Source organism: Giraffa tippelskirchi, chromosome 2 (genome assembly GCF_054371585.1).
Source record: "Giraffa tippelskirchi isolate mGirTip1 chromosome 2, T2T-mGirTip1v1.2.pri, whole genome shotgun sequence".
NCBI lineage: Eukaryota > Metazoa > Chordata > Mammalia > Artiodactyla > Giraffidae > Giraffa > Giraffa tippelskirchi.
Window position 1 is genome coordinate 107,414,092 of NC_137276.1, and position 57,016 is coordinate 107,471,107.

At 46.8% G+C, this 57,016-nt stretch overlaps 2 protein-coding genes across 2 annotated transcripts in view; both read right to left on the minus strand.

The window, feature by feature from the left end:
• TFF1 (trefoil factor 1) overlaps window positions 1-3,758 on the minus strand; it is a 4,962-nt gene extending 1,204 nt beyond the window's left edge. The window contains exons 1-2 of the mRNA XM_081570285.1: window positions 3,683-3,758; window positions 193-336 (exon numbers count right to left, since the gene is read on the minus strand). Coding sequence (XP_081426411.1) covers window positions 193-336; window positions 3,683-3,758 — 220 coding nt within the window. The remainder of the gene's footprint in view (window positions 1-192; window positions 337-3,682) is intronic.
• Window positions 3,759-27,751: 23,993 nt separating this feature from the next.
• On the minus strand, window positions 27,752-49,914 carry TMPRSS3 (transmembrane serine protease 3). The gene is made up of 13 exons (XM_081572609.1): window positions 49,804-49,914; window positions 48,937-49,081; window positions 43,844-43,954; window positions 42,870-42,986; window positions 42,371-42,494; window positions 39,535-39,660; window positions 38,151-38,194; window positions 37,417-37,582; window positions 36,544-36,713; window positions 34,535-34,630; window positions 33,302-33,444; window positions 32,509-32,661; window positions 27,752-29,430 (listed from the first exon to the last, which is right to left on the minus strand). Exons 2-13 carry the CDS (start codon window positions 49,028-49,030, stop codon window positions 29,413-29,415), a joined length of 1,362 nt encoding a protein of 453 aa, XP_081428735.1. The 5' UTR covers window positions 49,031-49,081; window positions 49,804-49,914; the 3' UTR covers window positions 27,752-29,412.
• Between the last annotated feature and the right edge of the window lie 7,102 nt (window positions 49,915-57,016).

Below are 57,016 nucleotides of genomic sequence, written 5' to 3' on the forward strand. Positions count from 1 at the left end.
AATAGGGTGCCCCACCAAACAGGTCTTCCAGCTCTTTCCATCCCCCAGCCCTGGATTCACACTGATTTAGGCAAAACTACATCTTCCTAGTCACCCCGAGGCCATTACTCTGGGTAAAAACATAGCTGGCAACTTGAATTAGGGTCCCATGGTCCCATGTATTCAGACTCTGCAGTGTCGACAAGGCCCTACCTTCACCCACGGGCGCAGGCTTGAAGCACCACGGGACTCCACGGACTGTGCTGTCAAAGCAGCAGCCTTTATCTTCGCACTGCTTAGCCGTGATGCCGGAGTAACCACAATTCTGTCTTTGATGGGGTTCCACCTGACACGTCTCTGAAAGGATATGGGCCAGGAGGTGAAAGTAAGCCATGGGCTGACTCCTTCCCTGTTATGACCTACCCTCTACTTTGCTTCCTTCCCCAGTTAAATCAGCCATCAGACGAGCAGCCCATGGAGACCCAGAGCTCACTTACTGGTGCGAAAACAGTGAAACTCAGGAAAAATGGGAGGCATTCGGGACTCACAGACTTTGCACCCACCCAGGCAATGTACCCATTTGCTCATTAATGTCAACAAACAATTATCAAATCTTAGTCACTAGATGAGTAAATATCTGTTGAGCACTGTTTGTGGGTGCTAGAAACTGGAGCTAGCACAGGACACAGACAGGAATCTTTTTATCCCCTCAAAGATCAAATTCATGCCAGGCCCTGTGCTGGGTAACAGGGACCTGGAAATGGAAAATAGAGAAGCTGTTGTTGAGAAGCTAACAGTCTGATGGAGGAGGAAGCCAAGTAAACATACAAAATAGCGTAGTGCAGCCAGCCACAGGGCAAGCCCAGAAGGGGTGATTAATTGCAGACTGAACAAAGTGAAGAGGGCTTCCTGTTGCAGGAGGTTGACCAGGTAAGAACGAGGCAATGGGTATTCCAAGGAGAGAGAGGGGAGAGTGTTCAAAGGTGGACTAAGAACGAAGCAATGGATATTCCAAGGAGAGAGAGAGCAGAATGTTCAAAGGTGGCGAAGAGAGAGAGCAGGGTGTGTTCCAAGTAAGAGGGGGAGGTGAGTGGGGCGGTGCGAGGAAGGCAGGCTGAGGGCTGGGAGTGGATGATTGCAGCTCTAGAGCAAAGGGAGCCACTCAGACGCTCTAGACAGGTACGTGAGGCCATTGACCCAAGGCAAAGAACGTGCAGGGGAGACGGGCAGCTAGAAGTGCCCACGTGATCTAGATGCAAGACCTGTGGGGTCTGGACTTGGGGCTCTGAGAAGGACTGCTGCTCGGATCTGGTGGTGGACAGATTGAGGCAGGAGCAGAAGAGTCTAAAGTCCCTTCTCTCTCTTGGGGGCGGGAATGGAGAACGGGGGGCTCCTCTCTGCACCTAGTCTTGGGGTGCCCATGGATGAGGGCCATCAGACGGGTTCCAGAGAGATGCCTGGCTGTGCAGGTGCTCCGTCCACTACCAGACAAGAGTCTATCCTCGGGGCTAGAGGGACGTGCAACGAGGCATTAGGAGTGTGGGTGATAAAGAGATGGGGAGGGAAGGAGCTCTAACAGAAGAGGGAAGAGAGTCAGAGAGAAGGGCAGGACCGAGATCCAGAGCAGATGTGGTCATGGGTTGGCCTTGACCTAGGGCATCGTGCTCTTTCTAAAAGACAATCCAGCCAAAGATAGGTAGATGCAGGGCCTCCCCTAGACTGAGGGGCAGGTGGCCACATTTGTCCCCCATGGAGTCCAGCTGAGTGTCCTAAGTCAGAGCCTATCATACAACCTGGTCTTTGTAGGGCTTATGTCTTGACACAGAGCAAAGGTGGTTATCACCCACTGCACTGGGCAGGGCGGTGGGAAAGGTCAAGACGGCCTGTGTGTGCAGAGCTGGCACCACAGTTCTCATGTCCTTTCTCTCCCTAGAGGAGGGGGAGGAGGCTACTTTGCTGGGTAACCTGATCCCCCACATTGCCCCCACCGCACCAGCTGCTATCCTAAATAGGAACTGAAGGTTTCCAAGGGTTCTATCCACAGGAGTCTACCTTGCCCACCATTTTCTGTTGCATAACAGGACTAGACAGAAATGATTTCCATCCAAGTCTACACTTACAATTGGATGGAGTTTTCCTTTGTCCCAGGATGGCTGACCTGTGAGAGCCACAGAGAAAGGCTGAGCCTTGGGCAGGGCCAGTGGGTGGCTAGCAGCAGCCTGGAGGGTGGAGACCAGGGCTGGCTGCACAGCCTCCTGGAGCCAGGTTGTGCTGTGGGCAGAGCTAAGTGCTAGGCTGGCAGGGAAGATGTAGATGGGCTGGTGGGTGCGGGTGGACAGGCACAGACCACCTCCTCCATCCCCACAGCAGGTCATACCTCCTTTCAGGTCCAGCTCGCTCCCTCCTCCTTGCCTTAGACTGTGGGGCCCCCTCCCCTGAAACTCCATGCCTGATCTTCTGTTCCTGAGTCGTGAGGTCCTTGCAAAGAGCCCAGAGACACGTGGGAACCATCCTTTACCTCCCTTCAAACCTCTATGGTAATCCTCGTTCCAAAAACGTTGGAAAATTCTTCTCCTATCCCCTCCATTTAAAAATATATCAGTAATAAATAATGTTTATATGGCACTTTGTAGCTTTTCCCAAATACCACTTAATTTTGTGACAACCCTCTAAAGCCGAAGACTGACCCCGTTGTGCAGTTCAAGGATTTGAGACAGACACATTCAGAGGAGGCAGTGGGACCTCCCGCCTTAAGTCCCTCACTTGGTGATGCCCATGGACTAGGCACTGCCAGGACACACACACCAGTGGGTCTAGGTTCCACCGAGCAGGGGGCCCAGGAGCCCGTGGAACCTGTTGGAGGGGCTCCCAGGGACAGCGACCCTTGGAATAGGCTCTTGGACGTTTGTGTGGACCTTGAGTGGGTCCAGCCCCAGGGGGCAGAGTTTGGCTCGGACATTTGGAAGAACTATTCTTATTCTCGACATTAAAGACAGCTCTTTGAAATGTGACACTTAAAAAGCAGTAGGATATTCTAGCAGCGGTTCTGAAGACAGGGCTTTCCTGGTGGTTCAGTGGTAAAGAATTCACCTGCCAATGCAGGAGATGCCAGTTCGATGGTTAGATAGTGTCACTGACTCAACGGACATGAATTTGAGCAAACCTCAGGAGGTCTTCCCTATAGCTCAAATGGTCAAGAATCTGCCTTCAATGCAGGAGACCAAGGTCGATCCCTAGGTTGGGAAGATCTTCTGGAGAAGGGAATGACAATCCACTCCAGTATTCCTGCCTGGAGAATCCCATTGACAGAGGAGCCTGGCAGACTACAGTCCGTAGTATCGCAAAAAGTTGGACACGACTGAGTGACTAACACTACTACTACTCCAGGAGATAGTGGAGGACAGAGGAGCCTGGCGTGCTGCAGTCCGTGGCATCTCAAGAAGTTGGATGTGACTTAGTGACAGAACAACCACTGAAGACAGTCATCATTGCTTTCTCACCCCAGTTCCCAAAGCTTCCACGGACCCCTCTACCCTCCTGTTGTCCTCTCTGCACTCTGCCATCCAAAATCTCTCCAGGGCCTAGAACAGCTCCTGACACAAAACATCACTTGGTTCAGAAGAATGTTATGAAGCCCTGGCTCCCCCCAGAGGTGGGCCTCTGCCCGGGGTGCCAATTGCAGAGCAGGAAGGGGCTGTCTTACCAGTCTCACCCCGCGCCAGGCTGCTGAGGGCCAGCGTGAAGACCAGCACCACCACGCAGATCACCTTGGGCTCCATAGCGGCCGTGGCCTTCCCACACTGCCCAGAGGGGACCGCAATCCAGGATGAGAGTGGGTCCTGGCCCTCGATCTTATATCGCAAGCTCTGTTTGCTTTCTATAGAGGGCCAGATAACGTTTGCCTAAGGAGGGCCCCGAAACCGTTCATTCCAAGTAATCTCTGCTGATTAAAAGGTGTTTCCCAAACACGGCCAAGCCAAACTGACAGGTTTGCTGATAGAGAAAAATGCCTTATCGTGCGGTCATCGTGGTTGAAGGATTGGAGATTCAGAAAGTTCCTCTCTTATCCTGTGGGAGTCTCCCTGCTCACGACCTCATCCAGCGCCTGAGCGGTTCAGAGACCCTCCTGCTAAGCAAACAGCATACTCACTGGAGGGTGATTCAGAGAGAGACTTCCACACCATGCCGGGCACAGGGTCAGCAGTGGCCATGGGCTTCCCCCACGGTGGTCCTACTAAGTCAACAGCACGCTCATTTGAGGGTGATTCATAGCAAGAGATGCCCACGCCATGCCAGGCACAGGGTCAGCAGTGGCCATGGGCTTCCCCCACGGTGGTCCTACTAAGTCAACAGCACACTCATTTGAGGGTGATTCATAGCAAGAGATGCCCACGCCATGCTGGGCACAGGGTCAGCAGTGGCCATGGGCTTCCCCCACGGTGGTTCAGGGAAGGACAGGGGACAGGTGAGGCCCGCCGGCCTGGTGTGGTCCTTTTCGAATAGGCGTGCAGCTGTTTTCAATGATTTTCCGGATTCATGTCTCACGGAACATCTGTGCCGGGACAAGAAGAGCAGAAAATACTAGGACCTGGACTTCAAACTTCTTTTCCCCATTTGTTTGTCTTGTCAGGCTTTCCCCTGGGAAACTGGTGCATGAGCAAAGCACCCATAGGCTCTTTGACCTGGTCTTGTCCTGAGGGGCCCCTTCCTGCTGGCATCTGCATTGAAAACTCACATATGTTCAACCTCCTACTTACACTGTGGCATTGTAGGAGCATTTTTACATATTTATCTTAATTAATTAAGCATAAATTATCTTATTTTCTTCAAAATTATTTAAGATTATTTATCTTAAAAATCGGGCTTCTCTGGTGGCTCAGTGGTAAAGAATATGCCTGCCAATGCAAGGAGATGCAAGTTCGATCCCTCCCTGGACTGGGACGATTCCCTGGAGGAAGAAATGACAACCCACTCCAGTATTCTTGCCTGGGAAATCCCATGGACAGAGGAGCCTGGCAGGCTACAGTCCATGGGGTTGCAAAAGTTGGACACGACTTAGAGACTAAACAGCAACAAATCTTAAAAACTAATTAATAAATTTTTTTGCTTTGTTCTTTCCTTTACAATGGAGTCCTTTTCATAGCGAGGTTGTGTGTACAAGAGTTGGCATGACACTGATGACGTATCGGGCTCTCCCTTAAGCGGGAGACCCGCATCTGGGAGGGGCTCCCTCACTCGGGTCCTCCAGGTGCCGCCTCCTTGACTGCACCTGAAGGGTTGCCTCCAGCCCCTGTGTCCCAGGTCCCTCCCCTGCTCTGGCCCTTCCTGCCCTGCAGCTCTCACTACCTTCTAAGGGACACAGTGATTTGCTTGAGCCCTGCGCTTGTTATTTATCAACCCTCTCCCAGCCCTCCAGCAGAGCAGAAGGTCCATGACACAGGGCTTCACCTACTCGATATGCTCAGGTGGACCTAGAACCTGGGGTGCCTTATTCAATAAATATCTGTTGAAGAATGAATGAATGAATATAGGAGAAATGTTTTCTCTTCGTTGAAAAATTAAGCTCTGGGGAAAGAGTCAGGCCTTGGAGAGAGACTGACTTTTCTTGGGTGACTTGATAAGTTTGCCCTGGTGGTCCCTCTGGGAGAGGAGTGGAGTCAGAACTAGGGCAGCCACATTCTGAGTCAGGCTCACCCCCAGCCCATCCCCCTGGCTCCGGCTGCCAATCCTGAGCCAAGGTCTCCAGGAGAGGGGAGCGGAGTTAGAACCAGGGTGGCCATGTTCTGAGTCAGGCTCACCCCTAGCCCAGGCCCCGGCTCTGGCTGCCAATCCCAAGACAGGGTCTCCAGGAGAGGCACAATGTGCAGGATTCATAGCTGCTTGTTACTCACTCCTTGTACGGGTATGACTTTGACCTCCCATGGGGGTGGTATGGCTGGCAGAGCCCATGTCACTCTCAGGCCATCTCAGACTGACAGCAATGACTCCAAGACTCCTAGAAGACAAGGCTAACATAAGATCGCAGAATCATAGGATAATTTATAGTTCTATTTTTTTTTTTAATGACCACCTGTTAAAGAAGACAATGCACTGAATTGAGTGTTGGTCCACTAAGGGGTTGTGTCATCTTGTATAAATAGTTTAAGTCCTCTTGGGTTTCACTTTTCTTACTAGGAAATAAAGGGGATGGACCCCGAGGGAGCTGGAGCCTGATCTAACCTGCCATCCTCTTGTGCTAGGGTTCTGGGGTGGAGGATGCCCCTGGTTTTGCATGCCTAGCAGATCTTTCTGCTTTGGGGATAAAGTTCTCCATCTCCAGGCCCCCTCCCCCACCCCCACTGCCCATGGTGTGACTTGACCTGACTTGTCCCATCCCCTCACCCCGTCTCCCCCATCCCAGAGCCTCACTGGTTCTGCTCAAGGGTCACTGTCTAAGATGGGAGAGCTGGGTATCCTCTGTCTGCCCATCCCATCAGCTCTCTGAGCCCCTGGGGGTGGCGCTGCATTGGCTGTGTCCTGCCCTCATGTCCTCTGGCTTCTGGTCACTGTGGTGGAGCCAGCAGGACATGGGTCCTTGGGAGGAAGTCAGCAGAGTCACCCTGGATGGGCCGTGATCCCAGGTCCACCTGCAGCCCCAGTGGGCAGTGTTCTCCACACAGCAGTCTTCTCCATCCCCCCCAAACTGACCCCTCTCCTCACTCCTCTGGCAGAGGGGTTCACAAACCCCAAAGAGAGGTCAGCACTGTCCATCTAATTTTCCTTTAATTTCCGGGATTGGGAGTGACAGGCCGGCTTCCTAAGGGGCACTGATTGATACAGAAATTGCTACCAACAATGACCATCTTTCTTAACAGATCCTGAAAATGAGACCCAAGTTTGGCTCCCCGAGCAGGTCTCCGAGCACAGGTCACAAATCCGTCTGAGGTGGTGTGGAGTGAAAGTAAGGCAGGGGACCTGAGGGGATAGTGAGTAGGGGGGCATCTCATTTCCCTGGTAACAGTCGAGTGGTAAAGATGGGGGTCAGTTGGCTTCTTCCAAGAGCTACACAACATTCAAGAAGTAAAGAAGAAATGGAGGACTGAGAGTGTCCTCCTGGGAATGGAACAATGGAAAGGCCTTCCTCGCTAAGCCCCCGGAGTGGCAGGGCAGTGAGGGTGGGGCTCAGGTCCAGCCCAGATCCTGGGTTTGCAGCACCAATTAGATGTCCATCATTTCCTTCTTCCTTACACCAAATCCTTGACATTGGAGAGCAGAGAGTTAGACTCTAAACATGGGATTGGGATGCTTGGGCAGAAAGATGAGAATGACAGTTTGGAATTCTGAGCAAACGCCCTGACCCTCAGTAGAGATGTTCCCTCTACCCCCATCTGAGACTGAGCATCTTTCCTCTCCATAAACACTTCCACTGACCATTGCCCCCCACCCCCATCCCTAGCTCACAAGGGATGCCACCACAGGATGGGATCATCTCCACATCTCTGCATCACTTCCAGGTGCATGAGGCTGTGATATCTCATAGCTAAGACAGAGGCACAGCCTGTGTCCAGGAGAGTTGCAGAGTGGCATCAGCAGGACTCTGGAAGGACAGCAAGTGGAGTGTTGGACCATAGAGGATGAGGTGCCAGGCTCAGAGGACTGGCGTCATAACACTCCCCAAGATTTGGGAGAGATGTGCTGACCAAGTACACAAGAGGCTGTGACCATCCTCAGTTCAGTTCAGTCGCTCAGTCGTGTCCAACTCTTTTCAACCCCACGGACTGTAGCAAGCCAGGCTTTCCTGTCTATCACCAACTCCCGGAGTTTGCTCAAACTCATGTCCATCAAGTAGGTGATGTCATCCAACCATCTCATCCTCTGTTATCCCCTTCTCCTCCTGCCTTCAATCTTTCCCAGAATCAGGGTCTTTTCCAATGAGTGAGTTCTTCACATCAGGTGGCCAAAGTATTGGAGTTTCAGCTTCAACATCAGTCCTTCCAATGAATATTCAGAACTGATTTCCTTTAGGATTGACTGGTTGGGTCTTCCTGCTGTCCAAGTAACTCTCAAAAGTCTTCTCCAGCACCACAATTGGAAAGCATCAATTCTTCGGTGCTCAGCTTTCTTTATAACCCAACTCTCACATCCATACATGACTACTGGAAAACCCATAGCTTTGACTAGACAGACCTTTGTCGACAAAGTAATGTCTCTCCTTTTTAATATGCTGTCTAGGTTGGTCATTGCTTTTCTTCCAAGGAGCAAGCGTCTTTTAATTTCATGGCTGAAGTCAGCATCTGCAGTGATTTTGGAGCCCAAAAAAATAAAGTCTGTCACTGTTTCCACTGTTTCCCCATCTATTTGCCATGAAGTGATGGGACCAGATTCCATGATCTTCATTTTTTGAATGTTGAATTTTAAGCCAACTTTTCCACTTTCATCAAGAAGCTCTTTAGTTCTCCTTCACTTTCTGCCATAAGGGTGGTGTCATCTGCATATCTGAGGTTATTGATATTTCTCCCAGCAATCTTGATTCCAGCTTGTGCTTCATCCAGTCCAGCATTTCACATGATGTGCTCTGCATATTAATCAAACAAGCAGGGTGACAATGTACAGCATTGACATACTTCTTTCCCAATTTGGAACCAGTCTGTGACCATCCTGCTAGTGGGTAACGAAGTCCTGGGTCGAAAGAGGCCAAGAATTCATGCAGCAGAAATACTGGAGTCCCACCCTCCACCCCCCAAACATGGCAACCTCACTACTCAAGGTCGTCCTGGATTAGCAGAATCCCACCCTGGGATCTCAGCAGACGTGCTCCCCACCAGTCTTCATGAGATCAAATCTGCATTCTAGAAAGTTTCAGGCACTGCACAGGCATGTTAACTGTGGGCAGGTCAGTGATGCAACAGGTGAAGGGGTCCCAGGCTCAGGGAGGTTTCACTATTGGATGGACCTATGGTGTGAACCCTTCTCAACCACTCTGGGGTCCAACATCCCCTCAACTTGACCCTCAACCATCCTCCCCAGGCTCCTGTTGATGCAGTACTGCAATCTGTTGGGTACACCTGTCACTCAGGTGTTCATAATTGCCCTGAGGGGGGACCAGCATCCTTCACAAGTCTCATGGCTCCTCGACTCTTTGTAGTCCAGAGTTGATGTGGGATCAGAGTCTCTCAACAAGAATGAAGGCCAGGTCCCCTTGAGGAAGAGTCTCACAGTAAGGCCACAGATGCAAGTGCTGAGCCTTCCCCAGAGTGATCTGAGCCATTCACTAGGGCTTGTCTGCTAGAGAAAAATTATGTCCCCTCAAAAGATGCTACAGTCCTAACCTCTAGGACCCATAAATGTGACAGTATTTGGAATTTATTTGCAAATAATCAAGTTGAGTATTAAAAAGCAGAGGCATCACTTTGTCAGCATAGGTCTGTATAGTCAAAGCTATGGTTTTTCCAATAGTCATGTACAGATATGAGAGCTGGACCATAAAGAAGGCCAAGTGAGAAGAACTGACGCTTTTGAACTATGGTACTGGAGAAGACCTTTGATAGTTCCTTGGACAGCAAGGAGATAAAATGAGTCAGTCCTAAAGGAAATTAACCCTGAATATTCATTGGAAGGACTGATACTGAGGCTGAAGCTCTAGTACTTTGGCCACCTGATGGGAAGAGCCAACTCATTCGAAAAGACCCTGATGCTGGGAAAGATTGAGGGCAGGAAGAGAAGGGGGCAATAGAGGAAGAGATGGTTGGATAGCATCACTGACTCAATTGACATGAGTTTGAGCAAATTTGAGGAGATAGTGAAGGACAAGGAAGCCTGACATGCTGCAGTCCATGGGGTTTCAAGGAGTCTGACATGACTGAGTGACAACAACAACATAATCCATTACGACTGTGTTCTTATAAAAAGAGAACATTTAGACACAGATATACACAGAGGGAAGGTGATGTAAAGACATAGACAGTTAATACCATTTATAGCCAAGGAAACGCCTGAGGTTGACAGAAACTGGAGGAGAGCCAGGAACAACAGTCACCCTCAGAAGGAGCCAACCCCAGTGACACCTTCATCTCAGACTTCTAGCCTCTAGAACTGAGAGACAATAAGTTTCTGTTTTAAATTCAGTTTGTGGTACTTTATTACAGCAGTCTTGGCAACTAATACAACCAGGGTGACTATGTACTAGAGAAGGAAAAATAAGACTTTCTGAAGGTCATTAAATATTAGGTCTGAACTCACACCATTCCTCAGAGCCCAACATCACGTGGTTCACCAAAGATGGAACCAGTGGATTTCAGGTGCTGGTTGAGGTCTTGGCCCAAGTCTGTCTCATTGTGTGGCCAGCAAGGTGACACAGGCATCCTTGGGGATCTCCTCAGGCCCAGAGTTGATACATTTAGTAGGTACCCTGCTTCTCTGATTTTCGGAGAGGGTTATTATAGCAGAAGTCTCTCTCACCAAGACAGGGAATCAAAACCACTATCACCGTCCAGGAAAGAATTATAGAAATCAATGCCGTTATCAAGGACATGAAAAATTCAGGAGTGGTCACTGCACATGCCCTTTGTTTGAGCTCATGTGTTTGGCCAGTGCTCAAGCCAGGTGAGTTATGGAGAATGACCACAGAGCACACACTGTTTATAAAGGGCCAGCCAGTGAATATTTGAGGCTTGAGAATGAAAGTTGCTCAGTCGTGTCCAATTTTTAGCAACCCCACGGACTACATAGTCCATGGAATTCTCCAGGCCAGAATACTGGAGTGGGTGGCTTTTTCCTTCTCCAGGGGATCTTCCCAACCCAGGGATCAAACCCAGGTCTCCCTCAATGTAGGGGGATTCTTCACCAGCTGAGCCACAAGGGAAGCCCTATTTGAGGCTTGGTGGACCACATTTGGTCTCTGTCACATGTTCTTTTTTTAAATTAATTTTTATTGGCGTATAGTTGCTCATATGTTCTTTGTTTTATTTTCATTACCCGTAAAACATGTAGAAATCATTCTCAGTTTGCAAGTTGTATAAAAACAGGCCACAGGCAGAGTTTGACCCACAGAGTGACATTTATCAAGAGCCATTTGTATAGAGTATCATAAATTTAACCAAGTGTGACAATTTGCTGTTGAGGTTCTGGACATGATGTTGTTCTTGGAGCAAATGCCCTGGTATTTGACATGCAGCTACTGACCTAGAAAATGTTTGATTTTCCCCCATTTCTTCAGAAAAGATGATCAGAAGCACATTGCCTTTGCATGGTGGGAGCAGCAATATACTTCTACTGTGTGAGCTTGGATTACGCCAAGTCCCCTACCCTCTGATATAACTAACACATTCAGAGGGAACTTGAGCATTATGCTAAACATCCTGCTGGCCCATTGCATTGAAGAGTATGTTGATGACATGATGCTATATTGATTGGATTTGGAAAATGGGAAGATAGAGGCCTTGTTAAAACACACTTGCATCAGAGATAGGAACTGGAAAAGTTCAGGGACCTATGAGTGAGGTGTTCAGGAGATCTGTGGCAAATCTCTTGAAATAAAAAGATAAATTTCTGCACTTTGTACCACTCACTCCCTCAAAATACTCATGGGGTTTTGAGGTAATAAACATGACATTGGACATATTGTTCTGGCTTATTTTCCAGGTCACCAATAATTTTTCAGTTCTCAGTGGAGGTCAGAGTCATAGAGAGTTCTGTAGCCGTTGGTCCAGGCTGTAATTCAAGATGCCTTGCCACTGGGTCCAGAAGTTTCAATGGCTTGTGAAATATTGATGGCAGGTGCAGATATTATATGACACCTTTGGGAAGTCCTACTAAGAGAAATGGGCTTCTCTGGTGGCTCAGTGCTAAAGAATCCTCCTGTAATGCAGGAGACCTGGGTTTGATCCCTGGGTTGGGAAGATTCCCTGGTGGAGGAAATGGCAACCCACTCCAGCACTTTTGGCTGGAGAATCCCATGGACAGAAGAGTCTGGCAGGCTATAGTTTGTGGGGTCACAAAGAGTCCAGTATGACTGAGTGACTAACACTTTCACCTTCAAACTGGCAGTGGAGACTGTCCCCTTGACCTCTTTTAGCCCCTGACCCAGCTAACAGAGGAGAATTATCAACTAGAAGGACTGGTCTTAATTCTGGAGGGAAATTGTGTAACTGCTGCGCTCTAGGGAGCAGAAGAACTTGCTTGTAGCACAAGGGGGTCCCTGGGGCCCTGTTAGTACTTCTCACTCAGTGGTCCAGAATGATGGAAAACTGAAGCAACCCAGTAAATACAAGATGATGTAAGGACTAATATCCTATAGATGTCGAGACTCAGGTCACCCTAGCAGGGAAATAGGGCTTCCCTGGTGGCTCAGTGGTAAAGAATCTGCGTGCAAAGCAGGAGATGCAGGAGGCTTGGGTTCAGTCCCTGTGTCAGGAAGATTCCCCTGGAGAACGGCATCACAACCCACTCCAGTATGCTTGACTGGAGAATCCCATGTACAGAGGCCTGGCGGGCTACAGTCCATGGGGGTCACAAAGAGACAGACATGATCGAAGCGGCTGATCGAAGCGACTGAGCACGCATGCACGCACCAGGAAAATAACCACATCTAGCTGGAGTGACAGCAGGTGACAACAGGACATGAAATGGGAAGGAAGTTAAGACAACCCACTTTGACTTCTTGACCAGCAACCAAAGCAGGTTTAATGAAACATAGCAGCTATGTTTAATGAAAATGACAGAAAATGATAGTAAATGCTCAACACATTTCTGGAAGGTTTAGGGGTTTCTGAGCCTTATAACAATAAGAGAAATGATCTAAATGTATACAAAAACATATGTAGAGAGCAAATTTGACTACATAAAATGTCTTGAACTTTGGGTATAAAACATTTTTAAATGTAAAATGTTTATGGTATATATGATAGACAAAGGTTGAGAAAGTTATGAGACTTAAAGCTCTTATACAAAATGATGTTTAAATCCTGGAATCCTCCCACAGTTAAAGAAGCAAAGAATATTAACACAAAATTCTTAGAAGACAATAAGGAAAATCCCCCCAAATTACAGAAAAAGTGAGAAAAATTATTAACAATCACAGAAATAATTTGAAGCAACAATAACAATATTCAAACCAATCAAATGGTCAGATTTTGTTTTTTTAATCAGAAGATTCAATGCTGGTGAATTCCGTTCAGGTGGAATGAATACTTATATCCATAATAAGTGGAAATACAGCATCACCTCTGTGGAAATCAACATGGTGCTTTGTACTGAGAATCTGAGAAAGCACGTACTCTCTGCTCTCTGATTCAATAAATCTACTTTGGGGATGCCCTGAATAAAGAATTCTAAGCATAGAAAAATCGATTTTTCCCTCAAGAAAAATCATTTTGCATGAAGATGTTCATCAAGGGAAAGTTTAGTAATAATTAAAAATTATAAACAACCCAAGTTACCAGCAATAGAGAAATTACTAACATGTGTTGGTTACAGCTGCATGGTAAAATACGCAACCATCATTATGGGATGTGCTCAGTCATGTCTGACTCTTTGTGACCCCATGGACTGCACCATGCCAGACTCCTGTTTCCTCTGCTCTCTCATGGAGTTTGCTTAAATTCATGTCCATTGAGTCGATGATGCCATTCAACCATCTCATCCTCTGTCACCCCCTTCTCCTTTTGCCCTCAATCTTTCCTAGCATCGGGGTCTTTTCTGATGAGTCAGCTGTTCACATCAGGTGGCCAAAGTATTGGAGCTTCATCTTCAGCATCAGTCCTTCCAATGAATATTCAGGGTTGATTTCCTGAATTTGGAAATTAGTAATCATGGAATTTGTAATCATATACAGAATTTTCATCCTGCAGTGTTAAATCAGAAAGAATGAGATCACAAAGCTTTATAACAACTCAGTAGAAAAAAAGAGAAAAAAGAAGCTGCGCCAGTGGGCGTCGCTGTGAAAGAATGAGTTCCATTGCTTCCCTTGGATTCTGCCTTCCTGGTCATTGAACTGTTTCTGCAATGAGCATAATTAACTTTTATGATTGAAAAATACTATATTTAAAAAATATAGTGTAATTATTTTGCCCCCCCAAAAAAGAGAGAAAAAGGGGAGTTTCCATGCCTCCCCCACTCATCAGTGAGTCAGTTTAGGAGCAGGTATTTGATGTTGGGGACACTACCCACAGTCCATGCCCCACTGACCTGCTGGTCCCCACCTTCCCTAAAGTTAAACACAACTCTGGTGTTGGTGTGAACTGCCTGTAATCTCTTAGATTTCAGCAATCCCGCTGTGCAAAGCTGCCCATGCCTGCCACCAGAGTCCTAGACCCACCTGGCAAACCCCAGAGGCCTCTACACAATTCCCCTTCCCTCCCTGCCCCCTTGCCCCCCACCTCTCCTCCCTCAGCCTCTGAGCCCAGCAATAGCCCTCACCACCCTTCCTGTTCAGGGAGGTGGTCCCAAGACACAGCAGTCTCTTTGAATGACCAAGGCTCCAAAAACCAACGACGTCTTAACCATGGCCTCCAAGTCAGGGAGCCTAGTACCTGATTCCTCACCCCTAAGCCACCCTTCCCAGCCTCCCTGACTCTGCCAAGCAGCAGCTAAACCTTCCACACTCGTCTTGGCACCAGCCAGGTCTGTGCCTCCCAGTGGGTGCATCCGGATTCATCTGCCGCTTCCTCAGCTTGGTTCTAGGGAGCCTAGGCTAAGTGCAGGCACAGTACATACATCCCCTGATCTTCACCTTAGTCCCAACAGTGAGCACTGGGCCAGCCCCTCTGAGTGATGTTGATTCTGTTTCTTTCTCCTGCCAGCAGACTCTGGCTGGAGTCTCGCCTCCTTGGGCCTCAGTGTTGCTCCTCTCCTGACCAAGAGTGCTGACTGATCCAGCCCAATGACTCCTGCTTCTGTGGTCTACCCTGTTCCCTCCTGCATCCCATTCCCCAGACTCCCAGATGGAGCCATTTGATATGATCCTTTGGTTGATTTCAATCCCTGTCTACTCCAGACAAAGATGTGTGGTTGTTATTTCAGGCTTGAGGACTTGCCATCTGGATAGGACTGGTGAAGAACTGTCTTCACTTCAGCAAACCTAGCATCATATTAAAAAGTAGAGACTTCACTTTGCCAAAAAAGGTCCATATAGTCAAAGCTTTGGTTTTTCCAGTAGTCATGTATGCATGTGAGAGTTGGACCATAAAGAAGGCTGAGCACTGAAGAATTGATGCTTTTGAACTATGGTGTTAGAGAAGTCTCTTGAGAGTCTCTTGGAGTGCAAGGAGATAAAACCAGTCAATCCTAAAGGAAATCAACTCTGAATATCCTTTGAAAGGACTGATGCTGAAGCTGAAGCTCCAATACTTTGGCCACCTGATGTGAAGAAGCAACTCATTGGAAAAGACCCTGATGCTGGGAAAGATTGAAGGCAGGAGGAGAAGGGGATGACAGAGGATGAGATGGTTGGATGGCATCACTGACTCAATGGACATGAGTTTGAGCAAACTCCGGGAGATGGTGAAGGGCAGGGAAGTCTGATGTGCTGCAGTCCATGGAGTTGCAAAGAGTCGGACATGAATGAGTGACTGAACAACAACAGCGAAGAAAAGCACAAGAAGAACTACATGTAAACTACCCTTAAATAGAGCTGCCCAAGGATGGCAGTTACTGCCCCTGAAGCTGCTTCTGTGACACTATTTCACAAGTCCAAGATTATCCCGTGGTTTAGTGATCAGTCACGATTGACCAGTGGGGAGAGATTCATTTACTAGACCAAGGTTCTAGATTTGATCATTTCCAAAGTGGCTCTAGTGGTAAAGAACCCCCCTGTCAATGCAGGATACATAAGAGGCGCAGGTTTGATCCCTGGGTTAGGAAGATTCTCCTGGAGGAGGAAATGGCAACCCACTCCAGTATTCTTGCCTGGGAAATCCCACAGACAAAGGAGCCTGGTGGGCTACGGTCCATGAGTTCAGTGAGAGTCAGACATGACCAGGTGACTAACACACATGGGAGACCACATGTCTAAATAATTCACAGGTTAAAAAATAAGTTTCAAAAGAAATTTAAAAGTACATAGAGCTGAGTGAAAGTGAACACAATGTATCAAAATTCATGTGTGTGTGTTCAGTCGCTCAGTTGTGTCCAACTCTTTGCGACCCCGTGGACTGTAGCCCACCAGGCTCCTCTGTTCATGGAATTTTCCATAGCAAGAATACTGGAGTGGATTGTCATTTCCTTCTCCAGGAAATCTTTCCAACCCAGGGTTTGAACCCATGTCTCTTATGTCTCCTGCATTGACAGGCAGGTTCTTTACCACCGGCTTGCTAAAGCAGTGCTGAGAGGGAAATTCATTGCATAGACTTATTAATACATAAGAAATGAGAAAAGTTTTTAAATCCAAAAATTAAGTTTCTTTTTTAACATATTAAAAAAAATTTTTGGCCATGCAGCTTGTAGAATTTTAGTTCCCCAGCCAGCTATTGAACCCGAGCCCCTTACAGTGTCATGCAGAGTCCTAACCACTGACTTGCCAGGGAATTTCCAAAAAATTGTTTCTACTCCAAAAAATTAGAAAAAAATAAGAGCCAAATAAATCCAAAGCAATAAGAAGGAAGAAAACAAGAAAGACAAGAACAGAAATCAAAGAAATTGAAAAATAGGAAAACAATAGAAAAAAACTAATGAGATCAGAAGCTAGTTCTTCAGAAAAATAAGCAAAATTGACAGACCTATAACAAAACTGACAAAAATTAAAAGCAAGAAGGCACAAGTAACATCAGAAATGAAACAAGGGATATTACTACAGACCCTGCAGACATCTAAAGGATAATAAGGGAATTCTGTGAAGAATTTTACACTTATATATTTGACAGCATGGAAGAAATGGATTAATTCCTCAAAAACTCTGAACAACTAAAATTCAGTGAAGATGGACTAGAAAATCTGAACAGCCCTATAAACATCAAAGAATTGTAATTTATAATGTAAAATCTCTGAAAAAATAAGTTTCCATCCAGTTTTAAAAGAATAATTAACAACAATCTTACATAATCTCTTCAAGAAAATAGAAAAAGGATAAACATTTCCCAGCTCATTTTATGAGGCCAGTATCACCCTGATATCAAAACCAGACAATGACAATACTCACACAAAGGAAACTAAAAACCTTCCTTGGAGTTTAGACGCGAAACTCCCCAACAAAATATTAGCAAACTTAATTCAACAATATAGAAAAGAGAATTATATACTGTGGCCAAATAGGGTTTATTCCAGGTATGCAGGGCTGGTTCAACATCAGAAAATAATCAATGTCAAGGCAAAGAAGAAAAACTATGTAATTATATCAACTAACATGGAAAAAAAATTGACAAAGTTTGACAGTCATTCACAACAAAACCTTTCAGCAAGTTCAAAATATTACCTCAGCTTGGAAAATGGAATCTACACCTAGAGTTGCGGTCAAACTTGAAAAAGACTGATGCTTAAAATAAACAAATGGGACTTAAAAGCTTTTGCACAACAAAGGAAACTATAAGCAAGGTGAAAAGACAGCCTTCAGAATGGGAGAAAATAATAGCAAATGAAGCAACAGACAAACAATTAATCTCAAAAATATACAAGCAACTCCTGCAGCTGAATTCCAGAAAAATAAACGACCCAATCAAAAAGTGGGCCAAAGAACTAAACAGACATTTCTCCAAAGAGGACATACAGATGGCTAACAAACACATGAAAAGATGCTCAACATCACTCATTATTAGAGAAATGCAAATCAAAACCACAGTGAGGTACCATTTCACACCAGTCAGTATGGCTGCTATCCAAAAGTCTATAAGCAATAAATGCTGGAGAGGGTGTGGAGAAAAGGGAACCCTCTTACACTGTTGGTGGGAATGCAAACTAGTACAGCCACTATGGAGAACAGTGTGGAGATTCCTCAAAAAACTGGGAATAGAACTGCCATATGACCCAGCAATCCCACTGCTGGGCATACACACCGAGGAAACCAGAATTGAAAGAATCGCGTGTACCCCAATGTTCATCGCAACACTGTTTACAATAGCCAGGACATGGAAGCAACCTAGATGTCCATCGGCAGACGAATGGATAAGGAAGCTGTGGTACATATACACAATGGAATATTACTCAGCCATTAAAAAGAATACATCTGAATCAGTTCTATTGAGATGGATGAAACTGGGGCCCATTATACAGAGTGAAGTAAGCCAGAAAGAAAAACACCAATACAGTATACTAATGCATATATATGGAATTTGAAAGATGGTAATGATAACCCTATATGCGAGACAGAATAAGAGACACAGATGCATAGTACAGTCTTATGGACTCTGAGGGAGAAGGTGAGGGTGGGACGTTCTGAGAGAATAGCATTGAAACATGTATATTATCATATGTGAAACAGAACACCATTCCATGTTCGATGCATGAGACAAATGCTCAGGGCTGGGGCAATGGGATGACCCAGAGGGATGGGATGGGGAGGGAGGTGTGAGGGGGGTTCAGGATGAGGAACACATGTAAACCCATGGCTGATTCATGTTAATGTATGGCAAAAACCACTACAATATTGTAAAGTAATTAGCCCCCAAATAAATAAATAAATTTAAAAAAAAAGAAACAAAACAAACAAAAAAAAACAAATAATCAATAAAGAATCTATAATAGAAAAAAAAAAGACTGATGCTTTCCACCTAAGACTGGTAGCAAAGTAAGGCTATCTGCTCTCAGCACTACTATTTAATATGTCCTAGATCTCCTAGCCACTGAAATAAGGGAAGAAAAAGAACACAGATGAGAAGGGAAGAAATAAAACTGTTTGTAGATGGCATGATTATATGTATAAAATCCCAAGGAAACTAAAAACAAACTCTTAGAAATAATAAGAAAGTTCAATGAAGTCATAGGATTCATGATCGGTATGCAAAGATCAAAGGTATTTCTACACCTCTCAGTTGTTAAATCACTAAATCATACCCAGCTGTTTGCAAACCTCATGGACTGCAGCATGCCAGGCTTCCCTGTACTTCACCATCTCCTGGAGCTTGCTCAAACTCATGTCCATTGAGCCAGTGATGCCATCCAACCATCTCATCCTCTGTCATCCCCTTCTCCTCCTCCCCTCAATCTTCCCTGCCATCAAAGTCTTTTCCATTGAGTCAGCTCTTTGCATCAGGTGGCCAAAGTATTGGAGCTTCAGCATCAGTCCTTCCAATGAATATTTAGGGTTGATTTCCTTTAGGATTGATTGGTTTGATTTTCTTGCAATCCAAGATACTCTCAAGAGTCTTCTCCAGCATCACTATTAGAAAGTGTCAGTTCTTCAGCTCTCAGTCTTCTTTATGGTCTGCTGCTGCTAAGTCGCTTCAGTCATGTCTGACTCTGTGCGACCCCATAGACGGCAGCCCACCGGGCTTCCCCGTCCCTGGGATTCTCCAGGCAAGAACACTGGAGTGGGTTTCCATTTCCTTCTCTGCTTTATGGTCTAACTCTCACTTAACATGCACAAACTAAAATTAACATGATGCTATTAAAATCACTTAAAAAAAGGAACACTTAGGTATACACTTAACAAAACACATTGAAGAACTGAATGCTAGAAAGGACAACATTCTGATGAAAGAAACTGAAGAAAATCTAATAGATATGTTGGAAGACTCAACAAAGTCAAGATGTCAGTTCTCTCCAAATTAATCTACAGGTTAATGCAGTTCCTATCAAAATCCCAGTAAGGCATTATAGACATAGAGAAACTTACTTTAAAATTTATAAGGAAAGGCACAAGCCCTTGAATAGCTAAAACAATCTTGAAAAATAACACAGTGAGATGAATCATTCTACCTGATAATATGGCTTTCTATCTAGTGGCTGTAATAGAAACAGAGGGATAGATGAATAGAACAGGACAGGGGACCCAGAAATAGACACACACAAATATGCCCAAATGATTTTTGACAAGGGAGTAAAAGCAATTCAGTGAAGGAAAGACAACCTTGTCAACAAATGGTGCTGGGCAAATGGACATCCACAGAGGGAAAAAAGTGAACTATGACTTAAATCCATGTCTTATACAAAAAATTTACTCAAAATACAGCATAAAATCAAATGTAAAACATAAACCTATAAATCTTTTGGAAGAAAATAAGTGAAAATCTTTGGGACCAAGAACTAGGCAAGAAGCTGTTTAACTTTGTACCATAAACAAGACACATAAAAATTGTGATAAATGGACTGTGTAACCCATTCTCCAAATTTAAAACTTTTGCTCTCTGGATGTTTGTGAGAGGAGAATGAAAAGACAAGCTACAGACTGAGGGAAAATATTTGCAAACTACACACCAAAGAAAGGACTTGTATCCAAAAGGTATAAAGAACTCTCAAGACTCAGTAGTGGGAAACAATCCAATTAGAAAACAGGCAAAATGGGAAGAGACATTCCACCAAGAGGATGCACAGATGGCACATGATCACCTGAAAAGGTGTTGAACATCAGCCCTTTGGGAAACGCAAGTTAACTCCACAATGAAATACTGCCACACACCTATCAGAACGGCTCCAATGAAACACAGGCACAATAGCAAATGCTGACGAGGATTCAGAAAACCAGAACTCTTGTGCACTTCTGGGCTTATCAAATGCTGGAGTCGCTCTGAAAATGAGGGCAGCAGTTTTCTAAAAATCTAGTTATGTGACTGGGGGATTCCCCCAGCAAGTGCACTTCAGGGCATCTATCTGAGAGAAATGGAAACTGTCTGCTTCTTTTATGGGACATTCGGAAATGACTGTATTTTAGAAACAAAGAACAGATTAGTGGTTGCCAGAGATTAGAGAATAGGTCTGGGGTCAAGGGTGAGGGTGGTAGATTCTTGAGGGAATTATTAACAGGTGGGATTTTAAAAAGAGCAGAGGGGGGATCCTCGCCTCCTTGAAACTGTTCAGTGTCTGCACCGTGGTGTTTGGTACACAGACCTACACAGGCTCTACAAGGTGAACAGAGCTAAGTACACACAGCACACAGACACACGGATACACACCACATACACAGACACAGACACATCCTGCATACGCACACCACCAAACACACATACTCACTCCACATACACATATATGCACATAAAAACACATAAACAGACACACCACACATACATATACAAACCAGAAATACACACATATACAAACACATGCATACACGCATAGATACACCACACACACATACACAAACCACAAATACATACATACACACACACATAAGCAGACACACCACATGCACACACACATATGTTGTGGCAATTCGAGCATGGATTGGAAAAGAACTTCTAGACACAGAGGGAGTGAGTTTATTAAGAGCAAAGAGCAGAGATAATGGGGGCGCTGCAAGCACAGCAGGTCAACCGCCCGCTAGATCAGGCAGAGCCAACCCCTTTTGTGGATTAATAGCCAATTTTTATAGCCACAAGACAAAGAAAATTCCTGCTAGAAGGGTGGCGTTAGGTGATCAGTTAGTGTGTTATAGGGTGATTACCAGGGTGGACAGTTTTGCCTAATTTGAGGTCAGAAAGCTGGTTGTTAAGGATCGGGGGGTGTAGGCAGTGATTACAATGGGGCTCAGTCAGTTCCAGAGATGACCTTGGTCATCTCTGTGGTGTTGGGATAGGATTCCATATTATACATACCACACATACACAGAGACACACAAAACACATACCACATAAACACACACACAGGAGTATAAGTAAGACCGGACACATCCAAATACGGTCAATGCACTTGGTCACTGTCCACATCCTGCCTGAGATAGTGTCCTATAGGTTTGTAAAATGTCACAATGAGGGAAAACGGGGCCACATTCACAAGAGACCCCTCTCTGCCTTACTCCTCATGCTTGCACGTGATGCTGCAATGATCTCAATAAAGATTTCAGTTAGAAAATATTAGCCTGATGAGAACATTTCTGGAAGGGACTTCCCTGGAGGTCTAGTGATTAAGATTCCGGTTTCCAATGCAGGGGGTGCAGGTTCCATCCCTGGTCGGAGCACTAAGCTCCCACCTGCCTCTCGGCCAAAAAATCAAAACCCAAAACAGAAGGAACATTGTAACAAATTCAATAAAGACTTATAATGGTCCACATTAAAAAGAAAAAAGCGCTTCCCTGGTGGCTCAGCTGATAAAGAATCCGTCTGCACTGTGGGAGACCTGGGTTCCATCCCTGGGTTCGGAAGATCCCCTGGAGAAGGGAAAGGCTACCCACTCCAGTATTCTGGCCTGGAGAATTACATGGACTATATAGTCCATGGGGTCTACAAAGAGTCGGAAATGACTGAGTGACTTTCACCACATTAAAAAAAAAACCCTTTAAAAAGAATATTTCAGAAATCATGGTTCTGTGGCTTCATTAAACCAAACACAACTAAAAAATCATTGTCACAGTTATTTTTGTCAGCAACCCTCTGTGTGGTTGGCCATGCGAAAGTAAACGGAAACACCAGCCCTCCACCCAGCCCCACGCACGTGACTGCACCGGTAGATAAGACCCCGCAGCACCCCCCACAAAGGCCCATGGGGGAACTCTTCCCTCAGCCTCAGGGAAGCTGGGGGCTGCGGGGGTGTCCTCACAGTTTCACGGCCGAAGGCCTGACTCAAGCCCCGGTCGAAGTGGGTGCAGACCCTGGAGTCCCCCCTGGGCCCTACCATCTTGCCAGTGTCCCTCCTGGCTGGCTCTGACTGACAGGGGCACCCCAGGGGTGGGGCGGGAAGCAACTCTGGGCTGACCGCCCTCTCACAAGCCAGGAGGAAGGTGAGACGCAGCTCCATGGTCACAGGCCCAGCAGGCTCCTCTCCGGGGTCTGGGAGAGAGTCCGGAATTTTTCAGTCATCAGTAGTAGAATAGAGTGGCCACACTCCCCAGAGCCCCACCTGGCAGCCAGGCCTGGGAAACGCCCAGGTTTCCTTTACAGCAGGCTCTCTGAGGGCAGGTGTGATAAACCAGCAGTGTCTGGACCCCAGAACAGCATCCTGCTCTGTCCCTTCCCTTTCCTGGCCTTGTCCTCTGGGGCTGCGGGAAATGAGCACCAAGTTCAGATACTGTGCTGGGAACCAGTGATATCACACATTATAATGTAGCAACCTGGGAGTGTCTCACCTGGGCCACCCCCCGGGCCTGAGGCGAGAGTAGGGGGAATCGTGCAGAGGTGGGGGCTGCAGCCACTCCTGAGGGAGGGGGGGTCAGCGGGGGACAAGGCACATCAGGGGAACACAGCAGACCCCAGTTCTTCCTGCAATCCTCCCCTGCTGCTCTGGCCTCAGCAAGGAAGTGAGGGCCAGTGGGCACTTCTAGTTTGCTCCTAAGATGAAAAGGAAAGATGACCCAAAGGGATGGGATGGGGAGGGAGGTGGGTGGGGGGTCCAGGAAGGGGAACACATGTAAACCCATGGCTGATTCATGTCAATGTATGGCAAAAACTATTACAATATTGTAAAGTAATTAGCCCCCAACTAAAATAAATAAATTTATTAAAAAAAAAAAAAGGAAAGGAAAGAAAGAGGAAAAAAGGTAAAAAGATCCTGATAGAAAAAAAATCTCAAGTCCATTTCTCCAACTCTGAAAACATGACATTAATGCTTAGTGGATGGATTTTAAAGAGCACCACTATTGTTTCTTTTCATTCTTAAAATAAATCCTCTATTTTGCTATTTCTCACTGCTTGATAGTTTTTCTGTGAACCGGACTTGGGGTCATAATTTTTTACAGAATTATGATCATGGCACACCGGGATAGAGCGCAGACATGTATCAGGATTCAGTTCTCACACAACAGGTAGTTATTGTGTACTTTTAAGGGGAGAGATATGGATGGTTTTCTAAAGAGTCATAATTTTCAATTATGAATGTAATTATTAGGTTGACTTTCACCTACTTTCGAACATATATGTCCTGGTTTATCACACAGTGGCATTCAGGCAGAGTCTGTAGAGGTGGTGCGTTTATTTCATGGTCATCACTCAGTCCTCCACTGGTGTCCTTGAGCAGCTTCTGGGTCCTGGGCTGGATGCTGAGATGTGCAAGTGAAGAAACCATAGTCTGAACTCAGGAGCTTCAGCCTAGATAAGAGGCAGGCTCAGAAACAAACTCCCTTGTTGCAGTTTGTTGCTGTATAAATATGCTTCCATCTATGTGTGTGCGCATGCACACACACACACACATACGTACACACACACACACATACAGAGTGCTACAAGACCCCTGAAGAATGACCTCTCTCTACAGGTCCCTGAGCTTTGGGGAAAATTCAGACCATTTAGGAACCCAGAAGAGGCATGTGAACCAGAAGGCAGCGAGTCTCCAGAAGCTGCTCCCCAGCAGAGAGATAGCCCCATGGTTCTCGGTGTGGGGCTGGGCCAGGCACAGAGGACCTTGTGTCCCACCTCAGCGAGACGCAACAGGCCAGCCAGGCTTTCTTTCCCGCGATGAGGGGGAAACATGGCCAGATGAGTAAATTTGTATTAATTAATTGATTGTAAGCCAATGTTGTTTAAGATTTTGCAGCAGAAACTTGATCCTTCTTGGTCATCACCGGCACATCTGTTTGCTGGAGGCTGGGCTGTTGGAAAATGCATCTGCCATTAAGTCAGAGCTTGGCTGCTACACGTGTGCCCCAGTCCCACTGTCGTGCTTTGGGGACATTCTTGCCGAGGAGCCTTTAGACACTGAGACCAGTACAGCTGCACCTACAGCTTGAGCTTCTTCCACTAGCGGTGGCTCCTGGGCCAGGCTGTGGGACAGGGTGACAGGATGGGGAATACACAGCCAGACCTTCCTGGAAGCTTCCTGCACAATCCAGGTGGTCTCTCCAGGAGAGGAGAGGAGGAAATCAGCTCCAGCAGTTTCCTCGGTTCCTGGTAGAAGCCCTCCTATTTAGGAGAGGGAGGCAACTGACAGTTTTTGAGGTCAACTACAGTATTCACGTTGTTGACCACTTTTGTAATACTGCTTGCAAGCTCTCTATAATATCGTTAGGTTTTCTGCAATTATCAAGTGTGCTCTCAAGTCACTCAGTCATGTCCGACTCTTTGCAACCCCATGGACTGTAGCCCGCCAGGCTCCTCTGTCCATGGGATTCTCCAGGGAAAAATACTGGCGTGGGTTGTCATTTCCTCCTCCAGGGGATCTTCCCGACCCAGGGATGGAGACTGTGTCCCTTGCATCACCTGTATTGGCAGGTAGATTCTTTACCACTAGTGCCGCCATAGCCGTATTAAATACTAAGGTAATAAAAGAGAGGGAGAAAGAAAGAGACAGAGAGAGGAGCCATTTCTGGGGTACTGACCTGGACATTTGGGGTCAAGTGGCTCCCTCATCCACTCAGGACCTGAATGTCCTACAGCTGCTTCTTCATATTTGGGCCACCAGGGAAGACAGCCCACCTCATCTATGAAGTGTTCCTATGGCTGTGGTCAGGCTGCAGGTTAGGAGAGCTCCAGCCACCGCCTTCTCTCCTGGCTCCCACTCTGGCTGGCTGTCAGGCATGAGGTGGGTGCTAAGCTCTTTCCATGGGAAAAAAGAACAAGATGGCAAACAGCTCCACCCATAACCTCAAGCCAGCAAATATCTCCATTGGGACTAAACATTTCTAGGTGACAGAGAAGTTGGTTATGATTTTGAATCACTGTTACATCTCAACTGAACCTGAAACCCAATACTTTGGCCACCTGATACAAAGAACTGACTCATTGGAAAAGATGCAGATGCTGGGAAAGATTGAAGGCAGAAGGAGAAGGGGACAACAGAGGATGAGATGGTTGGATGACATCACTGACTCGACAAACGTGAGTTTGGGCAAGCTCCAGGAGTTGGTGATGGACAGGGAAGCCTGGCATGCTGTAGTCCATGGAGTCACAAAGAGTCAGACACAACTGAGCGACTGAATTGAACTGAACTGAATTACGCCTCAAATGGGTTCAAATCGGTGGTGCAAAGTCCCTTTGGACTCAGATGCCAGAGCATGCTTTACTTCCTGCTAGTATAATGTGCATCACTGGCCCCATGTGGGGTCCTGGGAAAATGTCTGTTTCACAGCTTGGTTTCCTCACCTGCAGAATGGGATTCTGAGCACCCCTGTGTCATAGGGTTGGTATAACCATGAAACAAGTCAGCACATGAAACAGGCTTAGAATGGGGCCAGGACATGCCAAGGAACTGCCTGCCATTAGTGTTACTCAAGACCTTTCGAAAGATGTAAGCTGAAAAATATTTCCCAACAAAATAGCAGAAAGAAACCACAACAGGCTTGAAGTACATTTCTGGTGATCCCAAAGTCAGGTTTTCACAATCAAGATGATTACATATGAAATCTTTCATCTTTTCACAACTTGGATCTTCAATACCTGAGCTACCACTACTCTCTCTTTTTTTTTTTATTGGAGTACTATTTAATTTCCAACAGGGTGATTTTAATGACACTGAGCTTCCCAGGTGGCACTAGTGGTGGCAGAGGATGAGAGAGTTGGATAGTATCACCAACTCAATGGACATGAACCTGAGCAAACTCCAGAAGACAGTGAAGGACAGGGAAGCCTGACATGCTGCAGTCTATGGGGTTGCGAAGAGCCAGATATGGCTTAGTGACTGAACAACAGCAACAAATTTTAATGGAGGTGCATGGGTTTAGATCAAGAAATGATCAAGTGCCATGATGCCATTATAGATTAAAATATGAAGAGCTTGATTTCTCTTTCTTTTTTCCTATAGAACATTGTTTTTTATTGAAGTATAGCAGATTTACAATATTATGTTAGTTTCAGGTGTACAACATTGTAATTCAGCATTTAAATAAGTTATTAAGTTACTAAACAATCACTGCGGTAGGTCTAGTTACCATCTGTCCCCATACCAACATATTACTGTATTTTTGACTATATATATGTACTGTGTATTACATCCCTGTGGCTTATTTATTTTATAACTGAAGTTTGTCCCCCTTAATCTCCTTTGCCCATTTCACCCAACTCCTTCCCCTCCATCGACCCCCAGGTGTGCTCTGTATCCAATAGTCTTTTTCTGCTTGTTCACTTGCTTTGTTTTTCAGATTTCACGTGTAAGTGAAACATTTCCTTTATTTTTTTGTATTTGTCTTTGTCTAATTTATTTCATTTAGCATGATATTCTCAAGATACATCCACCTTGTCACAAATGGCAAGATTCCGGGTTTTTTGTGGTTGAATAATGTTCCATTGTACACGTATGCCCCATCCTCTATCTATTCGTCTGCTGATGGACACTTCCGTATCTTGGCTATTATAAACACAGCTGCTATGGACACTGGGGTGCATGTATCTTTTCTGAGTAGTGTTTTTGTTTTTTTTCAGACATAAATCCAGAAGTGGAATTGCTAGATCAAATAATAGCTCTATTTTTAGTTTTTTGAGGAACCTCTAGACTGTTTTTCATAGCGGCTGCACCAACTTACTTCCTACCAATAGTGTACAAGGATTCCACTCTCAGTAACATTTGTTATTTGTGTTCTTTTTGATAATAGCCCTTCTGACAAGAGTGAAGTGATAACTCATTGTAGTTTTGATTTGCATTTTCCTGGTGATTATTGATGTTGAACATCTTTTCATGTGTTTGTCAACCATCAGTATGTCTTCTTTGGAGAAAATGTTTATTCAGATCCTCTGCCCATTTTAAAAATTGGATTGTTTGCATTTTTTTTGCTATTGAGTTGTATGAGTTCTTTGTATATTTTGGATATTAAACCTCTATTGGTTATATCATTTGCAAATACCTTCTCCCATTCAGTAGGCAGCCTTTACATTTTATTGATGCTTTCCTTAGCTGTGCAAAATGTTTTTTAGTAAGATTTATTTTTGCTTTTCTTGCCCTTGCCTGAGGAGACAAGTTAAAAAATGATACTAATACTAATTTCAAAGCATTTACTGCCCATGTTGTCTTCTACAAATTTTGTAGTTTCAGGTTACATTTATGTCTTTAAGTCCTGTTGAGCTTATTTTTGTGTATGGTGTGAAAGTAGGCCACTTTCATTCTTTTGCATTAGCTGAAGAGATTGTCCATTCCCCCACTGTATATTCTTGCCTCCTTTTTGTAGATTAATTGCCCATATAAATGCGGATTTACTTCAGGGCTCTCTATTCTGTTCCATTGATGTATATGTTTTCATGCCAGTACCATACTGTTTTGAGGACTGAAACTTTGTATTTGATATCAGGAGAGTGATACCTCCAGCTTTGTTGATCTTTCTCAAGATGCTTTTGTGAGCTACCATTGCTTTCAAAGAGAGCTGGGCAGAAAAATTCAAAATAAAAATGGTCTTGTCACTTTCTGACATGTAGAGAGATCTTTGCAGCAACTCTGATACAGTGAAGTGCATCCTAGTAGTTTGCCCTTAGCTCCCCTCCATATCTTCTTCCACTCCCCTCTAACACATGGCCCAGGAGGCTCCCTGGAGCTGGCCCTTCCCCAGGCACCTGGACCCATCTCTGATCTCTTTGGAACTCACCCATCTTTCCCACTGTTGCCTCAGGGCAAAGCAACAGATTCATATTCTAACAAAGTCATTTGTGATAAAGCACCACTGGCCAATGATTACTTACCAAGGAATCTTCCCCTGTTATGTGTGCATTATGGGGACTTCAAAGGATGGGTGGGTACCAGGAGGGGCCTCTAACCTGCAGCTGTGCAGGAGATTTAACAGGCCCATATGGAGAGGTAGAGAAGCCCTAGTGTCTTAATGACATGAGACTGTCTAGTTGGCCTTTGGTAACATTGTGTGGGAGTTAGGTGGTCCTGACTTATTCCTTTCTTTTCTTACTCTGCTTCTGACTACTCTGATGTAATAGGAGATGATTCTGATCTCCCAATAAATCTGTTCCAACATATCAAAGGAATTAAGCCTCTTGAATCAAGCTTACATGAGCAGTCAAGATTCATTCAATAAACTCTGAGTGATGAACTTGCTAAGAAAGTCTATGTCCTTTGGAAGCAAGAGACAATGATACATCGAGGACCAAAGACTATAAAACTAAAATCACCTGTAAGTTCCCACGTGTCAAAGGAGATCCTGGTAGAAAAAATCGGTTTGGTTCTGGTACCTGGATTAAACTTGTGGACAGCTGTGTCTACACTGACTGCACACCTGTAGGTCCTGGTTGTGTATCTTTGCTGAGGGGCTTTACAAGGGAGGAAACCAGATGGAAAACTGGGAAAAGGTAACACTTTGGAGGTGTTCCTGCTTCTGTTTTTGGGAAGATCAGAAAGGAGGTTCAGGATCATTTTATTCTGATGCCCCTCTGGCTTGTCAGAGATGATAGAATAAAATTGTTGTAGGTGTGGAGAAATGAAAAGATGCTCCTTCATTTGGCTCTGCTGTTAGAATCCATGGAAGGATGGGAATGTCTCCATCTTGGCAGGAACTCATGGTGGTAACTTGCCTCTAACTTGTCAAGTTTTCAGGTCCCTCTAGAAATGAAAACAAACATATTACCTTTTTCATCATGTCATCTCTCCAATATTAAGATCCAATATTAAGTGTGAGGTGAATGCTTGCCCAGTCGTGTCTGACTCTTGGACCGCATGGACTGTGACCTGCCAGGGTTCATGGGATTTCCCAGGCAAAAATACCACAGTGGGTTACCATTTCCTCCTCCAGGGGATCTTCCCCACCCACGGGTTGAACACACATCTCCTTGTGTCTGCTGCATTGCAGAGGATTCTTTACTGTTTGAGCCACTGGGGAAGCCCAAGATCAAGTGAGAACCAGCATTTTGCCCTGAGGGGGGCATCAGCAGTTCACAATTAATGGGGATAAAACTGGTCTCTGTTCCATGTAGACCCCAGGTAAGCGTGAAATAGTTTCCCTGCCCTATGCACCTCCAACCAGCCACACCCAGCCTTCTCCTTCACCAACCTGAGACTTCCACAGTTTCCAGCTCTTAGCATCAGTGTTCCTGTGTCCTGCTCTGAGTTGTAACAGTGATTTGAGCTCCCAGTAGGGAGAAAAGACTACTGGAGGAAAAATGATATAATAACCTCTAGTATCAGAAGAAAAAATGGGCTGATTCCCCTTGAGGTGTGTGAGCTACCGGAAGGCCCTCCCATAGATGTTCAAAAGAAACAACTAAAATGGCAGGCCTGCTGGAAACCTCTCATGGAGGGAAGCCTCTTCTGGGTTGTCCCCTGAGACATTTGAGGGGATGACTCACAGAGGCCTTCAGGGGCCAGGGCAGCCCTGGCTGATATGCTCCCCAGGCCTCACGGAAGCCATCCACCTGCCCAAAACAGCCTGTTCCTTCAGCTCTGAGAGGAAGGGGAGCCCTTTCTAACCATCCCAGATCCCCCAGTATGCCCTGGAGCCTCCTGCATCTGAACCGCCAGATGCCTGATGAGAACCTCTGAAACAGGTCCTGGGACCCTCAGTGTTGGCACACAGCTGAAGGAGGTGCTCTGCACCCCAGGTTGGAACTCATCATTGCGCTATGCGGTGGGTGTGGGGCTGGGCTCTCGGAGCTGGTCAGACTCAGTCTCTGCCCTCATTAGCCTGGGTGGGGGCTTACGAGGGTCCCATCACCTCTCATATGGGGATGGTCCCAGGGCCCAACAGCCAGGGCAGTGCTGGGGGACACGGGCTGAGATATGAGGGCACCTCCCTTCAGAAGCTCCCACGGTGATTTTGGAACCCTGCGCCTGACCTGCACTCCACCCAGCTCAGGACTGAGCCAGGCTTCTTCAATCTGCCCCTGCGACAAGCCTAGTCACACAGACCCTCTGACCCTGTGAGCACCCTCATGGGGGTGCACCTCTGAGGCTCCCTGGGTGAACGGGAAGAGTCCTCTGCCCCACTCTTGTCCATGTGGCTCTCTGCCCACGTGACCTTCCCCCTCCCCACCCACAGGTCCCTCCTCCGCCATCCCCCACGTGGCTCTCAACCCCTTTAGTCCTGTTCACAGACTGTCTGCAGCTACTGCAGTGAGGAGGCTGCTCTTTCAAATGTCTGTTTTCTGAGGGAGTGATGGGTTTGGGCTGAATTTTGTGCTGAAGAGCACCGCACGGCCCTCAGCACTGGGCCAGGCAGCCAGCTAACAGCCAAAGAGCCCCAGCAGGTCCCCTGCAGCCTGTCTGCTGCCTCACCCTGCAGTGGGCTGATAGCACATAGCTACACGACAGCAGGGCTGGAATTCTAACCAAGCCCAGGCCCAGGGCCTCAGCCCTGCCCTCCTGATTTAAGGCAGATATTCCACGAAGAAGGAGTGGAAATTGACATCAAGGCACTTGAGCAGTTTGGTGCCCTTCGTAGCCAGCTGCTCTAAATGAAAAGAAAGTGAAAGTCACTCAGTCATGTCTGACTGTTTCAGACCCTATGGACTACACGGTCCATGGAATTCTCCAGGTCAGAATACTGGAATGGGCAGCCTTTCCCTTCTCCAAGGGATCTTCCTGACCCAGGAATCGAACTGGGGTCTCCTGCATTGCAGGTGGATTCTTTACCAACTGAGTTATCAGGAAGCATTTTAAAAGGTCTTGATCCCCCAGGACAGAAAGTAGATTACTGGCCGCCAGAGGATGGGGGACTGGCAACACGGAGTGACTGTTCTTGGAGTCTCATTTCTAGGAAATGAAAATGTTCTGGGTACAGGTCAGGCAGCAGCAACACAACATCCTGAATGGGCTGAATGCTGCCAGATTTGCACTTTAGGATGATCAGCTTCACGTTGCGTATGTTTTGCCTCAATCAGCAACAACAAAAAAACCCCAACAAAACCAAAAAACCAAAGTTCTTTAAAACTGGTCCAGGGCCTGACATGGGGCTCAGCATGGCAATCAAGTAGGTAAACTTTTGCTGCACACCCATAGGGTGGAAGGCTAGGCTGTTGAGGTTCCTGCTCCTGGGGAGGGTGTCACCCCCATGTTCTCTAAGCCATCACGGTGGGACCTGGAATCAGCTGGGCACTTCCTGTCCCTGGATGCTCTATTCTTCCTCCTGCCATCTCCAGGGCTCTTCCTGCCCACCCTGGTCCTGCCAAGCCAACCTCACCGACCCGTCTCCCTTCTCCCACCCTCACCGCAGGGAGGCCCCCAAGGCACAGAGATGCCCAGGCCCCTCCTGATTCCAGACACTCCGTCGCATCCTGGTTCCCCCAAAGTCAAACTCCCCAGTGGGCATTGAGGGCTTCCAGTCCAGACCACTCCCACCTGTCTCCATGCCCGCACGTGCCCACCTGACTGGTCTCTACCACCAGGGCTGGTCCTCAGTCGCCCCTCTTCTTTCCCCAGTTGGCAGAAGTACATGGTCCTCCACATCCCAGCCACGCTTGCCCTGTGTGTGTCCAGCCCACCAGGCCCACCCTGCCAGGGCCTTGTTGGTGGGGTTAGCCATGCCTAGTTCACAACCAGGAGCACAAAGTCACTGCTTGACAAATTAATAACTAATTAGTCACTTCCTGGCTCCAGACAGCAGGACTGAGGGCCCACAGAAAGGATGCTAGAGCTAGAATGATAGGCACCAACATGAGCTGCAGGGGGCTTGGGGGCTGCACCCACCTCCATCTGCTCGTGAATCCAGTCCAGGAAGGAAGTGATGCGCGTGTAGACTCCAGGCTTGTTCACCTCAGCACAGCCAATGCCAAAGCTGGTGGCTCCCACCAGCTTCCACACCCTTCGCTCCTGACACACCAGGGGCCCCCCGCTGTCTCCCTGGATGGCAAGGAAAGAGCAAAGGGCAAGGGCACGGAACAGACATTGCCATCATGTGTCCCCTGTCCTGGTGACAGGACCCTCCTTCACTGTATCACAAAATACAGCACGTGGATGGTGCTGCATCCACCACCTCCCCCACTGCCCTTCTGGAACTGATTTGCCCTCCTGATGGCAAGGTCCTCGTCCTTAGGGGATGGTCCCCCTCCAGGTGTCTCCCTGCCAGGGCTCAGTGTCCTGAACCCACAAAGTCAAGGCAGCATGGGGAGCAGAGGGGTGCTTTCAGAGGGAGGATCTGCCTGGCCAGGGGCTTCAGCTGAACCAGGCAGTGTTGGAGTCTCTTCCACTGTGGCTGTGCAGGCTAGATTCACTGGTTTCCCCTGCCCTCTGCCCCTTTGGACCCCCTGGAAACTCTGAGACCCTCCCCGCCACCTCTGCCCAGCACCCAGGCAGAGGGGAGCGCTGAGTAAACACGGGCCCGGCCAGGCAGGAAAGGGAGTGATATCTTAAGCAAACTTCTTCCCACACCCTGTAAATTTGCTTTTCAGTCAGTCATAGGGACATGCTGACGGTAGTCTGTCCTGAGGGCTGGGTCGCCTTGCCCATGGTGTGGCCCCCAGACGTCACTGGGTGCCCCTACCTGGCAGCTGTCCACACCGCCTTTCAGGTAGCCAGCACAGAGCATGGACGGGGAGATGATGCCACCGTACACATCCCTGTGGTTGCAGACCTTGTTGGAGATGAGAGGCACGGCCGCGTGGTTGAGAACCGGGGAGGCATCACCTGGGTCAGAGCAAGGGGATGGGGGGTCTGTGCAGTGAGGGAGCCCCACAGAGAGCTCAGATAACTGCCTGGGGTTGGGGTGGCCTGAAGGTAGACAGCCTTAGAGCTCTGTCCCCTAGTGAGTGGGCTGGGGGAGACCCTGCTTCATCCCAGGGCCACTCATTTCCCTAAGGTCACCAGTGTGGGAGGATGGGGCAAGCACAGCCAGCAGGCACCCCTCCCCCAGGGCCCATCCTAGACCAAGCACTCGACCTACGCCAGCCCATTTAGTTCCCTGAACCCAGGTGACAGAAGGAAGCTGAGGCTCGTGAAGGTCCCACACACAGCCTTGGGGTAGAGCCTGCAGATGATCAGCAGAAACGTGTCCTCCAGGCCCCAACCCTCGGAACCTGGGACCCTGCCACCTTCCATGGCAAAAGGGCCTTTGCGGATGTGATAAGACCTTGAGATGGGGACACCTGGGTGGGTGGACCTTAAATGTAATCCCAAGTGTCCTTCAAAGGGCTAGAGAAGATGTGATGATGGAAGAAACAGAGGTCAGAGAGGAGAGAGAGACTGGGGGACACTGTGCTGTTGGCTGCAAAGGGGGAGGAGGAGCAGGAGCAAGAGATGTGGGGGCCCCAGAGGCTGGAAAGAGGGGCACAGATCTTCTCCCAGAGCCTCGGGGAGGATGGCAGCCCCTACCCAGACACACTGATTTACAACTTCCGACGGCCATAACTGTGAGGTAGTCCATGAGCATTGTTTTAAGCCTCTAAGTTTGGGGTCATGTGTTGCAGCAGCGACCAGAAGGTAACAACATATCTGCGGTGGTTCAGCCTCACCCCCCTCAACCCCCTCACCCAGAGGGATGGACCCCCTCTTACTCCACCTGTTTGTAAACTGTGACCTTCACGTCTTATAGGCTCACCACAGAGTACACCCCGCCTCTCACTCCTCTCAGGTCTCAGCGTCCGGCTGAGGGTTTGTGCTCCCCCCTGACCGTGACATGTCAGGGAGACATTACACTGGGACGCCAGAGGGGAGCCGGCACCTGGCCCTCTTGGTTCTGGGCGCACTGGATGCAGAATCTTGATCTCAGACCACTGACCTCCATCCTCTGTGGCCCCCCAGCCTGATGTCCAGCACAATTTTCCATCAGGGAAGTTCTCTTCGGAGTTGGGCAAACAGACTGGTTGGATCATCTCTGTTTGGAGAGGAAGCAAGAGAGCTTAGGCCGTGGAAGTTGCCATCTGAGAAAGCCACCACTCGGTGTCTACCTCTTGGGGCCGGGAGTGGGGGTGTCTCCCAGAGAAAGGCCAGGTCCCTGGTCATTTGCTCAGATTGGGGACCTCTCCCCCACCAGATCCCTAAAACAACCCTAGACCATGGCAACGTGAGTGAGTCTAGACAAGAGGTCAACTCAACCCAAGACCAAGGCAACATGGGTGAGTCTAGACCACAGGTCAACCGTAGACCATGGCAACATGAGTGAGTCTAGACCAGAGGTCAACATATTTTCTGTAAAGAGGAAAATAGTATATATTTTAGGCTTTGTAAGCCATGTGGTTTCCATTTCAATCCTTACCTCTGCCACTGTAGCATGAAAGCAGCCACAGGCAGTGCTGAACAGGGTGGGCCATGTGCCAATAAAACTTTATTTAAAAGGAGGCAAAAGGTCCAATTCAACCCATGGGCCATAGTCTGCCCACTCCTGGTCTAGACTGTGGGCACACTGCTTTATGGAACATTGCTCTGTGAATCTTCCCATCCCTCCTGACACATCTGGAGGTAATGAGCCTGCCTGTCCATGTCATGTGTATCACATAAGCTCTCCACCAGAAACTGTCACAGGGCCTTCACATGACTACATTCTGAGAAATGAACTAAGCTTTCCAGGTAGGACAGAAATGGAAAGGTGGAGAAAGGACAAGGGCACTCATTTTCAGTTTTATCAAAGTGCAAGTGTTGGCATCTCATTTTTTTATAACCAAGGATCATTAATCATAATTAGCAAAGAAACACCATCATTACAATTTCTCTTTGTTTTTCTAGAAATATTTGTCTCAGAGTGTGACGCATAGAGAATTCCGTGTGCTGTGTGATAAACACGTTGATGACTCTACCTGCTCCAACCTGCCGTTGGTCCTGAGCCAGGTTTCTGCTCCAACAAGGGCTGTGTTTGTTATACTCTACCTGATCTCCAAGCTGCTCTAGTCCTTGGGAAGGAGAAGGGGGCTTTTACTGATTTAGGTGTAGGCTCATGTGCTTTGTCACAACAGCAAGAAGCTGGAGAATTCAGTCCTGTGTGACTTTTCTGGTGTTTTTGAAACCTCCAATCATCAGGACTTGACATTTCCATGGGTAAACAGAGCTGCTGAATTCAGCAGCTGGTTGTGAGAGAATATTTCTGAGTATTTCCAGGAGTTGGAGATGCCCAGTATCTTCCAGCTTATAAAGAAAGGGCCACAGAGAAGATCCCACCCCAGCCAGCTGGCCAGCCTGGGAGGCCCTCTCTTCCTAAGCCAACATCAAAATACCAGGCACATGGGTGGCACTGGCAGAGCACCTCACCAGAATAAGCACCAAACAAGGAAAAGCTCTTTGTCCCCAGGGGCCTAAGACCCCCTTCTACCATCCACAGGTACCAGGTGGCCTGGTCTGGGGAAACCCCTTTAATCTCCAAGAGGCACTAACCAAAAGAAAGTAGCTTAAATGAGACCCCAGTGGCCCCAGGCAAACCAAGTTGGCCAAACTAGAACAACAAAGACTCTGAAGTCAAATAGTCATCAGAACCACAACCCACAAAAGTAGACCAAGACCTGCACAGTAAACTTGAACAGGGTGACCGTTTGCTAAAACTTAAGATGTCTATCTCCTAACACGATGGCCCAAATGTCTAGGACATGGTTGAAAATTTCTCCTCATACCAAGAACCAGGAAAATCATATCTTTAATGCAAAGAGACAATCAGCTGAGAACAGTCAACACCGAAATGAATCAGATATTGGAATTACCTAGTGGAAGTTGTAAGGCAGCCTTCATAAACATGTTTCAACAAGCAATTCAAATTCTCCTGAAACAAATGATAGCAGGAAAATGACGGAACCCCCAACATACCATTGAAAGTGACAGGCCCGGCCAGCTTCATGAGGGCGATGTCATTGCCCAGTCTCTTTGGCTTGTACTTGCTGTGGTAGATGATTTTTTCCACCAGATGGGAGGGGGCTGGGCTGTCTAGCAGGGAAACAAGGCCCACCTGGATGGTCCAGGACTTGGGGAGGTAGAGACTGAAATGAGAGAGCCCCAAGCACTGTCACCCACAGATCACAAGTCTCCCAAGAGCCAGTGCTAAGGAAATGGCAGGAGATGCCCCCAAAAGCCCTGCAGAAGCGTAGACCTACCCATGTGTCTCCTAGACAGGCCTTGATCTCTGCACCTCTGGGCATTTGAGAAATGAGCTCACCTTTCCATAATGGCCCATTCTCCATCAGAAATCGAAATAGAGGCAGGTGGAAATAACATGGATAATTGCTACTGTGTTTGGAAGTATTTTCTGTGGTTTGATTCCACACCAAACCCTCTTAACAGAGACTGCTCTGGGGAGACCCTGCCCACCCTGCACCGTCCCTCTCTCTCTCAGTCACAACATGGTCCATGGGAATGAGCTACAAGGAGGTCTAGGGGAATTGCATTGCTGGGTTTCCTCTTGCATGAGACTTTCCTTCCTCTCTTTCTATCTTTTCTGTAAGAGCTGAAGGTCCTTAAAATGATCCTGGGGTCACCAATCCCACTTAGCTGATGGAGCTGGATCCGCAGTGAGGAGGGACTGTGGACATTAACAGACCAGACATGATCTGGTCTGTTTTCATGATTTCTTGACCTGCCTTGCTGCTGACCACCCAAATCAGCCTTGTCCACACATGGCCTGTACTGGATGGGGGTCTGTGGGAGATGAGGATGCCCCCCCACCAGGAGGTCAGGAGAACTTACTCATAAACACAGTGGGCAGCGGTGACAACCCACAGGGGGGTGATGATGGACCCTCCGCACAAGTGGTAGCCCTGGAACTGCAGGCTGGCCTGCCAGGGCCACTGCGCCAGCGAGGATGTGTTTCCACCCACGATGCGGGGGCTGGAGCCAGTCCTCAGACCACAGGCTGCAGAGGGAGAGGGAGCGTTGGGGCAGGTGCCTCAGGGAAAAGGTGGAGGCAGGTCACCTGAGACAGGGAATGGGCAGGGTGCTGTGGGGTGCAGTGGGCACAGCCCATTAGAGCAAAGAGCTGGAAGCTAGCATCGACCTCCCCATGACACTTATGTCCCCAGGATGGTGACAGTGCTCTGGGAGCCTCACGAATGCAGGGGCTGACTTCTTCAGCCCCAGCCCCTGCAACAAGAGCCCCCTGACAGGAACAAGGGGCTCCTGCCCAGGTTAGGGCTGAGGGGGTGGACAGAGCACGCTGTGCCCACTTTTCTGATGGGGGGAGGGGAAATGTGAGGCAGGCTGTTGGAGCCACCATGGAATGACAGAATTCTGTGCACTGTGGTCCTGTCTGCTGCTGAGAAGTCTCTCCAGGCTGCCTCCTCTGACCTAGCAGGTGGGGTCACAGAGCTCCCACCTGGAACCCAGGAGGAAGGGCCTGATGGCAGAGTGGTCCAAGGAGAGGGGACAGGAGCCTGTGAGCCAGGGCTTCCATCTGTTTCTCTCTGCAGTCTTGTAACTCTCACCTGAGCACTTCAAAGTAACCACGTGGCCTGAGGTACATCCCTCCCTAAAATGGAAAAAGGGTGTGTTTAATGAAACACCCCTGGCCTCAAAGAGTCAGGTACCACTGAAGCATCTTAGCACTCACACACTTGAGATCTGGGAACCAAACACTTTTTTTTTACTTAAATCTTGGGCTAAAATAAATAAATAAATAAACTCTATTCCCCTGCCTTTGAATACAGATTTCAATTTTTAGTCTATTAAAAAAAACCAAGTCATTAACAACCGGTGACCACAGTGAAGCATGGTGTATGTGTGAGCACTGTTGAGTATTTCTAGGCTTTGTATAGCTAACAATAAGAGACATATAATGAGCCCTATTAGATAAACATATACTGGTATCATTTGCTTGTCCATTTTACCCCGATGTCCTTCACCGGCCCCTGCGGGACACAGAATGTCCATCGGACGGCGTGACAGGCTCTCCTGGCACCAAGTCCTTGCAGCCTGGGACACACAGGAAAATCCACCCCGCGAGCCTCTGTAAATTCCTGCCTCTAGAGCCCAGTCCTTGTCATTAAATCGTGCAAGAAAAAGCTAATGTCACCAACCCAGGGTTTTAGGACCCAAGAGATGAACTGTCCCTGCAAACTTGTGGGTCCGGGGGGGGATTGTCAACTCCACGATGGCAGGCTGAAGACTATTGTTTCCTGGATCAGAGGATATACTTCTTTTGGGGTTTGGTCCAAGAAGTCAGGAAGAGTGCGAAATGTGGGTTCAGAAAGCCTGTGGCACCGCCTTGCATCAGGAGGGTGACCCCTCTAAGCTTCAGGCACCTGTCATTTATGGATACTTCATTTCACCTTCCTTAGAAGATCTCCTGTGAAGGAAATGGCTACCCTCCCCAGCATTCTAGCCTGGGAAATCCCGACAGAGGAACCTGGCAGGCTGCATCTTGGGGTCGCAAGGAGTCAGACACAACTGCGTGACTGACTGATGGACTGACTGACAAGTTATTTGGGAAACATGTAATACAAATGGTGAAAATTAAAGTACTTTGTAAATAAAGAAAGTTAAGTTTCTTTCTTAATTACTTTCTTTCTAATATTTTTCCCTCCTTCCTTCACTACCTTCTTTTCCCCAAACGTATCTGCAGCACCCACTATGTGTCCAGCCAGTACCGCATTTACCCGCATCAGGTGACCACTTCATCATCCTTCCTCCATTTCTCTGCTGGGCTGTATCTGCCTGGTTTGGGGTTAAGTTCCTGTACTCCAGCCTCGTGTGTCCACCCTATCTAACCAAACTGGCCAAGCCCTCAACTTGCACTTGGAGAACACAACCTCATGCTCAACTTCAGTGCATGACTAGACACAGTGGACCCAGCACCAACTGGCTACTTACCTCATGTACACGGAGTGGTGTAAAGCAGTCACTTTGTCATCTGGCAAGAGGTGATTGATGGACACGAAGTCCTCTCGAAACTGCTCTTCGAGCGAGTCCACTCTGAGGGTATCTGAACTCACATAGCTGCAAGCATATTGGAAACGCACACCAGACATGAGAAATTCACTCTGTGCCTCAAATCAACCTGGGCTTAAGTCATAGTGTCACAGGTATCACACTGTGTGTGGAGGAGGGAAGGTCCTGATGTGCTCCCAAACCATCAGTGTCTTCCTTCTGCCAACCTAACAAGGCATTTCAGACCTGGAAGAGTCTGGGACGGCCCCCCTGAAGCCCATTCACCCACCCCGGCTCCAGGCACATGGGAGAGAGGACTACTTCCTGATGTAGCTAGGCGGACCCCCGCCTTGATGCTGCCTAAAGCAAGTCCCAGAGGGGACAGAACATGGAACTCAGCGGGGTCTTTTCAGGTGGGCACCAAAATGGGGATGCTGAGAAACCCAGGTAGGAATGGAAGATTTTTCCAGGCTGCCCAGAGCTGGTGGGGCTCCTGTTACAGAGAGATGAGCAGTAGACAGAGAGCTTTGGGGGGCTCCAGGACAAGCCATTGTTTGAAGGGCCAGTGGAAAATGATGAAGAGGACATTATTTTTTTCAGATCAGGTGTTGGAAGAGTTATGACATAGCAGGACGTGCAATAAGCAAAAGACAAAGTCACTGACTTGCTTCACTCTTGAACTCACCAACTTATCACACAGGATTTCATCAGGTCACTGTAACAGCAGAGGGGTGGGGCAGGTGGCAGGCGTGGAATACAAAGTCCAGCCGGGTTTGGTTTGGAGGAAAATGTAATCAAGGCCATGGCAGTGACCCGCCCAGCCTCCCCAGATATTGCTCAACCCGCTGATACGGCAGATGCCAGGTGAAAGAGCCAGTTGTCACCGAGATAGAGGTCCCAGTGTAGGTGGGCTGGGCTACAGGCGGGGCAGTAGGGATGATGCAAAGGGATCCTAAAGCCTGCTACTGGAATCCCACAGATTGTCAAAATCTCAGTGGTAGGAACAATAGCCCTGACCACAGGCTTACAGGGTATCCCTGTGGTCCAGGCAGGCTTTGAAGCACTAAGACACTTGAACCTCACAGCGGCCCTCTAAAGCGGGTACTATTATTAGCCTTAATTTTGAGGCCCAGTCACATGACAGGGCTGCATGTGCACTGGGATTTGGACCCAGGCAATCTGAGTTGTCAGTCCACCTTTTCTTTTTATCACAGACCTCTGACACGGGATGCTGCAGTGCACAGGGACCAAAGGAGGGCTTCCAAGAGAGAAGTAGAAAGAATAAACAAAAACAAGTACAAAACAAATCTTAGAACTGGAGCAAGAGATAGGGAAGCAAAGAGTAAGTTTAGAGGGAAGAAAAATGGACACTGTCGAGGGGATAGCCCGGAAATTTGCTTCCACTGGACTTACCCTGAGAGGGAGCAGAGAATGACCATCCTGGCAGACCTGACCTGGGAGGGGTGAGCAAAGGAATGAGGGCTCCTGGGAAGGGTTGGAGCCAGGGAGGGGGGTCACTGGGTCCTTCTGCTTGATGGAGAGGAGGTCAAGGATTCCAGAAGGGGAAGTATTCCAGGAGGGAGAGGCAGGGGAGGCAGAAGGGAAGAGGAAGGGACATCCCCTAGTGAGGCCAAGAAACCACCTACCAGGGAGCACAAATGTACAAGGGAAGCTTTCAGCTGTGAGCCATGGTGGTGGGGCTTGTGTGTGTGTCTGTGTAACTGGTGCTAGTGTGTGTGTGTGTGTGAGATACAGTGTTGCATGATGTGGTATGTGTACGGTATGTAGTGTGTGAGTATGAATTGCATGGTGTGTTTGCAGTGTGTGTGTGTGTGTGTGTGTGTGTGTGTGTGTGTGTGGTGTGCGAGCTTCCTCCAAGTTTATGAGGAGTCGAGCCTACATCATCCCTGAAGGCAACTGTGGGAGTGATTTGCTGTTGTCATTGGCCTAGAAGTGCAGCTGATTTCTGAATTCAGGTCATTGCTGGAGAAGAGGAGGCAGGTCTCAGGGATACAGGCTGGAGGGCAGGTTTCACCGGCTTTGGAGGAAGGAGCTAAGAATATGATACCTCACATTTTGCAAGTCCAGGGTCCCTGGGTTCAGAGCACTGAGGTTTTGATGCCCATTTCCTTGGGGACAAACAGGGATGCTCACGTTCTGTGGGTAGTGTGAGCACTCAGAGCCCGCATGCTTTGAACGAGAATCTGGAGCAAAGGGGAGCAAGAGAGATGTCCTGGACAGCTGCTTGGGAGTCTAAAGGAAGAAGCCAAGAGAAGGGAGGGGCTGCATCAGGGCCAAAATATGTCACCTCAGTGCAAAAAGTCACATGGGCAACAGAGAGTGCTGAAATGCAGAGATTTTACTGCAAGAGTTGTTTGTCCTATTTAGTGCTAAAAAACTGTTTTAAAGGATTAGACTTTCATTAAATTACTGACTTCTCAAACTTGACTCTCTGGGGTTCCTTGGGAAGTGGGACCAAGCAGGGTGGTAGCTGGAAGACTCCCCTGCAACTGTGGTCAGAGGAACCGAGGGTTCGGTCTTTAGCTCTGAAGCTCTTTACTGAATGCTTGCATCTTGGGTCCTGGCCTGAGATGCCCCCAAACACGCCATGTCCCTTAGTGTGTCAGGACCTTGGTTTGCGCATGTACCTGTGACATCAGACATCGTGAGTTTGCCATGAGGATGTCAAGATGCCCTATGTGCCCAGATAAACAGCAGCTGTCTGCCCACATCGTGACCACTGCTTGTGTCCTGCCTACCAGTGGACACTCTGAATTACCTTGGAAACCCCAGCTGGGTGCAGGCGACAGTCGCATGATGACTTTTCCAGTCCTCGGCGCACACGGTCCTCCAGGAGGCAGCCGTGAACACCTGGAGCACGGCATTCTGACCACTCACACGGACTGGCCGGCACACAGGAAGAGAGGTCATTAGTGCCCCGAAGGGCCCTGAGACCCGGCAGAGTTTCTCTGAAGCCAGCCCAGACCCTCCTATGCTGAGTTTGACCTTCCCCTGACCAGCATCCCACCCCCACAGGGCGGCCACAGTCCTTATCATCTGGACCTGAGTCTCTTCCAATTGCTTATGGAGTCCTCCTAATCTAAGGTCCATATAAGGCCCTCCCTTAACACCCAGCCCAGAGTCTCCTGGAGTGAATGCCAGTTGGGTCCCAAGCCTTGACAATGGCATTGCCTTGGACCCATTTCGCAGATGAGGAAGGTCAAGGCCGAGTTTTCCTGATGTCCTCCTGCTTCTGCAGTGAAAAGGCGTGACTTTACCACATCGGTACTCATCCTCCCCGTCTCTGCAGTCTGACACCCCGTCGCATCGAGCCGTCAGCTCAACACACTTAAAAGACGACCGGCACTTGTACTTCCCGGAGCAGTCAAAGTGGACTGAGGAAAGGAGAAGGGGTGTCACGGAAGGGCTGCTTCAGCGTGCCCCACGGACAGCCGTGCACCTGCCACGCAGCCTTGAACTTGCCCCAGAGTCATCAAGGCTGCATTGAAACTGCAGCCCTGCCAGCAACTGGTTTCCCTCAGCCCAGCTTCTATTCTGGATTCCAGAAGGTGGGGCAGCTGCACCCCACTGTGTCTCCCTAAGTGGCCTTGAGCCACAACTGGAGATGAATTTAGACTCTGGAGACTCAAGGTCAACAGAGAAAGTGCATGGCTGCGGCTGACTGGCTGAGCCAGTTGAGCAAGAAGCCCTGAGTGAGGACCCTGGCCTCCAGTCTACCTCCTGTCATCTCTGATCCTGTGTGAGAAATGAGGGAACTGTGGACCCCAATGGCGAGCACATGGAGAGTTAAACTGATCTGAGAGCTCCTTATTTGAGGAGTAAATGAGAAATTGTTCCCTATCAGAGACCATTCAAATGATTCACTTTCTCAAAAGCCACTGGCACCTTTTTTGAAATCTAGCTTGGCCTGGCATGAATGGCCTCCTTGTCTCCTCCACCGGCTCCTACCCCCTCCTGCCCGTGGGTTCAGTTTCATCAGCTGCCTTTGGACACATCTAACAAGGCAGGCTCCTTGGTGACAAAGCCTCCAGCATGGCCAAAGGCTCTGACTGGGGCCCTCCAGAGTCCTTCAAATAAAGTCCTTCAAATAAAGCTCAAATCAGCAAACCCAGAGAGTGTTAGCCTCAGTAATTAAGGCTGTGTGGTGGCCCTGGGAGGAAAGGGGACCTTGTGAGCGTCTAAATGCTTGAACATGCATTTGAGAAGCTACTAAATAATGGATGGTACTCACTGCCCAAACCGATGGCCAGCGCTAATATCAACGCAATTATCCCAATGACAATGATGGGAAAGAACTTCAGTGGCAGCAGAGACAGGATCTGGGCAGCAACTGCGTCAGCATCTAGAAACCAAAAGGTGGGGAGGGAAGAGCAAAAGGCCATGGAACCACAAGTTTGAATGAAAGAAAACAAAATTTAGCTATTCTTCCCCCTGTCCTCAATGCAGAGAATGTTCCAGCCAAAGAAAGCTGACTCAGAGAAGTGACCGCATACCAGGAGCTCGTTCTCTAAAATATGAGCCCTGCGCTCCCTGACACCAACCCAGTTCTGTTTATCCTCCATTTGGGGATGATGTGATGGGTTTAACTGTGTCCCCATGACATGTTGACATGTTTATGTTCAAACCCTCATAACTCAGAATATCATCTTATTTGGAAATAGAGTCTTTACAGAGATGATAAATTAAAACAATATCATCAATATGGGCTTTAATCTAAAATGATTGGCATCCTTACAAACAGGGGAAATTCAGACACAGACTAATACATGAAGGGGGGAGATAATGTGAAAAGACACGGGCAGAATGCCATGTGAAGATGAAGGCAGAGACTAGGGTGACTCACCTACAAACCAAGGAAAGCATGATTATCAGCAACCCCCAGAATCTAAGAGGCAAGGAAGGATTTCCCTGCAGGCGTTGGAGGGAGCAATGCCCTGTCATCACCTGGGTTTCATACTTCTAACCTCCAGATGTGGAGGTGATAGATTTCTGCTGTTTTAAGCCATGGAGTCTGTGGTGTTGGTGGCCCTAGGAAACTAATACAGAGGGGAGGTAGGACCCCACTTCCAAGGATGTTTTCCTACAGAAGAGGGCAACATGTAAAACCCAAACAGGGTGCCCTCAGGAGAGGAAGAGCTGGGACTTTTGAGAGGGTCACCAGATGGCAAGCCGGTCATTCTCCACCAGTCCTGGGTGCAGACACTGATGGCCTTCATTGCAGACTGTCTCTTGGACAGTGTCCCTGCCTGTGCTTGGAAACTCACAACTTGAAGTGAAGACAGTGAAAGTGTTTGTTGCTCAGTCCTGTCCAACTGTCTGTGACCCCATGGACTGTAGCCCACCAGGCTCCTCTGTCCATGGAATTCTCCAGGCAAGACTATTGGAGTGGGTAGCCATTCCCTTCTCCAGGGGATCTTCCCAACCCAGGGATCAAACTTGCGTCTCCTGCATTGCAGATTCTTTACCATCCGAGCCACCTGGGAAGCCCCCTCTGGCAATGAAGACTGTGGTTGTAAAATGATCAATAGCATTCCAAGTTGTCCAAAACAGAAGAGAATTGGGAAACAAAAATGAGGAGGGGTGATGAAATAACAAGAAAGGAGAAAAGTGTAAAGAAGAAAATGACATGGGGCAGGTTGGGGCAGGAAGAATGAGGGGACAAGAGAAGCACACTAGGCTTAGTGCCAAGGGTGCAGAGCGAGGTGGAGGGACCATTGGCATGGCCCTTGTTTAGCCTTGGGTAGAGAAGCCGGTGGCTTGTTCCAGGCTGCACTCTCAGCACTCAGAACAGCAGTGGCCACACTGCAGTCCTCAATACATGTTAGTAGATTGAAGAGAGGGAGGGAGGGAGGGATGGGCAGATGGATGGACAGATGAATGGCTTCAGGATAATGAAGGTGGTTTTATCTCAGGGTCAGAGACCAGTTCTTTCCAGGATGACCAATTCACTGTCAGCAAAGCAGACTCCTCCCTTCTACCTTCCCTGCCCCAGGAAGCCTGCCCCAAACTAGTCAGTCTCCCCGCTGAGATGCCCACTCTCCAGTCTCACTTACAACTCAGCGGGAGCCCTGGATGGCCGCTCATCCTTCTAACTGTTCTGCAGCTCAGAGGGAGCTTTAGGAAGTGAGCCCTAACTGTACATCCAAGTGCAAGTCGCTCAGTCGTGTCTGACTCTTTGCGACCCCATGGACTATACAGTCCATGGAATTCTCCAGGCCAGAATACTGGAGTGGGTAGCCTTTCCCTTCTCCAGGGGATCTTCCCAACCCAGGGATCAAACTCAGGTCTTCCACATTGCAGGTGGATTCTTTACCAGCTGAGCCACCAGGGAAGCCCAGGAATACTGGAGTGGGTAGCCTATCCCTTCTCCAGGGGAACTTCCCAACTCAGGAATCAAACCAGGGTCTCTTGCATTGCAAGCGGATTCTTTACCAACTGAGCTATCAGGGAAGCCCCTGTAGATCCAAAGATTCTCCTTCAGTTAGAACCTTTGTATCAGCTCACATTTGCCCCTTTACAGCTCCTCAGCCTCATGCCCTGTGGCCCCGTCCTGGCCCCACCCCTTCCTCCTTGCTCTTTGAGGGCAAGCTTGGAAGAAAAAGCAAAAGGCATAGTATCTCTCCAAAGAAGGAATGCAAATGATAAACAAGCACAAAAGAACCTTCAATCTCTTCAGAAATAGAAAAAAAAAAAAGCATATTAGACATAATTGTGTATCAACTTTGCAGTGTATTATTATTAGTATTGTTCCTACTGAAGTCCAAGTTTAAAGAAATAGGTCTCCACTTAACAGTCAATTGGAGTATAATTTGTGTAAACTTTTTGAAAGTCAAACTGGAAATATGTATTGGTAAAGAATCCGCCTGCAATGCAGGAGACCCCACTGGAGAAGGGATAGGCTACCCACTCCAGTATTCTTGGGCTTCCTTTGTGACTCAGCTGGTAAAGAATCCGCCTACAGTGTGGGAGACCTGGGTTCAATTCCTGTGTTGGGAAGATCCCTGGAGAAGGGAAAGACTACTCACTCCAGTATTCTGGCCTGGAGAATTCCATGGACTGTACAGTTCATGGGATCACAAAGAGTCAGACACGACTGAGTGACTTTCACTTTCACTTCGCATCAAAAAGCTAAAAAATGGATAGAATATTTGACCTATTAATTTCACTTCTAGGAATTTATTCTAAAAAGTCATCAGAGATGTACACAAATCTCTACAAACAAGTATTCTCAAAGGAATGACCTTGATAATATTGATATATGGACACATAGAAATAGCCTAAGTGCCCCCAGAAAAGGAGCTGGTAAAATAGCAAATGGTATAGAAATGCTTAAAATGATAAAGAAGAGGACTCAGTAAACTTTTTTGTGAAGGACTGAATACAAATGTTTTCAACGTTATATTGGTCCTTGTCACCATTACTCAACTGTATAGCTATATGTGACAGAAGCCAGACAAAATGTGAATGAATGGATGTCTGTGTTCCAGTAAAACTTAATTTATAAAAACAGACGGTGGACCAGATTTGGCCCAGGAGCCATTGTTTGACAACCCTAAAAGGCTATTAATTACTTAATGCTATGGAAAGATGAACATGATAGTTTCACGTTTTCAAAAAAGCTTCAACATTGTACAAATAGCATAGGCAGACCTCATTTTATCACTCTTTGCCAGCCAATATTGCAGTTTTCATAAACTGAAGGTTTGTAGCAACACTGTGTAGTCAGATAATGGCTAACATTATTTAGCAATAAGTTAACTGTTTAACTAAGCTAAAACTCAAGTTTTAACTAGGTATTATATACATCGTTTTTATACATAATGCTGTTGCACACGAAATAGACTACACTATAGAATAAGTGTGACTTTTACATATATGGGGAAATCAAAAAATTAATATGACTCAGTTACAATGTTCGCTCAATCGGTGAATTAAGTGGTCTGGAACCAAACCCAAAATATTTCTGGGTTCTCCCTTTATATGTCACTTCCAAAGGGAAATACAGATTTGTTGATAAGATAGGAAAAAGGCAAGAAAATCTATAAAGTGCTATAGCGTTATCTCTAAGTAAGAGTATAAAATTGTGGGTCATTTCAAAATATCTCTTTGATTAACTATATTTTCTAAATCTCTATCATGAACAATGCATTGACTTATTTAACAAGAAAAGTTTTTAAAAGTTTTTACTCTTTCCTGAAACTAGGAATTAATCATGGAGAAATTTTCAAAAATTAGCAGAAAAGAATATGTATACTGCTATTGGTTTTCATATGATATATATTATAAAGTATTAGCAACAATTATATGTCAAATGATGTCAAATGGCCATGTAGATGATACATCTACTTGATGCAAAGTTGTAATCCCATTTAAAAAGGTGGGGGCAGTGTTTATAAAACCAAGAAAACACATGGAACAATACGTGTCTGCCTCTGTACTATAGATGAACATGTATTTATAGACAAGGACACAGAGAAAATAAAGAAGATATAAAACCCAGCTAAGTGTTGGTGGTCAGGTAATTGCAGGGCACTTTTTTCTTTTATTTGCACCGATGCTAATTTTTGAAAAGTGTTTGTAAATTTGTGTCTTTTCGCTTACTTCACACCTCTTCTCCCACCTCGCATTCATTCACATCAATTGTCCAAGTGGTTTAAAAGGAATCATATGACAGCCCCCCACACCAGGCTTTCTGGAACCTCAGCAGAGACCCTCCGTGTCCCTCTGCTCAGCCCCCAATTCAGTCTTTCTGACCACATCCGGGACCAGGAGCTGCAGCTCCCTGTGACAAGTTCTGACAGATTCTTGCCAAAAGGATCCTAACCTGGCATTAAGGAGCCCGCAGTTTCTCCAAGCATTTATGACCCGCTTACAAAACCAACTTCCCTTCCTTTAGTTGCTAGAAGCAACTCCGTCACCTGCTGTTGATTTTTAATCTAGGCATCTGATACCTTCAGGGGATCCAGCTTATTTTAAGTTTTCTGGAGGGGCTGGTGACCACTGATTGTCAGGACTTCCTGGAGAGCTCAGAGATTTCCTGGCCAGGATCTGACCCTTAACTCCCCAGGAGAGACTGGAGCCTCAACTTCTGAAAACTTCCATCCAGAAAAATCCCACTTGTCTCCAGGGAGTTGTTCAAAGAGGCCTGAAAAAAGTGATAGCCTTTTTAATGCCCCTTCCCTCTGGGATTCTGCAAACCCGAGGAAGCAGCCTGTGGATGTGAGGACTCCTGGGGAGATATTTCTACAGGGGACCCTCAGCCACATGGATCATCTGTTTCTGAGGGGTGAGGTAGGGGCAGACATCACACCTGGTCCCACTTACCTGGGGCAACAGGACTTATTTTCAAATCGTCAAGGCTGAAAAGCGATCTGAAGGAGAAGGGGGCTTCAGCGGCAGGCGAGTCGTTCTCCCCCATCGTGACTATTTCAGGGCCTCGGAGACCGGGCTCTACCTCCACCTCCACCTCCTTCTCGGGAAAGAACAGACAGTGCTTGCTTCTCTATTTATAGTATTCGCATCAAAAGGATCTTTGTTAGGAGAAATCTTTGAAATCTGACAATCCACATAAAACACACTTGGGGCCGATAAATCAAAACTATTTGTCCAGGGAGAATGCATCTTTTTTTTTTCTGAGCCCCAGCAGATAACAGAGAAACATCTAGAGAGAGCGAAAAACTATGAACATAATTCTTCCAAACATGATTTTCCCAGTTTGCTCAACCAATCATCAGCTCAATTGAATAGCATGTCGTTAGAGAAGGCAATGGCACCCCACTCCAGTACTCTTGCCTGGAAAATCCCATGGATGGAGGAGCCTGGTAGGCTGCAGTCCATGGGGTCTCTAAGAGTCGGACACGACTGAGCGACTTTACTTTCACTTTTCACTTTCATGCACTGGAGAAGGAAATGGCAACCCACTCCAGTATTCTTGCCTGGAGAATCCCAGGGACGGTGGAGCCTGGTGGGCTGCCATCTATGGGGTCGCGCAGAGTCGGACACGACTGAAGCGACTTAGCAGCAGCAGCAGCAGAGATATGCCAGTTTACCATTTAGAAGTCAGTGTGCCATTACTTTTCAGAAGATAAATTACTTTCAAACACTTTCCCCCTCTCTTTCGTCCCCCATCAACTTGACCTTTTGCCTGCACAGGTGATAACTCGTACCGTAATCATAAGTTTTGATACTTACATGATGTCCATGTTCCTAAAACGAAGACAGCACCAGGGAAGGGACGGCCATGCCCAGTATTTGGAGCCTCCCATAAACACAGCCCTTTCCTGGCTCACACAGCTTTGACCTAATTAAGGATGGGAGTATCCTTGGCCTCTGGGTGCCCAGTGCCCCCCTTCCCTCGCAAAGGGAGGAGTGGCTGGGGCCTGACCAAGGGCTTGCACCAAAGCTACACTGGGGCTCTCTTCCCTCTGAGAGAATTCCACCTGTCACGATGCTGGACAGGTGAGAAGCCTTTGGAAGTCATTTCCAGTAACTCAAAGAGGGATGGAGGGGGCAAGGAAGGGGCCTAATGTTCCCAACTAAATTCCAGCTTACTCTCCCAGGACCCAGGCATGAGTTCCCCAGGAAGCTGCTTCTGCAAAGAGCTAAAACCTAGGACATTCCAACAGTCATATAAACATGGCTATGTAGATCACACACTGTTATTTTCTGTTTACTTGTAACATTTGAAATTCAAAAGGGAACTATTAAGCCACTTAAACTCTGGCTTCATGCCATTTCTCGAAGTTATCAGAAAATTTAAGCAAGAGTTACACATTAAAAACCTTTATTTCATTTCCATTGCAAGAGTAGCTTCAAAGTGTGTTAGGAAACTAATCAATTCACACTCAACATTTTTCACTTTGATGCCTGCTGATACATGTTGCTTGCCATCAGTTTATGGCAAATCCCACAGCCCAACTTTAGAACAAGCATAAGAATCAACAGCAAAATGCTTTCTGAAACAGGGAACCTAGTTAAGGGAGTCCCTTCCCAACAGGCCATGGGTGGGAGGTTTCCACTGAGAAATGTTGAGAAATCAACTTTTAGAATCACCTCTCCACCCACCCACTTCACTCACCATTTCTGGAGCCGCCATCTTTCAAAGCAGAAATAGCTTCCTTTTTCATTATAAATGCAAGCGTGATGGTAAGCAGGCCGCCAACAGCTTAGTCCAACCGGGAAATATTTCCACCGAGTCACTCAGCCTTGTCGACTCAGTCATCGTAGCAAATGGCAAGATCGCGGGCCTCTGTGTAACCCTACCTGGCGGTGACTATCAGGTAGCCACTGGGGGTTGACTGCAGAGACCAGGAGGGGAAAGTGTGGCTCGCCTTTAATTAGTAAGTGAGCAACCTTTTCAGACACTTTTCACCAGAGAGGCTTGTGTCACAGGCACCCCTATTATTTAAAAGAACTGAGAGGTCCTGCCTGATGCTGAGGAAGCTCACCCAGGGGACAGGGAGATGCTTTGGTGGGTGCTTCTAGCCCCCTGCATGCCTGAGCCTAGGTTTAGACTTGCAGGCGCGCTGCAGACAAAAGACAAGGGACCCACAGTCAGCACTGTGCAGAGACACTTTCTGGCTCCGTTCTGCAGGGGCCTCTGCCTCCCAAGAGGCTCCTGCACACAATACAGCTCAACTGTGTGTAACCAGGAGAGCACAGAGCCCTGCTGCTGTGGACCGGGGACTAGGAGCCCCTTTGGAAGGCTGGAGAGAATGTGAGCTAAATGGAAATCAGGCATTCATTGATTTAGCAAGTATTCACAGGCCATCTGCCATGGGCCACCCATCTAGACTCAGAGCAGATGGCAAAGGGGTCAAAGGACTCACCTGTGGTTTCAGGTGGAGACAAATACTGAGAAGAGATGAGGCTGGGAGAGGCTTAGAGAATCATGGGGCAGGGTGGTGGAGGAAGGCCTCCAGAAAGAAGTGATGTTTTAGCAGAGCCCTCGATGACATGATGAAGTGGGTCTTTTGAGCTTGATATCAACCAGGATTCTTGACCTCCTTAATCAATAGAAATAGATAAGAGGCCAGATGAGAAATTCAGGCAAGGCTTTATTGGACCTCCTGCAGCCCCAGGAAGGAGCAAAAACAAGGGAGAGTTTCCCTTAATTGTTCCTCAAGGGGGCTTGAGCTGGTTCCTTATACAGGTTGAAGGTGGGAGTGGGTCCAGTGGTCGGGCCGGAGGGGTGGCTTAGGTAGTTTGCCTACCCCTTTGGTCATGTTGAGGGCAGGGGTCATGGGCAGTACCCTGCTTTTGCTCCCAGCTCTTCAGAAGTGGCAGTTGGGTGGTTTTGTTTTGGTCTTGTATTTTTTGTATCTTGTCTAGAATTTGTCCCCATTGTGCATGCATGCAGTTGTTTTTAGTCCCTTATACTTTCTTTGTATTTTGTTGCTCGAGGAGATGTTTGTCCAGGAGCAAGCACTGCAGTAACGGTCTCAGATCCCAGCAAAGAGGGGAGGTGGCTCCAACCACGAGAACATCAATGCCAAAGGTCTAGTGGAGGGAGTGAGCTAGTGGTGCTAGAGAAACTCAGGGAAGCCTCTGTGCCTGGAGAGGCTAATAGGCAGGTAAGGGTTTGTGCCCCTGGAAGGACTCTGGTTTGGCATCTGTGTGAGGGACAGGCTGGAGGAGCTGAGCAGGGTTAAGTGGGGATCTACCCATGTGTGTAGGGTCAGGGGTGGGTCAGGAGGAGGCTACTGAAAACCTGGGCCCCTGCAGCCATGACCAGGTGCTGGTGGGGCAGGTGGGGATCAGGGCTGGATTTGTGGTTGATCTTTTTCATATCATTTTTATTTATTTATGCATTTATTTGTGGCTGTACTGGGTCTTGGCTGCCGTGCAGGTCTTTTCTCTAATTGTGGCGAGTGGAGGTTATTCTTCATTGCAGTGTGCGGGGTTCTTGTTGCAGTGGCTTCTCTCATTGCAGAGCGCAGGCTCTAGGGTGCACGGGCTTCAGTAGTTGCGGCGTGTGGGCTCAAAAGTTGCAGCTCTGAGGCTCAAAAGCACAGGCTCATAGTGGTGGCTCGCTTTCATTCTTTCTTAACTATCATCTCCAGTCCCTGAAGGAATGAAATGAAAAGTGAAAGTGTTAGTCAGTCGTGTCTGACTCTGTGCAACCCCATGGACACAGCCCACTGGTCTCCTCTGTCCATGGAATTCTCCAGGCAAGAATACTGCAGTGAGTTGCATTCCCTTCACCAGGGGATCTTCCCGACCCTGAGACCAAACCCGGGTCTCCTGCATTGCAGGCAGATTCTTCACCATCTGAGCCACCAGGGAAGCCTCCTTGAAGGAATATTTGCTTTTAAAGACGATGACGGGAAACATAGAACTTCATCCTTTCTTTGCTTTAACCCAGATGTCGTGGGCACTGCTCCCAAGTGCAGTTCAATCCTGGGAGGACAGAGTCCAGGATGTCCTTTGGGTGTCCAACACAATGATGAGTGTATGATGGGGCTCCATGTATACGAGCTGATTATAAACTAAGGTGGATGAACAATACTGAGTAGACATGCAGGAAACAAAAGCAACCACAGTGTCATATTAACATGTGTTCACATGTTGGCACGTGTGTCAGATGAGGTCAAGGATTGAGACAATTCACCAAGGGGGTATTAGAAACAGAGCCCATGGAGGTAGCTGGACTTCTAGCACTATGAAGTAGCCTTTCAGAAAGGTAACTTACAATTCAATTCCATCAAGCTCAAGATAAATGTTAAGAAAATAGAAATCAGCATACCTAGGGCTGGCGTCTGGTATTCACCGAGCCAATGTCTTCAGAGGTCTTGGTTTGGAGGTGTGAGAAGGGCCATCCTCCCCCGAGGGCTCCCCCCAGGCTCTGTGAAGCCTTGGGAACCACCTGCAGACAGCTTGAGTTACAGGTGTGGTCTGTTTTCACCTTGATTCCTTTAGTGAGTGAAGGGAGGAGTCAGTCACAGTAGAGACTGTCAGTCAGGAAGCTTCAGTCTGTTGGCCTTTGAAGATAGCTTTTCATTCTAAGAAAAGTGAGTTAACCTCGATAAGGCATTTCCTGGTATACGGAAGTAAGTTTTCTAAAAAAATTTAAAAGATAAATATGTATTTTAGTGTTAAAATCATCATTGCTCCAAAAGTGGTTCACTCTTAGAAAAGAAAAATATGTTTGAGTAGAAGCTGTATTTCAGAGTCCAAAGCTGCCTTTTTCCCTTTGGGTAGCAAGCTTTGTCTCTTTTCAGATGTTCAAATGTAAGATTTGCAATTCATTTGATTTTGAAATGATTTCATCTTTTGATGTCCTCAAGGGAAGAAGATAATAGTTTAAAATATAATTCTTACATTTCACACTTAAAGATGAAATACGAAAGCCTTTTTCCCTGAGATGGAGAATAATATAAGGAGATTCATTGTATAGATATATATCATATGTATTCAATATTTGATGTCCGAGCCAGGGCAATAAAACCAGAAGAAGGAGGAGGAGGGAGAAGGAAGGAGGAGGAAGAAAGAATAAGGAGAAAAGAAAAAAGAAGAAAGAAGAGAAGAAAAAAGAAAGGAATAATGGAAGGAAGGAAAGAGAGAAGAAAAGAAGTAAGCAAGGGATGGAGAATTTTTAAAAGAAAATATGTACTGGCTAATAAAAAGAAATAAAACTATTATTGATTGATAGACAAAATTATTTTGCACATAGAATATCTTTAAAATTCTAAAGATAAACTATTAGAATTAACAAATTAATCAAGCAAGACTGGTGAATATAATTTGAATATAAAATAATGTGAAACCAATAGTATTTTGATCTCTGAGCAACAGAATCAGAATATGAAATTTCAAAAAGATATAATTTACAGTGCATCAATAATAATCCAATATCTAAGAATAATAGAATCAATATTGCAAAATGTGAAAATTAACAGAGGGAGACCTCACTAAAATGGAATTGGGAGGCCAGAAAACGGAGCTCTCGCAGACATACAGGTAGAAATGCCAATTACAGGACTAACTGTCAATCACAGACCCCAACAGAAGAATCATCACGAGCAAAGAATTACCAGTAATGAGGCCCCAGCAGGGAAAGATGCACACTGCATCTTCTTCAAGGAATTGACCAACTCGGTAACTCAGCCAATGAGAAACCATCATCACCTTGAACTCTCTTTTCTCCAATGGATTTAGTTCAAAATAAGCCCTCCCAACCTCCTCTTTTTTAGCTATAAAGTAATGTTCCTCTCCTTTATTTGCTGGACTTGTCCATGATTTTTACTTTGATTTGCTTGTCCCAAATTGCAATTCTTTGTTATTCTCAAATGAACCCATTTTTGCTGGTAAAATAACTGACTTGTATTTTTTTAAGATCAACAATCTGGACACAGAAATTATGTAACAATTGGAAGGGCCTGGAACTTTGGCAGCTCACATAAGATGGTCAAATTCCTTGAAAAACAATTTGAGAAAACAGAAGACTAGTCCTATACCACTTAAATAAATTAAATCTACAGTTTAAAGCGAAAGTGAAAGCGTTAGTCACTCAGTCATGTTCGACTCTTTGCAACCCCAGGGACTGCAGCCTGCCAGGCTCCTCTGTCCATGGGGATTCTCCAGGCAAGAATACTGGCGTAGGTTGCCATGCCCCTCTGCAGGGGATCTTCCCCACCCAGGGATCGAACTCAGGTCTCCTGCATTGCAGGCAGATGCTTTACCATCTGAGCCACTTCACCCAAAAGAAAATTATAGGCTCTGATGACTTTGCTGATAAATTTTTTCAAATAATTTAAGAAACTATATCAACCTTACAAAAACTCAAGAACTTGGAAAGAGATAGCACCTACCAACTCATTTATGAGAGCAGAATAATGCTGACACTTAGGGTGACCAATTGACCCCTCATCTTCCTGGGACCTAGGGGGTTTCCAAGGATGGGAACTTTCCATGCTAAGGCCAAGAAATGAACAGGTCAATCAGAATGAGTTGATCACTCTACCAACAAAACCTGACAAGGAAATTACAAGAAAACAACTGGCCAAGCTAATTTACAATTACTGGTGCAAAAATTTCAAGCAAAGCATTAACAAATTGATTCCAGCAATCCAGGTGGTGCTAGTGTTAGAGAACCTGCATGCCGATATAGGAGACATAAGAGAAACAGGTTTGATCCCTGCGTCAGGAAGATTCCCTGGAGGAGGAAATGGTAAGCCACTCCGGTATCCTTGCTGGAAGAATCCCATGGAAAGAGGAGCCTGGCGAGCTAGTCTATGGGGCCGCAAAGAGCATGCACACACCAATATATAGAAAGTGTAACATATTATGGCTAAGGAGGTTTTATCTTTGGAAAATAAGATCGATTTAACATTCAAGAGTCCATTGGTATCAAACTCTCTGAGGCCAGATTTTCTTCATATACTTCAACCAAAACAACAAATATTGATGCTGATTTGAATGCAGAAGCAGAAGTGACAATTCAGGTGTCTTCTAATGTTAAGTTGGATATTAAAGAGATTTGCAAAATGTAAAACATGCCAATCTTATCAGTAATTTTTTTGTTCTGTAAAATATAGTTTTCTGTCACCAAAATATGATATTTACATTAACATATAATGATTTATTATTGTTATTTTTAAATGGATTAATAAAATTATTTTAATTTGTCAGTTTAAAAAAAAGTCAATTGGTATAATTATCAAATAAGGAAGGAAAACAATATGATCACCACAGTAGATGCAGAAAAAGCATAAGATAAAATTTAATATCTATTAATGACATTTTAACACACTTCAGTAAACCAGCAGTGAAAAGGAATTTCTTTTATTTGATAAAGACTGCCTACCAAAAAGCCACTTTTATGGAGGTCTTTGCCAGAGAATATGGCAAGAAGAGGAAATAAAGTTCATAAATATTAAATAAATGAAGTTTATAAATATTAAAAAGTGAGGGGAAAACTGTCCTTATTTGAGAGTTACATAATTGTGTACATAGAAAATTCAAGAGAATCGGCAAAATATTAGAATTAATGTGACCTCTGTCAGATTACTAGATGTGATGTCAGTACATATAAATCAACCATGTTTTTATACACAGGCAACAAACAAATGTAAGTAGAAATTATTTTTAAACAATAGCACCAAAAACAAACAACATGGAGGAATAAACCTAATGACAGAAGTACAAAGCCCTGAAAACTACAAAGCATTACCAAGAGAAAGTAAATATAGAGATATAGCATACTTATGGAATGAAAGACTCAGTATTGTTGAAGTTGATCTACAGAGTCAGCAAAATCTCAAACAAAACCCCAGCAGGATTTGTTTTCTGTTTTTTTGGTAGAAATTGGCACACGGCTTTTTATTGTCCTTTGGATTCCTTTTCTTCCCTTTTTCAAAATCAATTTTATTGAGGTTTAGTTTACACGCTATAAAATGCATTCATC

Coding starts and splice junctions, on each gene's coding strand:
- TMPRSS3 (XM_081572609.1), bottom strand. CDS start 49,030: ATGGGGGAGAACGACTCGCCTGCCGCTGAAGCCCCCTTCTCCTTCAGA. Junction 42,987..43,843: donor GCTGGCCATCGGTTTGGGCA/GTGAGTACCATC, acceptor TCCTTTCCTCAG/TCCACTTTGACTGCTCCGGG. Junction 42,495..42,869: donor GGAGGATGAGTACCGATGTG/GTAAAGTCACGC, acceptor TGTGCCGGCCAG/TCCGTGTGAGTGGTCAGAAT.